Source organism: Eulemur rufifrons, chromosome 30 (genome assembly GCF_041146395.1).
Source record: "Eulemur rufifrons isolate Redbay chromosome 30, OSU_ERuf_1, whole genome shotgun sequence".
NCBI classification, from domain to species: Eukaryota; Metazoa; Chordata; class Mammalia; order Primates; family Lemuridae; genus Eulemur; species Eulemur rufifrons.
In genome coordinates, this window is record NC_091012.1 from 109,769,556 (window position 1) to 109,841,644 (window position 72,089).

At 43.2% G+C, this 72,089-nt stretch overlaps 1 protein-coding gene and 2 non-coding genes across 3 annotated transcripts; 1 reads left to right on the forward strand and 2 right to left on the reverse strand.

Moving 5' to 3' along the window:
• Window positions 1-252: 252 nt before the first annotated feature.
• On the reverse strand, window positions 253-25,766 carry ATP6AP2 (ATPase H+ transporting accessory protein 2). Its single transcript, XM_069463023.1, has 9 exons — window positions 25,632-25,766; window positions 18,701-18,831; window positions 16,892-17,023; window positions 11,132-11,227; window positions 10,810-10,947; window positions 8,897-8,950; window positions 7,563-7,712; window positions 6,495-6,614; window positions 253-1,529 (listed from the first exon to the last, which is right to left on the reverse strand). Exons 1-9 carry the CDS (start codon window positions 25,669-25,671, stop codon window positions 1,335-1,337), a joined length of 1,056 nt encoding a protein of 351 aa, XP_069319124.1. The 5' UTR covers window positions 25,672-25,766; the 3' UTR covers window positions 253-1,334.
• Window positions 25,767-28,682: 2,916 nt separating this feature from the next.
• On the forward strand, window positions 28,683-28,793 carry LOC138379266 (U6 spliceosomal RNA). The gene has a single exon (XR_011232045.1). It is a non-coding gene; the product is annotated as a U6 spliceosomal RNA (small nuclear RNA).
• Window positions 28,794-35,688: 6,895 nt separating this feature from the next.
• On the reverse strand, window positions 35,689-35,794 carry LOC138379275 (U6 spliceosomal RNA). Its single transcript, XR_011232053.1, has one exon. It is a non-coding gene; the product is annotated as a U6 spliceosomal RNA (small nuclear RNA).
• Between the last annotated feature and the right edge of the window lie 36,295 nt (window positions 35,795-72,089).

A 72,089-nucleotide genomic window follows, 5' to 3' on the forward strand; every position in this document is an offset into this window, starting at 1 on the left:
GAAAGAGCTAATAGTAAACCTAAGGGAAGGTTCCCAGGGTCAGGGCTGCAACACTCATACTAAAATAATTTTGCTACATAATCATGAAATTAAAAATTCGAATATGTTTTTTAAGAAATAAAATCATAACCATAAGCCTTTACCTTAGATAGTCCTTCATATTCTAACCAATTACCTGCTTATATACACCTTTAAAAATGTTTAGGAAATTTAACCTTTTCCTACATAAAGTCAAGTGTGACTTTATCATACATGGTAATTAAAATGCCTTCCTTATATTGGTACTGAATCTGAGGAGGCAGTAAGAATAAACAAATGTAAAAAAAAAAAAAAAAACCCAGCATGAATCCAATTAGTATAACAAAACAGCCAATCCTGATGAAATAAAAGCCTGTTTAGTTAGGTTTTTATAATATAAAATAGACTTAGTATTGAAATGACACAAATTTGGAATCATTAACTTTATTTGTCACTCTTTAAAGACATTGGTCCACTTCCACATGAAAAGTAGAATTCATCCACTTCCACTTAATATTCTATAGAATGATGTTGTACCACAAACCATAGTAACTTACACAGGGGAAAAGTTACTGAAATAAAAATATTTTACATTCATGCCTCAAGATGTCCCCCAAACATTTGTTTTTGTGTGTACAATTAAAAGCATCTATACTCCATAAAGCTAATTTCTTCTTAGATCAATGTAGTATTTTTAATATCCATACTAGACCATATGGATCCACCAGACTTGCAGAAGGTTAAAAAACAGCTATCCTCTGTCAATCAGATACAGTTCCAAAACAAAGCGATTGTATAAGCACATCCATATTCTAGGGCTGCTCTAAATTAAAAACCTTTTCTCTTGTTTCGGAGATATTTACATCAAATTAAGACATTTACAAATGGTTCATAGTATACAACAGCCCAAATACGATTTTCACCTATCCCGTGTAAGGAAGTTAGGCATTCATAAGATTCTCTAATAAATTCAGTGCATTTTTCCAACATAAATAACACAAGCTATTCTAAGCATTTTACATTTCTTTCAGTGCATATTTCCAAATTTATTAAATGGAATGAAATTATGTTATTAAATGGCTATATCATAATATTTGAGCATATTATGGAATCTATCACACAATTCAATTCACATCAATACTATAATTCACTCTAAAAAAACATTATAGGCACACACAAAATAGAGAACAAAATTTGCTTTTTTTTTTTTTTTATAAATTTAAAGTGTACTATCTACTTTAAACCACACTAAGAGATATATTTTAACAAAACAGCCAAATTCCAAACTCCTTTTCTAAATCTGACATAAGGAAAGTTCAATCCATTCGAATCTTCTGGTTTGTCATCCTATAAATGATGCTATCATATCCAGGATCCATGTTCCAAATATTGTAAGAGGTGACAATCACAGCCAAGGCCAAGGCAATCATTATCCAAAGTACCATGTTGAAAACCACTGAATACTCAAAATTATACTTATATGCAAGGTTGTAGGGACTTGCTGTGTTCTTCTACAAAAAAGAAAAGAAAGAAAAATGAAGAATCTTAGGAAATTATTCCAGTTTAGTAGCTATGATTCATTTGTCTAACAAACATTTATTCCTAAGTGGAATAAGAGCTACTTATACTAGGAGAAACCAAGAAGGGGAGCCTTTGTGGAGCAGATACTTGGCACTGTTGGTAGAAGTAAAGACCAGTCCAGCTGCTTGAGAAAATTTGGCAATACCTAAAAAAGTTGAAGGTGTTCATATCCTGTGAGCCAGTAAATCCAAGGGAAAATTTCTACATGTGTACCAAGAGACATGTACAAGAACCATCAACAGAATGAATAATTGTGGCATATCCACAGGATGGAACATACAGCAGTAAAATGACTGAACTACAGCTACACTCATTAGCCTGAATGAATCTTAAAAACAATACTTAGCAAACAACATAGAAAAATATATATAATATGATTCCATTTATATAAAATTCAAATATAGGCAAAACCAAACAACATCATTTAAAGATAAATACATATGTAGTCAAACTAAAGGAAAAAAAGGGAATATTAACATAATATTCAGGATAGCAATTACATCTGGATGGGGGAGGGTAGAGGGATAAGATAGGGGAGCTTCAAAGGAACAAGTATTCTCTTAAGCTATATAGTATAGTTATTTTTATTCTTTTGTTTTCTTTCTTCTTTTTTTTTTTAAGCCTACAGCACCCAGTATTCCCAGGTGGTCTCCCATGCAAGTGCTAACCAGGCCTGCCACTGCTTAGCTTCCGAGACCAGACGTGTTCGGGGTGTTATGGCCGTAGACTGTTTTCTTTTTTAAAGGGAGTCTTGCTCTGTCGCCCAGGCAGTGTGGTGGTGTGATCACAGCTCACTGCAACCTCAAACTCCTGGGCCCAAGAGATCCTCCCACCTCAGCCTCCCAAAGTGCTGGAATTATAGGCATGAGCCACAGTGCCAGGTTTATTTTTATTCTTTAAATCGTATTAAATGTTACATATTATGTATGTATGAGCCACTTAAATTTTCTTTTAAACTTAAAGAGGAAAAACAAATGATGCTTCAGCCACATCTTCAATCTTGAAGTTAAATCTGCCAGTCCTGGTGGGGTGGACGGGGAGGGTTGAATGCAGGCCTATGCAAAGGCATTGTTTGAGAAACTGAATTCATTCTGGCGAAAGCATTGTTTGGGAAATTTCATTCTGGATAGAAAATTTTAAAAGTAGGAAAACAGCAGGAGATGAAGCTAGAAGCAGGGAAGCTATTGAGAATCTGGACTTGAGCCTCTAAGCAATGAGATACTATTGACAAGTTTCAAGCAGGAAGTGAGTGATCAGGTTTGTCTTAAAAAGATAACTCTGGGCCGGGCGCGGTGGCTCACGCCTGTAATCCTAGCACTCTGGGAGGCCGAGGTGGGCGGATCGTTTGAGCTCAGGAGTTCAAGACCAGCCTGAGCAAGAGCGAGACCCCACCTCTACTAAAAATAGAAAGAAATTATATGGACAGCTAAAAATATATATAGAAAAAATTAGCTGGGCATGGTGGCGCATGCCTGTAGTCCCAGCTACTCGGGAGGCTGAGACAGGAGGATCGCTTGAGCTCAGGAGTTTGAGGTTGCTGTGAGCTAGGCTGACGCCACGGCACTCACTCTAGCCTGGGCAACAGAGTGAGACTCTGTCTCAAAAAAAAAAAAAAAAAAAAAAGATAACTCTGACTGGGTATGGTAGCTCATGCCTGTAATCCCAGCACTTTGTGGGGGCCGAGGCAGGGGGACCACTTGAGGACAGGAGTTCAAGACCAGCCTGGCAACACAGTGAAACCTCATCTCTATCTACAACACACAAAAACGTAGTTGCACCTGGCAGCACGTACCTGTAATCCCAACTACTTGGGAGGCTGAGATGGGAGGATTGCTTGAGCCCAGGAGTTCGAGGTTACAGTGAGCTACGATCACACCACTGTACTCCAACCTGGGTGACAGAGCAAGACTCTGTCTCCAAAAATAAAAAACCACAAAGCCTTGATGACAATGTGCAGGACGGATGTGGGAAGGGCCAGCTGGGAAGCAGGGAGACAGACAAGTTGGGAGGTGGTGGCAGAGTGGGGTGTGGTACCTGGCAGTGAGGGTGGAGAAGAGCATGTAACCTAGTTCTGTTTGTCCCTACAGCCCTAGCACCTCGCGTGTTGCCAGCATTCAGTAAACATTTTCTTAAACTCTTATCTCGCTCCTAAACTAGGGAAGATGGTGGTTTCAACTGGAGGAGAGGATGGGTACACAGACATGTGTTTACCTGCGGGTAGCTTAGACTCCCTGAAAACCTCTTTGCTTGTTTCTTTTTTTGGTAAACAAGTTCTTTTTCCCACCCATTTTAAATATACAATTCAACGAATTTTAGTGGTTGCATAGTCATCACCACAATCTAAATTTAGAACGTTTCCATCACCCTGAAAACTCATGCTGAGGCCTCTTTTTCTCCGCCAAGTAGGTGAGACTGTCAGTACACTGAGTTGAGGGGGGCACACTGGATATAGGAGAGTGATAAAAGTTGTCAACTTCAAGGTAGTGAGTCAGAGACTGAAATGGTATTCCAAGGAATGTTTGGTACCAGCTTCCCATCTCAAAGTGTTCATTTTGGTCTGTTATGTTTAACAAAAGAAATCTTAAGACTTCCGATTGCATATGTAAAGCGTTACTTCACTACCCTGTAGATAAAATCCAAAGACATTACCTGACTCTTGCCCCTCTCTACCATACAATAAGTTGGAAAACTACTTTCTAATAAATTCAACTTACCCATTAAAGCAGCTGATTCCTAAATTCAATCTAACAACTCATAGAAAACAAAATAATTCAGCTCTGCAAAACTGATTTCTCAAAGAAACTGCTAAAACTGGGACCTTCTTCAAACTGGTACACTTTTCTCTGGAGTCTAAAATTAGAAGGCCTAACATGGCAATGCCAAAAGAATCCAGTACTTAAAAGTTTTCCCAGTAAATTCAAATCTATCTTTTAAAAAATTCTTCTTTCTTTTTTGATTCCTTCTATTTCTTTAAACAGTTTAATTTAAACCATTATTTTATGGCTTCTACCCACATATTATTTGAAGCTCTTGGGGATCTAATTTTGCCGTTTGCTGCTTTAGCTAATTCGCACTCATGGTGGATTGGCTCCACCCGTATTTTACAATTTTTCTGAGTTCATGTTTGGGGAGTCTAGCTGTGGGGGTCCTTCCTCTGCTGTGGCTTGTACTGATAACATGTCCTGCCAGAGAAGTTTTACATTTTCTTATGCTCGGCACCAGAGAGGTCTTACTAGCCTGGAACCAGGTTTTATATTAATTTCTTGGCCGGGGGCTTCCTAGAACTTGCAGTAATATAAATGTGAGCCCCAAATCAACATGAAGGTAGCCCTGAGGTTAAGAATTCCCTGAAAAACATCCCCGCTCCCAACATATACACCAACCTCCCACAGACCAAGTTGCTTTTCTGTCTCCCTTTGCTGGTGGGCAGATTGTTTTCTAGTCTACCCTCTCACTGACGGCACAGCCCTTTCAGGGTCCCCAGCTTTACCTGGAGGTATCAGTTCCGATCCCCTACATGCAGGGAGCCCAAAGGCCTCCTGGTAATGCAACTGGCAAATGTCCTTAGGGCAGCCTACCTACCACATTCAGGTTGCTCTCCCTTCATTTACTCTGTAAAGGAATTTCCCTTACTTTCTTTTTTTTTTTTTTTTTTCCCCTCAAGACAGGGTCTCACTCTATTGCCCGGAGTAGAGTACAGCGTCATCATATCATAGCTCACTGCAGTGCTCAAATGCCTAGGTTCAAGCAATCCTCCGGCCTCAGCCTCCCAAGTAGCTGGGACTACAGGTGTGCAGCACCACACCTGGCTAATTTTTCTATTTTTTGTAGAGACAGGGTCTCGCTATGTTGCTCAGATGTGTCTCCAACTCCTGGCCTCACGTGATCCTCCCACCTCAGCCTCCCAGAGTGCTAGAATTACAAGCGTGAACCACCGCGCCCAGTCTCCCTTACTTTCTTGAGAGCTGAACTATACATTTTTTAAAAGGTTTTTATTTTAGACGTTTTATAGTGGGAAATTTTGGGGGGTTGTCTAGCTTGCCATGCTGTCTTAAACACAGAGGTCCTTCCACCAAATTCAATTTAGGATGAAACAATCTCAAACCAGTCATCTCTTGACTATCTTAAATAGGCATTAGCTTCAACCTTACTCCAAGTCCCACACTTGGATCAGTAAAACTGAGCAGGGTGGGGGCTGCAAATGGGTCCGAAGGGGAATGTATATAAATGACCAGGTATCTGACTCCTGCAAGTGATGAAGCCAACCGTTAAGTCATGTTCTTGACCACATGACGTTACGGAGCATCTATACTACTCCTTTCCATCACCACTCCCCAAGTTTTGCTGCAGCTGTATGTATGTATATGTGCATGTACACGCACACACATACATGTTTTACCATGGCCAGCGACCTTGCCCTGAACTCTCTCAATGCTTAAGATCCAACTAAGATCCGTACCAAAATATCATTGAAATCAAAATTATAAAGAGGTATACATAGAAGACCCCAGAAAATGAGGTACTGTGCCACAAAGACAGCATCCCTCTAGAATAGCAGAGTCTACAGGATGAGAAAGCCACACCACTCCCTCACATTAGCTTCTGATATCTCCTTGTATATAACCGATATTTGAATTATCTTATTGGCTTTGACAGATTTACTTTTATCTCTAACTCAGATTCTTGCATTATCTGATTACAGCCCCAAAAGAACTGAGTATCACTGGCAAAACACACATACATACCTATGTGAATAATAAACCTATGTTTTAACTGAAACTGTTTTTCAAATTTACTGACTGCTCGTTCATGTCACCCATAGGTGATATGGGATTTAGTTTTCTAATAAAAAGTTAATTTTATAGTTTTAAAGCAGGATCTAAAAATATACTCACTGTTTGTTTTGTCTCAAGGATAGTCCTTGTCTTCCTCACAAGGGATGTGTCAAATGACTTGACAGTCACTAACTCTACCACTGCGTTTCCACCATAAAGATTGTACATGTCATCTGCAAACTGAAAGTTATGAACATTATTATGAATATCAAACACATACTTTTTTCATTTTTAATTTTTTAATCAACCAATGAAAATTATCTATATTGTGTACGATATATTCTGAAATATGTATACATTGTGGAATAGCTAAATCCACACTGACTCACTAACATATGCATTACCTCACTAATTTTTTGTGATGCGTCAGATACATATTAAAATTATTTGTAAAGCTTCTGTGCAGCTACAAGAACGTATACTATGTCTCAAAATAGGCAAGTCTTAAAGGTTTGATTATGTTAGAATGTTCAGAAAAGTGTTAAGCTTTAACATATATTCAAATATTTTAAATACAATTACTTTAAGAAGAGACTGAATTTATCAGCATATAAATTGGGGGAAGGGAAGTTGGAAAGAAAAATGAAGAAATAATTACAAACCTCTACAAAGATTTAAATATGAGGCCTCACTGAAGAGTGGCAGGTGAACAACTTCAAGGGCAGAGGAGAACTAGCATTTATTATGCATCTACTAAATGTCTGGTACTGTGTTAAGTGTGCTACTTCGATTATCTCATAGTGTTTAAGGGGTACAGAGTTTCAGTTTGGGAAGATGAAAAAGTTCTACAGAAGAATGATGGTAATGGTTGCATAACATGTGAACTTAATTCCACTGAACTATACACTTAAAAATGGTAAATTTTATGTTATATATATTTTACCACAATAACAAAACAATACTGTGCTAGAGAGTTACCAATCCTTTCCTAATGCTGCCCCTCCCAGCATTAGCAAGAGATATCCCAATATACACCTTTGTCTTATGCATGCTTGGCCACCATAATTAGAAGACCCTCAAAGGCGGCAAGCAAGACTTTCACCAACATTTCACAAAGCAGATTTTTCCATTAAGAGGCTGTAAGTGAAATGGTCACACTCCAATCTCTCATATCACATGGATATTTACCTTTTGCAGAGCATCAACAAGGATCTTAGAAGCATCTCTGAATTGTTCAGAGTCTTCCCCATAACGTTTCCCAATTTCATCCAAACCTGCTAGCTCCAGTGAATATAAATCAGGAGAATGATCCTTGGCTAGATGCTTATGACGAGACAACTTGGGAGAACAAACAAAACGTAGTGGATAAAGTAAGATGTCAAACACAGCCAGTTTAAGTTTTATGCCTAACTAAACTAGGCTAAACATAACCATACCAATGTGCCACAACATATAAATAGTTTAAAATGGTGGCAAATGGAACTAGTTTAAATGGGAGTTTCTAATAAAACAAATCTAACACAAATATCATTTTTAGGAGCAGTACAGGACCCCCTGAATATTTGATAAAAGCTCTTAACAAAATTCCTTAATTTTAAAAACTCACATATGGGCCACGGTAGGAAAGAACAGATGGCTGGACCGGTTTGATCCCAGGAATGCACAGGCCATCAGTGGTCAGAGAGTAGATACTGCCTACATGTCCTCCCAGACCACCTTGCAGGCCCCCCTATACTTCCAGACTCCCCAAACCAATTCCTGCTGAAAAAGTTTGGGAAACAACTTCAGAAGACAGAAAGCAGGTGAGAATTTCTATTTCAGTCACAAGGATGATTTTTTTTTTAGCACATTAACTGCCATGTGAGTTGTCTTTAATGCATGCTAGTTTTGAGCCCGGGGCCTCATGAAGCACATGTAGATCACACATCTCTACCTTGGGAGCCGTATGAACTATTTTTCAAGTTGCATATAACTCACACATAGAAAACAATAAAAAATAACAATTTTTTTCATTAAATTAGAAAGGATCATTTTGTTTTCAAAGTTTTTATTCTATTTTTGTAATAAAACACTACTGGCCCCAAGGAAAAATTTTTTTTTTCTGGTATGGCAGTCAATGTGTTAAAAATCATTCACCAAAAAAATACCTTTCAGACAGATTTATTCCCTTCTTGACTTGGCTGATATTATTAGTACAAACTATTATTTCTATTTTATACTCAGAGATACAGAAATTAAGTCTGAATGTCTGACAAGAAATCAACAGCCAAGTTAGGACTACATCCAGGGTGTTCTTATTCCCAGGCTTGTGTTCTTAGAGGATATACTATCTCTCCAAAAAGTAGAAATGTAAACTAATTTGACTATGAGATGTGTTTAAAATTCCCAACACCACCATTAATTTCTCAGTTTTTATGAGATCATAAATCTAGGGCATACTTATTCAACTGGCTTGACTATCACCCAAGGATTCTCTAGGAAGCAAAATAAATGGAACTGAAAAATTAGAGCATTCTACTTACCAAACTTGAAATATCATGTAGTACTTGCAGTTCAGAAAGAAAGAGCAGGTCAACCTACAAAGAGCCAAAAGAAATGAGCATTCTTTTAAATGTGCGTCAGAGATCTGTATTTGCCATTTACCAAGTAAAGGACAGGATATTACAAATGTCAATCACATAAGTGAATTTATATAATTTTCCTCCATTTGGTAGGTTCACTTCAATTGAAAATGCATATATATAACACATCGTTTCCTAGCAAAAAGGTGATGGACATTCCCTAGCATAGTGACTACCACTAAATAGCTGTATTTTTTTGATAAAACCATGATAAAGGCCGGGCACGGTGGCTCACGCCTGTAATCCTAGCACTCTGGGAGGCCAAGGTGGGAGGATAGCTTGAGCTCAGGAGTTCGAGACCAGTCTGAGCAAGAGCGAGACCCCATTTCTACTAAAAATAGAAAAAATTAGCCGGGTGTGGTGGCAAATGCCTGTAGTCCCAGCTTTTGGGGAGGCTGAGGCAGGAGGATCAGTTGAGCCCAGGAGTTTGAGGTTGCTATGAGCTAGGCTGACACCATGGCACTCGCGTGGGCAACAGAGTGAGACTCTGTCTCAAAAAAAAAAAAAAAAAAAAAAACATGATAAAGCATCCAAATTCTACAGTGGTTTTCCCTCAAGGCATCAGGATATCCTAGCACAATGCAATGAGATCCTGCCAATGGCCCGGTTTGCTCACTTCCCTTGAATACTTTACACATAGGAGAATAAAGATAGTGGTCCTGGTCATCCTTATCAGATAAAGACTGGTAAGGCTGCCACTAAGGTGGCGTGCCATGTGGCTAAGAGGGTGCATTAGCAGGTGGTGAAGCTGAAAGGCAAGAGTCAAAAGGACAGGAGGCACTGGGCACAGTGGCTCACCCTGTAATCCTAGCACTTTGGGAGGCCAAGGTGGGAGGATCACTTGAGGCCAGAAGTTCAAGACCAGCCTGGGCAACATAACAAGGCTCCATCACTACAAAAAATTTTAAAAATTAGCCAGGCACGGTGGCATGCATCTGTAGTCCCAGCTACTCAGGAGGCTGAGGTAGGAGAATTGCTTAAGCCCAGGAGTTTGAGGCTGTGGTGAGCTATGGTCACGTCACTACACTTCAGCCTGTGTGACAGAGTGAGACCCCATCTCTTTAAAAAAAAAAAAAAAAAAAAAAAAAGGAGGCAGGGTGCGGTGGCTCACGCCTGTAATCCTAGCACTCTGGGAAGCCGAGGCGGGTGGATTGCTCAAGGTCAGGAGTTCAAGACCAGGCTGAGCAAGAGCAAGACCCCATCTCTACTAAAAATAGAAAGAAATTATCTGAACAACTAAAAATATACAGAAAAAATTAGCCAGGCATGGTGGCGCATGCCTGTAGTCCCAGCTACTCAGGAGGCTGAGGCAGGATCACTTGAGCCCAGGAGTTTGAGGTTGCTGTGAGCTAGGCTCACGCCACGGCACTCTAGCCCGAGCAGCAGAGCGAGACTCTGTCTCAAAAAAAAAAAAAAGAAAAAAGTAGGGGTGATGGGGGTGACTCCCTCCACTGTAGTATCTAGGGATGGATGAGAGAAATGTGGCAACATGACAGCAGCAGTAGTGAACAGTGGCTCCCATGTTATCAGATCTACACAGCTCCACCAAGTAGACACTGTGGTTTCTAGCCTGATAGGTGGCAGCCCTCATGCTAGAATGCGATACTATTTACTACAGCTCAATTCACAAAAAGAATCAGTTTATTCACGCAATTCATAAGAAAATTACACTAAAGGAAAGAAGAATCTACTCCAGCAGTAAATCTGCAATAGTTTTCATTTTCTAAAATTTCAAAATTTCTAAGATTTCAAGTAGCATAAGGAGTGGGACATTAACGATTTTCATTTATTCATTCAATAACCGCACTACTTACTTCATTGTTCCTACTCAGAGAATTGAGGGGAAGTGAATTGAGAACGGAGTTTTCTTGAAACAGGCGATTACGGAGCTGTCGTAATGTGACTGAAAGATCTTCAAAAACCGAGTTTGCCTTCCCTACCATATACACTCTCTGCAAGAAGAGAGTAATTTTACGTTACTCACATTCTACAGATTAATTCCAACACACAGAGGTCTGACAGCATTTCTCATAAAATTAATTTTACATTTTCATAAAATTATATTTCATAATAAATTTTCAAATTATGAAAGCTTTTTTTTTTTAAAGCATCTTAAGTAAAAGCTTTATCACTTACTTCCTCACTGGGAGCCAACTGCAAAACTACAGGAGTTTCCTCAGAAAATAAGGAGTGAATGGAATTCGCAACACTGTCAAGACTAAAAGGAACTGCCTGAAATTTAAGAGTAAGATCACAATTATTATCTGAACCAAAGTGGGAAGAAAAATCATTCAGATGGCATTTTAAAAGGAGCCTAAAAGAACAAAAGGCACTAGCATTTTCTGTGAACAGTTAAAAGACCCAAATCATTTCCAAACACAAAGAGCCCTTTTGAGGGAACAGAAGATTAAACATCCCCCAGTGGGCTGAGACTGTATTTCCCAGTGTGCCTAAGTGGGAAATAACTTGCACACCTGAAGGACACAACATTATCTAGCACAAACCATTTTTCTGGTGGTCATTTGTGTATTGTAAGTGTCAATACATTTGGTTTCCATATTAACTAAATGTGCCACAATAAATGTATATTCCACAACAAAGTATTTATTAATACTTGCATTTAAGAGGTTAGAGGAATCTAAAATATTAAATTTAATTGAAAGAGAAATACATCTCATTTTTCATTTCAAAATTTTAAAAATGTTTAATAAGATTTAGCATTTGTCTTCAGACAGACTGTAGACTCTCAGGCATTAAGTATGTCACAAGATTTTTAAAGTCTTTATCTTAGGACCACATACGGATATTATTAGATTGGAATAACCAATTGTAGTAAGACCTTTTTTCCTTGAATTTTTTATTAAAGTGTAACATACATATAATATAGTGCACATATCTTGGGGTAACAGCTCAACAAATGTTCACAAATAGATGCACTCATGTAACCCAGCCAGATCAAGACACAGAACATCATCATCACCCTGTAAGTATCACCTCCACCCTCAAGGGTAACCAAAATTCTGGCTTCTATCCCTATAGATTTGTTTTGCTCATTATTTTTAAAAGTAAATTATAGTAATCCCCCCCAAAAATTATTTTATGCCCCATATTACTGAGTTAAAACGAGCAGTACGGTATTGTTTGTTTTAATGGCAATTTCTTACAGTGATTTTTTTTTTTTTTTTGGTTAAGTTACCTTACTACTTCAAGGTTCTTGTTTGTAATTAGCAAATTAATGCTAATGTGGTACAGGCAGAAATCAATGTGATTATATAAATCTTACTGATGAAATCCCAGTGTCAAAATTAAGTGATCAATTTGATGATACTGTGAAATGAAATCAGTTTTTTCTCTTACTCAAGATGTATATTAACTCTTCTCAAAATTCTCTTAAAATGAGTTAATGAGTAAGCGAAGAGGGGGAAGAGAGTTCAGACTTGCAAAAGCATACTGTCAGCAGTCTCCCTGAGTCAGCTAGAAGTGCGTTGCTTTTGCAATCACATGGTTCACCTCCTCAGGCTCTAGAGGGAATACAGGAGCAAGTCACAAAAACTCTCCAGCCTCATTTCACCTAGGGAAATGGCACTCAGGTCAGGAAAGTTGACGATTAAAGGTAACATGTCCCTAGTAATCAAATTGGAGAAGCTAATGAGTCAGATGAATGCCAGACTGTGAAGGAAAAGATACAGACAACTAAGATCAAAAAGCAAAAAGTTCGGCTGCTTAAAAACAAATGATTGTTTTTTTTCTCCCACTCTATATTACTAACATAAGGATATGCATGTTTGTCCTGGAATTTCTGTATCTATATGACTTGAAATTCTAATTAAAACAGCTGGTCAATCAAATGGAAGCTTCATTAAGTAGAATTCTAAGACATTCTGATTTTTATATTTTGTGGGGTTTACCCTCTGAGTCTTACATGTCATTTACCATCTTCTGCCAGGAAAAGTATTATGAGCAGCCAATCAAGGTCAAGCAATAAAATGAGCTCTTTTCAGTTTCTCCTCATGTAAAATGAGGTTAGTCTGTTTTAAAATGTTTACTTTTGGATTATATGCTAATAATAAAAATCTTGAAATGGCATTTTAGATTTTATATATTTATTTTAAAGGAAATCTACAATGATTTTCACAGAAATCACATAATAAACTACTTAAATACTCCTTGTGAAAACAATCTGCCTTTTGATCTTTATTGTTCCCTTCCCTCCACTTTGGGCATTTACTCTGAAATTCTTCTGGTTTCTTTAGCTCATTAATTTCCAATCTTAGACAATCTGAATTGTCTAACATGTGCATCGAAGGCTATAAAGTTCCCTTTTCTTACCACATTAGCTGCACCTCACAACTTTTTTTATATATGGTACATTCACATTGTTTTTCAGTTCCAAATAATTTAGAAATTTCCATAGTGATTTCCTCCTCATATCACAAATTTAGGAATACATTTATTCTAACTATCTTTTCTTATTCACATTTTTTTTTAAAATTAATTTTTAAGAGTCAGATATATACACGGTTCAAAGAAACAAATAGTTCTATAAGACATTTTATGAAAAATAAGTTTGCCCCTCCCCTCACTTCCCATTCCTCTGAGGCACTGACTTTCAAATCCTTTATTTCCTTTTTTTTTAACCACCATTTCTAAATAAGATGCTTAAATGACTACATCTTGATTTTTTCAATTTTAGGCATTATCTATTTACCATCCATTATAGAAAATGAGGATTTGGGCCAGGCGCGGTGGCTCACGCCTGTAATCCTAGCACTCTGGGAGGCCGAGGCGGGTGGATCACTCGAGGTCAGGAGTTCGATAACAGCCTGAGAAAGAGCGAGACCCTGGCTCTACTAAAAATAGAAAGACATGATCTGGACAACTAAAAATATATAGAAAAAATTAGCCGGGCATGGTGACGCGTGCCTGTAGTCCCAGCTACTCGGGAGGCTGAGGCACAAGGATTTCTTGAACCCAGGAGTTTGAGGTTGCTGTGAGCTAAGCTGACGCCACGGCACTCTAGCTCAGGCAACAGAGCAAGACTCTGTCTCAAAAAAAAAGAAAGAAAGAAAGAAAGAAAGAAAATGAGGATTTGGTTCTCTCACATCACCAAACCACGTCCCCATCCACTGCCCCATATATGCATTATTTCCATCTCTCAACCCTCCCAATATTCACATCAGAATTTTCACTGGATCAGGATCGTTTCATTACTATGACCTCATAAGTAATATTCTCAGGCTAGTCTCATACTATACAATCACTGCTTTTCCTTTCTTTGCTCTTCTGGTCCACAATGGCAATAAGAAATCTGCTTTCATTCCACTCCCATTCCTTTGAAATGACAATGTCTTTTCTCCCTGCTAGCTTTTAAGATTTTCCATTTCCTTGATGATTCTTCAATTTTGCTATATCTAGGTGTTGATTTGGCTTTAGCCTACTGGATGATGTTCAATATGCTTTAAATCTGAGGAGTCAGATCTTTTGTTTGTTTTTACCATTTCCAAATACTTTTTATTTTTAACTGACAAATAATGTATGTATTTGGGAGGGTACAATGTGATGTTTCGATATACATTTATAGTTTTGATATATGTTTACAATGTGGAATGACTGAATCAGGCTAATTAACAAATCTGTCACCTCACATATCTTTTTGTGGTGAAAACATTTAAAATCCACTCATTTAGCAATTTTGAAATATACAATGCATTAATTATTATAGTCACTATCCTACGCAATATATCACTCAAGTATGATTCAGCAATCCCACTTCTGGGGATATATCCAAAGGAATTGAAATCAGCATGCTGCACTCCCATGTTCACTGCAGCACCACTCACAATAGCTAAAATACGGATGTAATGTAGGTGTCCATCATCAGATGAGTGGGTAAAGAAAATGTGGTATATATGCACAATGAAATGCTATTCAGCCTTAAAAGGGAGGAAATCCTGTCATTTGTTAACATGGATAAACCTGGAGGACATTATGCTAAGCGAAAATAAGCCAGACACAGAAGAACGAATATACTGCATTGACCTCACTTATAAGTTGAACTCACAGAAAGTAGAGAGTAGAATGATGGTTAACAGAGGCTACAGGAGAGGGGTGGATGGGAAAAGGGGAGATGTTGATCCAAATACATTCTTAAGGTATTATTTTATTATTATTTTCAGATTTAACTGCATTGTGGTCAGAGAGGATAGTTTATATGATACTGATTTTTTACTGTTTGCTGAAATTTGCCTTGTGGTCTAGTACATGGTCATTTTTTGTAAGCAGGCCATGTGTACTTGCAAATAATCTGTACTAAACCACAGGAAAGTCTGAAAAAAATTTCCAGAAAATCAGCCTCACACAGACGAGTCTTATAATGCAATGAAATTAGAAATCTAAAAATTAGAAATTATTTTTAAAAACCCAGACATTTGGAAAAAACACTTCTAAATAACTCATGGGTTAAAAAAATCACAATATAGGCCGGGCGTGGTGGCTCATGCCTGTAATCCTAGCACTCTGGGAGGCCGAGGCGGGTGGATCGTTTGAGCTCAGGAGTTCGAGACCAGCCTGAGCAAGAGCGAGACCTCATCTCTACTAGAAATAGAAAGAAATTAGCTGAACAACTAAAAATATATAGAAAAAATTAGCCGGGCATGGTGGCACATGCCTGTAATCCCAGCTACTTGGGAGGCTGAGGCAGAAGGATCGCTTGAGCCCAGGAGTTGGAGGTTGCTGTGAGCTAGGCTGATGCCACGGCACTCTAGCCTGGGCAACAGAGTGAGAAATCTGTCTCAAAAAAAAAAAAAAAAAATTAAAAAAAAAATCACAATATAAATTACGAAATCTTTAGAAGTAAATATCAACAAAACCACCATGTATCAAAAATGCCTTATAACTGCCTCACAGTTTCTATTTCTTCCTCTTTCACAATTATAATGTATATATTTTAAAACCTCTTTGAGATTGTTCTATTATCTGTAGTTCCAGGAGGATGAATTCTGTTTGTTGCACCTGCTGACTTCCTCATGGCATTTTTTTTCCTTCCAGTGCTTTGTAAATTCCACTCATCTTCCATTTTTTACCAAAGGAGCCCTGGGCTGTGGAGGTGTCCCTCTGGGGTGGGTCATGTGAATTTGGAAAGAACCACTCTACACAACAAAAGCCTGTAATTCTGATTTCTCTCAGGAGACACTTTGAGTCCCACAGCCAAGGGTGCCAAGCCAGTTCCTGTGCTGTAACCCTGAGGCAGCTGGGGTTTTACTAGTCCTCTTCTCAAAAACAAGTTGACAGCATTTTATAGTCCCTGGCTTTCTGCAGGGAACACAATTTCAGTGTCAGCTCCTGCTCACCACTGTGGTTTCTGAGTTTTCTATTCATATCTGGCACCTGTGTGTACCCCTCCTCTTCAAGTTTAGTTATGCTAGTAAAAATGTTTTTGTGACATTGTATCCAGCACTTCTATATGCTTGCAGTGGAAGGAGGACCTCTCACATCAGCTAGGTCACCCACATAGCCTGAAAGGCCAGTGAAGGAGTAGTGAGCCAGCAAATAGCCTCCAGTCTCCTTATACACACAAAAAAGAGGTAAAATTCTGAAGGGAAGGTGACGTGACAATGCCCAAGAGAATGTCAGCAGGATATATCCTCAATTGTTTTCTCTTTTGGTGGCTCTTTTTCGAGCCTCCAGCTATTCTGAGTGGGGCAGTTTCTCTACCTCTTATCTTAGAAAGTACTCTCAATAAATTTGCAATCACCAGGTAAGTTTTTTAGAAGAAATTGTGTTTTCAAAAGAAATTGTACATCAGAAAAACACAAGTGTGTTAAGAATGCAATTCATAATGACAGCTAACAAGAGAAAATTAAGAACGTATCCCTTTATTTTATAATAAATACTCACATTCTCCAAAGGGTATGAAATGACACTGCCTGGGGGTAGAGCCAGTTTGTCTACTCCCTTCACCATCACCATAACAGTAGCCCGAGGACGATGGAACAGGTTACCCACGGCAAGTCCTGGCCAAGAAAGGTCCTAAACGTTGAAAAGCACAAAATTGTTGCTTAATTATCAAGTCAGGAAATTATCTCCCCAGTAACATCTAAGTAAGCAGGGTTAAGGGGTTCTGAGATGATGCTAGCAAGGAAAATTCACAGAGAATTTAAACATTTCATTTATGGTATTTTAGTAGTTGCAATCTCTTAATCAAGAATGCTGATTTTGGCTGGTCCGAAGGTAGTGAGTTATTTATCTCGCTTGATTGTTCACAGTCAATTACAGATTGAACTCCTTGTTCTACTACTTTCCCCCCTCCTCACTACTGCACTTGACTAGTTTAAAAAAAAAAAAAAGGCCAGGCGCCTGTAATCCTAGCACTCTGGGAGGCCGAGGCGGGCGGATCGTTTGAGCTCAGGAGTTCAAGACCAGTCTGAGCAAGAGCGAGACCTCATCTCTACTAGAAATAGAAAGAAATTAGCTGGACAGCTAAAAATATAGCTGGGCATGGTGGCGCATGCCTGTAGTCCCAGCTACTCGGGAGGCTGAGGCAGAAGTAGGATTGTTTGAGCCTGGGCAACACAGTGAGACTCTGTCTCAAAAAAAAAAAAAAAAAAAAGAATGCTGATTTCTACTCTCTGCACTTTCTTTAAATTCTACAGATTTGAAACAAAGTCTAATAGTAAGTCATCTCAAACCTTTTGTGGTAAAATGCAAGCAAGCATACAAAACATAGGTAGTTTTCAAATTCCAGACTGCAAAATATTTTCCCTTCTTAGTCATTGACATTTTCTTCCCCCACATCATTTTTTGCCCTTATATAAAGACAGCATCACTTTTATCTTTCACAGTGACATAGCAAGACTGTCATTAACATTTCTCTTTAGACTAGGCTCTTTATAAATAAAATAATTCCTGCTGAAAGTAACTCATATTAGTTTACTAATAATTATTTCTCTAGGTTAACAGCCATTTGTAGTCAAATTTAAGGTTATAAAGAACTAGGTACAAATTTCATCCTTAAATGTAATCAAATAATCACGTTCACTTTGGTTGCCCAAAGACTGCAAAGAGCTTAGGGGCTCTATCCTTAGGCCTGGCAGTAAAGCAGTTCCAATGCAGAGGTTCTGGTGTTCAGGGCACTCAGGATCGATGCTATCTAAAGACTACATCAAAGGCACCAAACTTACAAAGTGGAAGGAGATAATGATAGCAAGACAGAGCAAGCTGCATTTCTTTTCTTCTAAGCCCTTAGCTTCAGATCTCTCCTACTGACGGGATCTAGGCCCCTTCCACCACAGTAGATTATAACTTCATTCTAGGAAACCAAGGTCCTTGGCTGCTCCTAGGTCACTGACCACACTATTTTTCTAACCTCAGGCAAGATGCATATACATTTTATATTCATAGTAAATCTATCATCTGTACTAAAAAAAATTATACATTCTACTAATAGTAGGAAAGATACATTCTCTTATATACAGAAAAATTCACTACTATGAATAATTACGTGAGTAATGATTTATAATAATTTGGTTTCAGAAGCCAAGCTTGAAGCACTTATCCAAAATCTCCCCAACTACAAAAGAGCTTTATAACTTTTGTAATCTGTACCAAATGTATCTTATGTTTATTGCTTTCTTGGGCTATTAGCAGAAATCAACAAAAATGTTCTTAGAAGCAGCTCCAAACATTTTTTTTTAAAAATATACATACTTCTTTCACAGAGAAACCCATGGACAACGCAGCCACATCTGGGATTCGCTCTCCTGGTATAGGCCAATTTCCATTTCGGAAAACAACAGACCCTGGTGATCTTAATATACTAAACTCATTCCCCAAAACACCTGAGAAGAGAACAGATTAGTAAATGAATTATCAGCATCATAATCTTTTACACCCACCTTGATGATTATTAAATATGTAAACTAAAATGAAATCTTAAGGCTCACCCCCCCACCGGCTGATCAAATGGACCTCAACTTGGCCAAAACTAAATTGCCTGCTACAAGGAGGGAGGTCAGACATGCCTCAGCATGCCCTGCTCCCTTCTTGGAGACATCCTTTGTAACCCATTAACAGGCCAAAGGGTATGCAAGACAAACCTGCAGGTCCTCAATTTAGGTAACAAATATATGCCTGGTGGCTTGTCTCTGATTAACAGACCTCCTAGACCAGCCTGAGCAAGAGCGAGACCCCATCTCTACTAAAAATAGAAAGAAATTATATGGACAGCTAAAAATATATATAGAAAAAATTAGCCGGGCATGGTGGCGCATGCCTGTAGTCCCAGCTACTTGGGAGGCTGAGACAGGAGGATCGCTTGAGCTCAGCAGTTTAAGGTTGCTGTGAGCTAGGCTGACGCCACGGCACTCACTCTAGCCTGGGCAACAGAGTGAGACTCTGTCTCAAAAAAAAAAAAAAAAAAAAAAAAAAACAGACCTCCTTACTATTAAAACATTCCAAGCCTTTACACAAAGCTTCATGTCTTTAACAAATTACAAGTCAAAGAATCTTTAAACCCACCTATAACCTGTAAGCCACCCCCCTTCGAGATGGCCCACCTTTTCGGGCCAAACCAATGTATGCCTCCCACATATTGATTTATGACTTTACCTGTAACCCCTGTCTCCCTGAAATGTATAAAACCAAACCCAGCCACAGCGAGTCCACTTGCTCAAGGTTTCTTGGGCGTGGCTCTGGGTCATGGTCCTCAAATTTGGCTCAGAATAAATCTCTTTAAAATTATTTTACAGAGTTTGGTTTTTTTTCCATTGACAAATATAATACATGTTTCCCCAGACTCCACTGACTTAACATACTAAATTATGATTGGACAAAATACTGAATCCTAAACATTAACAAATTCTTTTTCCAAGTATCACTCTAAGAACTTAAGTCCATACATTCTGCTGGAACAAAAGTACAACTGTAAGGATTCTTTTAATGATACAGACACCTTTCTGCAGTGGCCCTTAACAGGGGCATGTGGCAATTTGTCAAGAATTAGAAATCAGTGATATTTCTCCAAAATTTAAAAGGAAAAAAACAAAGCCCTGGTACAGGCTAAAAAGGAAAAAAATAAACTTGAAATCACTAAATTATTGCTACCATCAACCCTCTCTACAAAAATGCAAATTCATAAAGTTCCTAGTATTTCACTATAAGATTTTAGCAGGTCAGTATATCTTAGCATAGGTCACATCTTTCCTTATGTCCCACAGGCAAACCTAGTGAAATGAGGACTGTCAAATAGGGAATTACACATTATCAGTGGGAATATAAAAACACTTTATAATTTACAAACAAAATCCAGGAAATAGTATTTGCAGTTGACATATCAAAAAGGTGAGAAAAGGTATTCTGTAAGGATAAAGTCAACTAGTCTAAGGGTTTGGGGCCTGGGATTAAAAGATGAAGGATGAGAATAATGGCACTATTTTATAAGCCCTCCAGGGCTAAGAATGATATTTGGCCTCTTCATCCATTATGTATTAACCCAGTGATGTCTAGGTTACACAGGGACAAGTAATTAATGAAAACTTTTGGGTTCCACGAAAAGATTAGCTCCAAGTCCAAAACAAATCTTGGCCATACCTAATATGGGAAAATTAGACTTTAGTAAAGCATCAGTGTTATTCTCTTGACCTAAGGAAAGCACCACTTACAGGGTATGAGAATAAAATTGGAAGCAACAGTAAATGTTTTGGTGTTGCAGTATTGACAGTAAATAAAAGGCCTCAGGATGGTGCTGATACAACAGGAAGAGTTATGAGTTTCAATTCAGCACAGCTGCCAGAGCAGGATTTCCAAATTGTACTAGCTGAAGTCAGACAAAAAAATATTAGCAGAATGGAGTGGTCTTTTGCAACTGATAAACATCTAGGTTCGCTGAAGTGGTAGTCTTTGCAAACTCTAAGAAAAATGGGGCAGCAAGAGACCTATACTTTCCAAGTACCGTACACATGTAAAGAACCATATTTTTGGCCAGGCATGGTGGCTCATGCCTGTAATCCTAGCACTTTGGGATGTTGAGGTGGGAGGATCACTTGAGCCCAGGAGTTGGAGGTTCCAGTGAGCTATGATGATGCTACTGAACTCCAGCCTGGGCCACAAAGTGAGACTCTGTCTTAAAAAAAAAAAAAAAAAAAAAAAGAACCATATTTTGATCTGGAGACATCCTTGTTTTGAGACATGCCCCTACTTACTCAATCCCAGCAAAGCTATACCAAATAACTTTGCCTCAACTTCATAGTTAGATTCAACTTCCATGCCTGCACAATAGTCCTTCAGGAGCCTAGAGCTTTAGAAAACCTTAGAGTCATGGACTCCTATACCAAAAAAGATCATCTTGTCCAAACTTCTGCTTACTGCAGGTATCATGCCTCAGGGATACCTGGCAGAAAGTCACTCTCCTCTACTTGAATACTACCAGTGATGAGGGACACCACTTCATTTTACAAACACTATGTTTGCCAGCAATCAGCTTCATTGTCCCAACATTCTAGTCCTTTGAAAGAATTTTTCTTGTACTGAATTGAAATGGGCTTCCTCACTTTCAACTTCCTATGCTATCACTCCCCACTCAGTCTCACCAGATAACCTCATCTCCAGCTTCACAGAGAAAGCAGAGGAATTCCTTGAGCTACCTGCTTCCTCTCCCTACCACAAATATATCTGTACAAGCCCCTACCAGGATCTCCTCTCCCTCCAGACATGAGGGCAGGGATGTGTCCCTCCTCCAGCCTAAGACCATCCTGTGTTCAGCCTTCTTAGGACCTTCATTCATTCGATGTTTATTAAGCCACTATTCCGGGACAGACAACATACGAGGAGTTAGGGCTGAGAACAATGCCTGACACATTGGTGCTAAGTAAATACTTGTTGAGTTAATGAATGAATGAAGTCACACCTCGAACTACCAATTTTCCCCTTTTAATTAATTGGCCCTTTCACTTCGTCATAAAAATACAATTGTGGTATTCCCCTTCTAAAATTAAAAGACTTCCTTTGGTCCTACCGGTCTCCACCAGCTACCAGCCTCTGCTTCCCTTCAGAGGAAGAATCTGGGAAGAGGAGTCAACCACCATTTGCTTCTCAACTTCTTCATATCACGTTTACTACCTAAGCCACAGCTTCTGACCCCACCATGCCACTAAAATGACTCACCAAATCCAAAAGACAATTTTCAGCCCTTAATTTATTTAACTTCCCAAAGCATCTGATACTGGCAACTCCCTCCTTGAAAATCCTCTACCTTAGCCTTCATGAAGCCAGGGCCCCCGGTTTTTGCAACCCCTCTGGCTGCTTCTCCTCAGTTTTTTCCTTTCCTGTCCTTTAAAGCAGTAGTGTCCAAACTTTTTAGATTTCAACCCTTTTGGCACAAAATTGGAAAGCAGTCTATACACACACACACACGTACTACAATAGATTATATATTTGTACTGTATTACAAAGCACACAAAAACATTTTTTAAAAGGATAAGATACCTGTGTAGTAGTCTTCACAATCTAATCATGAGAAAACATCAGACAAACCCCAACTGAGGGACAGTCTATAAAATATCTGACCATTACTATTTTTAAAAAGATGAAATAAAAAACTAGATATAGAGCCAGGTGTGGTGGTACATGCCTGTAATCCCAGCTACTAGGGAGGCTGAGGTGGGAGGATTGGCCTGAGGATGAGGCTTGAGGCCAGGAATTTGAGACTAGCCTGGGGAACATAGCTAGACCCTGTCTCAAAAAAAAAAAATAGATACAAATGGAAGTTCTAGTACATTCTCCTGGCATCCAAATAGATCACCTAGCATACTCCACTTTGGAGATCTGAGGGCTCCATTCTTGACCCTCACTGCTTTTCTAGTCTACATCTCTCTCCCTGGCTGACTCCATCTACTTTAAGACTACAAACTCCAAAAAACACACTGATGGCTCCCAGATTTTTATTTCCAGCCTAGATTTCCCTTGAGCCTTAGACCTACATACCCAACAGTTGGCTGAGCATTTCCTTCTAAGTCCCATGGGTCCTTCAAACCCAACAGGTTCAAAACTGAATTCACCATCTTTCCACATGCTTCTCCTGTATTCTTGATTTTGAAGGATGACACCGCCTCCCACCTGGCAGCTCGAACCAGCCATCTTTAAATCCTTCCTCAGCACGACAGCCAATTACCCACTGAATCTGTTGATCTTTTTTTCTTATCTCACAAATCCTTTCCCTTCCATGTCCAGTACACACTCTTCGGCCCTCACCAGGTTTGCTAGAGCTGGCTGCCTTATGACCCCATCATGCCACTCTCCGATCCAGCCTTCCCATCACTTTTCCAAAATATAGCTCTGTTCGCTCATCCTTCTGCTTAAATGCCTTCACTCACTATCCAGAGCCTTCCAGGCAAAATCCAAAACATAACACCAAGGCACCTCACTAACCTTATTTCTGGGATCTCCTCAACTTAACCCCTATACATTCCAGCCCCACCAAACTATTTGCCCTTTTGCTCTCACATCTCTGTGATTTTACACATGTTGTTCTGTCTCAAATGCCTTTTTTTTCCCCACCTCAACCTTTCACATATTTGCCCTGCGAGGCCTCTCCCCTGGGGAAATTTCCCTCAGCCTCCCAGTTTGGGTAGAGGGTAAGTGTCCTTCCCTCTGAGAACTGCACCACATTGTGCTATGATCTTCTATGAAAGGTGGATGGAATCGTTCAATTGGAAAAAAAAAAACAGTGAGTCCTGCTTTTGTCCTTGGGGGCATCACTGACCAAATCAAGTACCTCTTCTACATGATATTCCTTCAAATTCCATGTGTTTGCCCTTGGCCTTTCCCCTTCAGGCTCAATATCTGAATTTCTTCATGTACTCCTCATGACATGGTATTCATAACCGTAGTTCCCCTTTTTCTCTAGTTCCCTAGTTCTCTCTCTAGTTTGGTAACACTGTTTTAAAGGATTTCTATTTTTTCCTCAAATAGAGAAGTCAGAGCTCTTAAAGATGTCTTCCATTACATCACATTTAGTCATTGTGGAAAATAATAACTTAACTTCATCTGACAAGACAAGGCAACGCAGAAGCTGACAGGATCAGATTCTTGTTCTGTAGGAACTAGACTATTCTAGTAAGGAAAGCATGTTCAAACCATGTACAGAAGCAACTGTTTTATCTCAGACCAAAAAACAAACAAACAAACAAAAACCTACCCACTGAATCAAAATATTCTCAGTCATAACATTCAAATAGATAGATGTTCAGTTAAATCACAGTATCAAAGGGAAGATTTTTTAAATTTCAAAAACTGAATTAAAATTAAAATTTTCCCCAAGGTATCTGGGTAGATCAGAATGACCTTTCCAGGGCCAAAAACAAACAAAGAAGAGAAAGAAACAAAGAACCCTAAAACTTTTGGGACATGGAAACAGATGTAACTATCATCAACACACAACACTGAGCACCTCCAGGCATGGAGGAGATCTGCCAATTTCAAGAACGTCACTGTTCTGTATTTTGTACCTTATGCAGAAGGAAATCACCATTTCAAAAGCAGAACCTCCCAGCACCTCACAGGACAGAGGCTCAGGTTTCCCATAGGTTTTCAACTGACACAGTGGGGACCACAACGCCCATTCCTCCAAATTGTTCACTACTGTCTGTGCCCCCAGTCACAGTCCCCATCACTCTCACGTCCTCACACAGTAAAAGTGTTAACTGCTACAAAACATAAAATGGAAAAGGCCCACGCTTTGGCACCACTGATCTGGGTTCAAATCCATCTTTGCTACTTACTACCTGTTTGGTGTTGGGTAATTTATTTAGGCTTGATCACTCTTCTAAATGAAGATGATACTCTCTTCTAAGGATTGCTGTAAAATGAAATGCATTACCACATGATACACAGTAAGAAGCCAAACATTAGCTGACTTCCACTCCTCTTGCTGAATGCTAGAGAACCTAGGTTCCACTTAGAAAGCTACCATTTACTGACATGTGACCCTAAGGACATGACTCATCCTAGTTTCCAAATCCTTAAAATTGGGAAGTGTGACAAACTATTGAGAGGTGCTTAGTATTCGCCTGAAGAAATAATTACATAAAAACAATGTCTCCATCTCAATTTTTGCATCCTGAAATACATATAAGGGAAGAGAAGGGATTTCACTAATTATTGATGGCAACACTAGACATGAAGACACCATACAAATGCAAAAAATCGCGCCAGCCAGTGGCAGCCAAGAAGGCTGCCTTCTCTTCTTCCCAGAGGACTGCGGTTCAGCACTTCATTGAGAAATGCAATCCGGTCCTCCGAAGGGTCTCTCGAGCCGGAAGAGGCCAGGCTGACAGGAGGTCAGCGGCACAGCTGGCGGACCAGTCTTCCTCAAAGAGGCGGAGGGTGGAGGCCGGCCCAGGAGAGCGCCCCCCCGCTCCACGCAGCCCAGCCTCGGGCCCGGCGGCCGGTCAGGATGAGCAGCCACAGGCTGATCCGGAGAAGACGCCGAGAGAGAGGCAGCTGAGGTGAGGCCGCCGCTGGCTGCCCGCACTGCGGCACCTGCCCCGCTGCCACCCGCCCCCGGCCGCCCCCGACCTCCAAGCCCAGTGGCACAGGGCCTCCAGAGCACGCCCAGTCCGCCCCCCCGCCCCCGGCTCCTCACCCGGCACTAGCAAGGACAGGAGCACGACGAACACAGCCATGGTGCCGCGGCGGCCACAGCAGTGCGGGGCAACACGGAGTGGGGTGGCGGGACACAAGCCACCACCTCAGCGCGAGAGGTTGACGCGCTCGGGCTTGTCCGGACTCCCGAAGCCCGCCCCTTCGTCGCCTCCACCCAGACAGGCGCCGCCTTCTCCACCAATCGCCAGCTACGTCGCGGCTACGGGAGAGACGCAGCCGGGAAACGTCAGCCTGATGGGCGGGGCCTAAAGTAATGGATGGAAGGCACTGCCAATGGTAGGCAGCAATTAAAAAAGCCGGGCAGTCCCGCCCCTCCAGTCTGTGAAAACGGGTCACGAGATGGAGGGCAGGGCGGGTGGTCAGAGGGGGTGACAGAGCCAGTCGAGGGGTCCCGAGAACCCACGGGGTGGGGCTGCCTCTCGGGTGCAGACCCTTTGGTTAGTCTCGAGTGACGGTCTGCAACGGGGGTGTCTGTCTGTCCGGATCGGGTGCCTCCGCCCTCCTACGGATGCCAGCTGTGAAAGACGGGGCTGGTTCAGGTTTCGCTCTAACAAGAACACAGATGCTGAGCACCTGTGGGAGGTGCTGGGGAGGAAGCCAGGCAACTTGGGGAACCCCTGCCCTCCACTTAGAGTGCCAGATAAAACACAGGACGCCCAGTTAAATTTGAATTTCAGGCCGGGCTCAGTGGGTCACACCTGTAATCGTAGCATTCTGGGAGGCCAAGGTGGGAGGATTGCTTGAGGCCAGGAGTTCGAGACCAGCCTGAGCAACATAGCAAGACCCCATCTCTACAAAAAAAAATTAAAAATTAGCGGGTCACAGTGGCTCCCGCCTGTAGTCCTAGTTACGGGAGGCTGAGGGCAGGAGGATCACTTGAGCCCAGGAGTTAGAGGCTGCAGTGAACTATGATCATGCCACTGCACTCCAGCCTGGGCAACAGAGCAAGACTCTATCTCTAAAAAAAAAAAAAATGAATTTCATATAAACAATGAATATTTTTAGTATGTTCAAAAGACTTCATGGGACATACTTATACTAAAAGAAGTATTCATTAATTATTTGGAATTCAAATATAACTGGGCATCCTGTATCTTGATTTGCTAAATCTGGCAACCATACCTCCAAAGACTTTCTGATATATGAAGAGTAATGGGACAAAAAATTAGTTAAGTACTTCATACATTCACTCAGTTTCCAATCTGGGCAAAGTGTTCTCTGAGGATGTCTAAGGGCTAAGCATACTAATTAGGCTAGGATCTTCGCTTCCCACAGTTCATAGTCTTTTGCCTGATGTGGGACAAGGGGTGACATAGTATAGCATCTGTGGTCAGAAAGTGATGCCCCAGCCAATGACCTTGAAGAATGGATATGGTTTCCATCTAGGTCAAGGATAGGGGATGGGGAGATTTTTCCAGCAAAAACTGTAAGGTATGGCAGGGAGAAACCTCAGTCAGGTTGAGCATTAACTGTTTAGTTTGACCAAAGAGATTATATGGGAGAGGGAGACACAGAGAGCTAAAAGTTTCAGTTAGGGACATATTTATTGAGGATCTTGAATGGTACATAAAAGAACTACACCTTATTTGGTAGGAAATGGGGAGCCATTGAAGGTGTTTGAGTACTGTACAATGCACAATGTAGGACAGACTTGTTGGGGGAAAATATGCCTTCCTGTTTCCTCAGTTCCCAGTCTCCGTTTTCTTCTTGGAATGGAGGGCAGAAGAAAAGAAAATAGGCTAAAAGCAGTGACCCCAGGAGTTCCGCAGGTAGCAGACCCACCCTAGGAAAAACTTGCCCAAGTGAAAACTAGAATCAGAAAAACACTTCCCAAATAATCAGTTTGAACTTTCTGGAACTACTATGCTTACCAAAGCCATTCTCAAGTTAGGAAATGGAGTCTGGATTTCATCACTCAACTTTGGGAAACGGGAAACTTTTAACACTCGAATTTGCATTTTTTCAGAGGAGAATTTGCACAAATGTGAATTTAAAGAAACCTGAAAGGAAGAAGAGATATTTTTCCATTAGGAATGTGAAATTATTAGAACCAAAATGTCTAAAGCAGCTAATTTCCAAAACATCAACTCTGACATGAAAAATTTAATCATTTTTCTAAAAATTCATTTTTAAGCACGATGAATTCACTTCTCTTCACATCAACTAAAATTTCATTCTTTGTCCATCTTGCTGCATATCCTAGAACAGGTTTTGAACCACAGGCTCTGTGGGAGCTTATCTAAATTAACCTTATTTAGGGACATAATCAGCTAAAAGTGGAGCAGAGTAGAGCTCCTGCAATTTCACCAAGCCTAAAGAAACAGGGAAATGAGTGAATTTTTCTGTTCTTAAAAGAGTTCTAGGACATTCTTATTTCTTTGAATTTGAGGAAGACCGAAAATATTATAAATATATTAGAATATAAAATAAATCCCTCCCCCCACCAAGAAAACCTCACAATCTTACAATCTCTCATGCTCTGTTTATGTCTTGGGAACTAACATCCCTTTTCAGGCTAAGGGTGAATAGCTTATCCTTTACATCTAAGACCCGTTTTCACCTGAAGTCTCAAAGGGCAATGCGCTCCTTATAGCCTCGGAATTTAGCAAGATAAACACTGTAGGAAGCCTTCTTGTTCCATAGATTGAGAGATTGAAACCTAGGGAAGGGCATATACTCAAGGTCACATTCTGAATCGTCAGCAGTTCTGCTTTATGAATGCAGCCCTTCTGATTCAATCTTTAGTGCTCAGTAAACAACCCGTGATGTGCCGTTAACATTTCCATTGAAGCATTTAGAGGTGAATGTGTGTGTGTGGCAGGATAATACAGTATTTGAAGTTATGACTCCATTTGTTAGACTAAAAGAAGCTTTCTTCTCCTTCCCCCCCAAGCCAAATAGGCAGGACTCCAGCCATCCATTGCACTCTGGGAAGGATTCTCAGAGGAGAACCAGAAAACAAAGATGTCAAATTCTTGGTTCTTGAGTTTCAAAACTAGAGGTCCAGTTGCAAGATGTGAAAGAATACACAGTGCTCACTTCGGCAGCACATATACTAAAATTGGAATGATGCAGAGAAGATTAGCATGGCTCCTGCACAAGGATGATACGCAAATATCATCATGAAGCCTTCCTTATTTTTAAACCAAGGAAGAGTCAGAGGAGTCGGACAAAGGTATGGGATTTGGTCTCCTTGTCTAGTCACCAAAAGAACCAACTCAGCCAGCTTTATTTGCAAAACAAGGAAATAAAGCCTTACTTGTCTTAAAAAAAAAAAACAACATAATTCCATTTGCTTCCCTAACCCTGCCTACCCACTCCCCAATTAATTCCAGCAGTGAGTTCTGAGTGATCCCAGAGTGAGCTTGTTGACATAGCCTGGTCTCTGCAAATCAGCCATCTGGGAGCCCTGTGGGGGCCAAGATCATGCTACACCCCTTCGACCACGCAGCCTCTATTAAATGAAAATGAAAAATTTCTGTTCTTCAAAAGACACTATACAGTATGGAAAGGTGGGGAAGGGAGAGAGTAGCTTTACAATGCAGAAACCTGACAAACACTATCTCAGAGAGGTGATCAAGGTCAACATCAACAGTGATCAGTCACTTTGACAGTGTGTACCATTGATGCAATGTGATGAGAACGGCACTTCACCTCTGTGATCTTCCTCCCCAAAACCCATAACCCTAGCCTAATTATGAGGAAAACATCAGACACATGCCAGTAGAGAGGCATTCTATGAAATATCTGACCATTACTCCTCAAAGGTCTTCAAAAACAAAGGAAGTCTGAGAAACTGTTATAGCCAAGAGGAGTCTAAGGACACATGATCACTAAATGCAATGAGGTGTCCTGGGTGGGATCCTGCAACAGAAAAAAAGGGAATCTGAATAAAGTATGGACTCTAGCTAATAATAATATATCAATAGTGGTGTATTAATTGTGACAAATGGGCCATACTAATGTTACTAATAGGGAAAATTGGGTGCAGGGTATATGGGAACCCTCTGTACTATCTTCTCAATTTTTCTGTAAATCTAAAACTGTTCTTTAAAAAAAAAAAAAGACACCATAAAGTAAGTAAAAATACAAGCCACAAAATGGGAAAAGATAGGTTGTATCCAGAATATATAAATCACCCCTACAAATCAATAAGACCACCTGATAGAAAAATGTGCTCCAGACTTGTACAGGCACTTTACAAAAGAGGAAATCCAAAGTCCAGTAAATATACAAAAAGATGCTCGGCTTCATTAGTAGTTAGAGAAATGCAAATCTGAAATCATGAGCTATCACAGGACACCACTAGATTGGCAAAAGTTAAGAAGCCTGACCATGCCAGTATAGGCAAGGATTGTGACTCAACTGAAACTCTGATACCATGCTGGTAGGAGTAGAAATTGGTGCAATGATATTGGAGAATATTGCCTGATCTATTAAAGTTGAAGGTGTACATACCCTATAAGCCAGCAGTTCCACTCCTTGGAATAAATGCTATAGGAATATGCACTTACATGTGCCAAAATACATGTACTAGAATGTTTCTAGGCCAGGCACGGTGACTCGTGCCTATAATCCTAGCACTTGGGGAGATCAAGGCAGGAGGATTGATTGAGGACAGGAGTGCAAGACCAGCCTGGGCAACATAAAAAATATGAAATAAGAAAAAATTAGTTGGGTGTGGTGGCATGCACCTGTAGTCCTAGCTACTCTGGAAGCTGAGGTGGGAGGATGGCTTGAGAGCCCAGCAGGAGTTCGAGGTTACAGTGAGCTATGATTGTGCCACTGTACTGCAGCCTGGGTGTCAGAGCAAGATCCTGTCTCTTAAAAAAAAATGTATGTTCCTAATAGCGCTGTTTGTAATAGCCAAAAACTGGAAGCAATTTAAATGTCCATTAACAATAGAATGGATAATAAATTGTGGTATATGTCATATAATGGGACACTGTACCACAATGAAAATAAATAAAAAATATATAAATATAAATACTATATTACCTATAATTACATTATAGCTAATAAGAAACCAACAATATGATTCCATTTATTAAAGAGTTCAACTTGAGAGGCTGGGGCAGGAGGATTGCTTAAGCCCAAGAGTTTGAGATTGCAGTGAGCTATGATCAGGCCACTACATTCCAGCCTGGGCGACAGAGTGAGACCCTGTCACTAAAAACAAAAAAGAAGTTCGTGTTCATTTTGTGATTATCCATATTCTGAACATTGATAGTGTATGTTCATTTTTGTGTTATATTTTACAATAGATAGATTTTAAAAATCTAGTTTGCTTTTTTGAAACTTGAGGTGCCACCTCCCTTTGACTTGGTAGAAATTATTTGTATGTGGTTCCAATTTATGTTTGGAGAATCTTGTGTTTACAAAACATGTCTTCAGTGAGTATGGAAGTTTCCAAAGAAAGGCCAGTGTTGTGGTTGGCATGCTAATGGCTGTCTTCCAAGAGATCTTAGAGGTGGTATCTACCATGAGAATTCACCACGGGGCAGAAGCCAGTTCTTGGCCTTCCAGCCTGAGAACCCCAGTTCTGTTAGTGTCTCAGAGTGAATCCAACTGGATGACATTGACCCAAAATAATAAACTCATGAGATCTTAATGTTGCGAATAGCAGTTTGTTCATTTACAGTGAGATCTATAAGTATGTGGTAGTCTGCATATTCATGTCAACCTGGTTAGTGTATTCTTTCCAAAAATGCAAGTGACACAGGACTCCCAGTTGCTCAAAATAGACTTGGTGAGTATACACTGCAAATATTTAATGTATTAGGCTCTGTTTTACCCATCTCCACAGCTGGAATGCACCCACTGGGCAGACTGGATATTTATGTCAGATTGACAGGACACTGTAATAAGCCATCTTTTTGGGGTGACTGCATGGACCACACCTTGCCATTCATGAGAGCTTCCCACCCCCTTCCATGATCTCTGTCTGTACTTGAGGAGACCACCTCCCTGGCACACTGAACCAGAGGTGGTCACGTGACCCAGACTGGGCCAATAGGCTTATGGGCATCTCTATCCTAGAATTCTGGGGTTGGGGCCCAAAGATGCTGGTGATTCTTTTATGAGACTTGAACAGGGAGACCTGTGAGTTACCATCTTTTGCCACATACTCAGAGGTGGAGAAGCTGGGCTGCAGAAAGAGAGGAGTCTCTGGAGCAAACATCCAGAAACGAGTAGACAGGAAAGACCAGATGTGTCTGCAGTTCCTGCCAGCTTTGAAATTCTTGATTCTCACCCCTGGGGAGACTCAACTGCATTCCCTGACTTAGAAATATGTATGATACCCCAGAATTCTTATAATTCAACCTGCTCTTTTTAAAAAAAAATTGTGTCTAATTGTGGTAAAATACATATAACATAAAATTGACCGTATTAATCATTTTAAGTGGCATTAAGTACATTCACGTTGTTGTGCAGACAGCACCACCGTCCATTTCCAGAGCTCCTTCATCTTGCAAAACTGAAACTCTGTACCCATTAAACAATAATTCCCCATTTTCCTGTTCCCCCAGCCCCTGGCAGCCGCCATTCTACTTTCTGACTCTATGGATTTGACTACTGTAGATACCTCATATGAATGAAATCATACAGTCTTTGTCTTTTTGTGACTGGCTTATTTCACTTAGCGTAATGTCCTCAAGGTTCATTCATGTCGTAGCATGTGTCAGAATTGCCTTCCTTTTTCAGGCTGAATAGTATTCCAGCATGTGGGCCAACGCATTTTCTTTATCCATTCATCCGTTGATGGACACGTGGGGTGCTTCCCCCTTTCGGAGATTGTGAATCATGCTGCCGTGAACACAGGTTTGCTGTATCTGAGTCCCTGCTGCTTGTCCACTTTCATTTTATTTTATTATTTTTCTCTCAGGCTTCTTATTTCATGCTTCCCTGACAAACCTCTGCCTTCTCACTGGTACATCCTTTTCTTAAGGTCTGTCAATACTTTTGACCAAACAACAGCAAAATCATAATGGTTCAAAAGCCATTCAATATCTCTGAGGTGACTGTGTGGCTACTGTGTTATCTAAAACATGTCACAGGCTGGGTGTGGTGACTCATGCCTATAATCCTAGCACTCTGGGAGGCCAAGGTGGGAGGATTGCTTGAGTCAGGAGTTCGAGACCAGCCTGAGCCAAGAGTGAGACCCCGTTTCTACTAAAAATAGAAAAAATTAGCCAGGCATGGTGGCGCATGCCTGTAGTCCCAGCTACTTGGGAGGCTGAGGCAGAAGAATCGCTTGAGCCCAGGAGTTTGAGGTTGCTGTGAGCTAGGCTGACACCACAGCACTCTAGCCTGGGCAATGGAGTGAGACACTGTCTCAAAAAAAAAATAAAAAATAAAAAAAAAATAAAATAAAACATGTCACATACATAGATTCACACTTAGAAGGTGTGCTAGAAACTCAGCATTCATTTTTACCCCCTCCCCTGGTTCCTCCCACATCTCAGGGGCTGGAAAGCTAAAAACTATGTTATCCAGACTCTCTTGCACTAGAATATTCTGTACGCAATTTAGATTTCACTGATGAGATGCCCTTGTGTGATATTTTGGAATGCATTAAGTACAACAGAGGCCATTCTCCTGCCTCTGTGGCGCCAGGGAACAGGATCAGACATGCATGTGTGTGTTTGAGGGGCTGGACTCCACATCCCGGTGTGTAGTCACCAGCTTGGTGGTGAGACAGTAGTGGAATATGCAATTGTGGTACCAAAGTGGCAGCTTCCTGATTTCTGGATTGCAGCTAAGGTCATGTGATTTTGAAACCAGTAGCCCGGAGACAGTCCCCTGACTTCTGCTCTCCTGGCCCTTCCAGTGATTTTGTAAGTACCTTAAATTCTCAGTATGGAATCTTTCTGCTTGAAATATTTTGCTTGTCCTGATTAAACCCTGACTGAAGCAGAGGGCAATCTTATTTCCAAGTTTTAATGAGCACTTCATCTCACTGAGCCACTGGATTCTGACTCCAATGACTTTGGGATAGTTCTTCCTAACCCCTCTGAAAAAACGTGATGAAAAGCACTGTGTCCTATGACTCTATGATGATAGAAGTCAGAATATTCATTATCTCTGAGGTTGAGGGGGGCAGACTTGGAAGGGACACAAGGGAACTTTCCAGGGTTCTGGAAATATTCTGTATCTTGATCTGGGTGGTAGTTACATGGGGGGTATACACAGGTGAAGATGTTCGCTTAAGATTCACGCATGTTACCATTATAGCTCAGAAATTTTTAGAGTATTCTCAATTTGCATCTAATAGATGAGCATATTTCAACTCACATGAGTAGAAAACGTTATTTGTTAATTTGTTCATTCACCTATTCATTCATTCCTTTATCCAATATTGTGTGTTTACAATGTGCTCTGTGAACCTTGGACCCTGCTAACTCAGAGCTGACTCTTAGGGAAGTAAGAGCTGACTCTTAGGGAAATAAAGAGAATTTATGTACCATTTGAAGGGTTAAAGAAGAAAAAGCTTCTTTCCCCACGGTTCAGCTCCAAGTTAGCAGGGACCAGGGTTCACAGAAGCACATTGTAAACATAGAACATTGTGTATGAACCAGTGAATAAACAGATTAATAAATGATGGTTTGTATTCATATGTGAAGCATAAAATGGAAAGAACCTTCTGGTAGTGAAGGGATCACAGTAAGTTCAATTTCCAGATAATTTCAAAGGTAAGGACAGAGCAAGACCACCTCTCCGCCACAACTTTCTTCAAGACCGTCTCTGGAGGGCGACAAGAGCTTATTGGGATGCTTGACCACCTGAGCAGGCCCTTGGTCCTCTATTTCCCCCTACCTGCTCCCCTTCTGTCTTTTCTGCTTTCCCCATTCTGCTTTGAACCCATGGACCGCCCCTCACTCTTTCTCTTGGCCACACCCTGACTCCCTGTCCTTCCAGGTCTTCTTCCGGGGCATGTGGCTGCCCACTTTCCCTTCCTATAATGGGCTGCCGATTGCTGCTGGGGAAATTCCCCTAGCCCTGGGGAATGGCTCTCAGCTGGGCCCACAAACCTGCCTGACCACCCTTTCTCCCGCCCTACTCACTGCTTCCTCCCCTCCTCCCCCATCCCTGTGGCTATTAAGCTTACAGCAACATCTTCAAGCCGCCACCCCCCCACCCCATCTTAGGAGACCACACTCCAGCTCCAGCCAGCTGTCCTGACCATAGGGGAAAGAGTCTAGACTCCAGAGTGTGAATTGGTCATTACCGATCCATTACCAGCCTCAGGAAACCAACCGTACTCCCTCTTCTCTCATCACCTCTGGCAGCTACTTCCCGTTCTTTCTTTTTTTTTTTTTTTTTTTTTTTTTTGTTGAGACAGAGTCTCACTTTGTTGCCCAGGCTAGAGTGAGTGCCGTGGCGTCAGCTTAGCTCACAGCAACCTCAGACTCCTCGGCTTAAGCGATCCTACTGCCTCAGCCTCCCGAGTAGCTGGGACTACAGGCATGCGCCACCATGCCCTGCTAATTTTTTGTATATATATATTTTAGTTGTCCGTATAATTTCTTTCTATTTTTAGTAGAGACGGGGTCTCGCTCAGGCTGGTCTCGAACTCCTGACCTTGAGCGATCCACCCGCCTCGGCCTCCCAGAGTGCTAGGATTACAGGCGTGAGCCACCGCGCCCGGCCGACTTCCCGTTCTTTCTGAATGTGATGACTTATTAATGAAAACTGTCCAGTCTCCCTCACCCCTGGGAGGGCCACACCAGGAACCCTGCACCTGGCAGCTTGGGAGGGTGTCTTGGACCGACTGGCTCACACCTGTTTCCTCTGCACAGATCTTGAGTTCGGGCGTGCTCTGGGTGTGGTGTGCCCGGGATAGTGGACTCAGACCTTGCCCTTGAGGAGCTCACAGCCTTGTGTCCCTAACTCACCTGGTGTTCAGACTTCTGCTCTGGTGTTTGCTTTCTCCTTCGTCCACCACCAGACTGTCTCGTGGTGTCCAGTTCACCTTTCCAGTTGGAGTTTGTTTGTTTGAATAAACTTTTTGTTTGTATCGATTTATTTATTTATTTATAAATATGGAATGCTTCACAAATTTGCATATCATCCTTGTGCACGGGCCATGCTATCTTCTCTGTATCATTCCAATTTTAGTGTATGTGCTGCCGAAGCAAGGACTGAACTTTTTATTTTAGAATAGGTTTAGATTTGTAGACATGTTGCAAAGATAGCACAGAGAATTCCCATATACTGTACACCCACGTCTCCCCTATTGTTAAACATGTTCCATTAGTATGGTGTATTTGTCACAACCAATGAACCAATATTAATACATTATTAATAACTAAGGTCCATAGTTATTTAGATTCCATCAGTTTTCTCCTATTCCAGCTGGAGCTTGGATTCATTTCCTTCCATCCTCTTCCCCGGAACTTGCCTTGGCCATGGATGCTCTCTGCCTGATGGGACCCTGCCCTCCTCCACACCTTCCTGTCTGCAGTTCTTCCTGACTCAGCCCTACCTCTGGCAATTACAGCACCAGCAGGTGAGTCTCAACCCTGGAAGCCCCAGTGACCTGCAGTGACACTTGTACCTGAAGCTGTCATTGTGTTTCCTGCAACCATTGCATTCTTCCCTCTTGTATTCATGTTAAGTCTGGCAGTATCCCGCTTCTAGAACACCGTAGCCTTCACTTCAAATGAACCTCGCATGTAAGGACTGAGAGCTGGGACTCCTTTGAGTCCACCAAAGACGTTGTACAACTGTTGTTGTGCCTGCTTGTATATATGTGGCCAATTTGGACCTGAGACCTGCTTTCTTTATAATCTGGTAGTGGGGAATAAGTAGGCCCCACTAAACCTTGGACTGATGGTGGCCACAAGTCAGCTTCATATGTGTGCCTGACCAGCTTGGCCTAGGTCATTTCACAACATTATGGATGTATCATAATTTATTTTTCCAAACCCATTTCAACAGATATTTATTAATAAATAAATATTCTTTTTTTTTTTTTTTTTTGAGACAGAGTCTCACTCTGTTGCCCAGGCTAGAGTGAGTGCCGTGGCGTCAGCCTAGCTCACAGCAACCTCAAACTCCTGAGCTCAAGAGATCCTCCTGTCTCAGCCTCCCGAGTAGCTGGGACTACAGGCATGTGCCACCATGCCCGGCTAATTTTTTCTATATATATATATTTTAGCTGTCCGTATAATTTCTTTCTAATTTTAGTAGAGATGGGGTCTCGCTCTTGCTCAGGCTGGTCTCGAACTCCTGAGCTCAAACGATCCACCCACCTCGGCCTCCCAGAGTGCTAGGATTACAGGCGTGAGCCACCGCGCCCGGCCAATAAATAAATATTCTTTATTTATTAAAAAATAAATTTCTTCCAGTGTTCTGCCTTTACATGAAGTGCTGTAGTATCATCTACGTCACAAAATGTCTGCATAAATCTTTTTCATAATTGCAAAATATTTTTGTATCTTAGATTTTGGCAGAATCTAGATTGGAACCCAGGTCTGGTTGATGCCAAAGCCCAGTCTCTCTCAATAATTCTAGACAGAATTTTCTGGAAGGTTGAACCTGGGGATGAGAGTACCAGGAGATAACTGGATATTCCTGTTTTCTCAGTTCCTATTTGGGGATTCTATCCCAGAATTCAATTGACTGTTCACCTCTCTGGGTGGGCTTAAAATGATTCCCCACCGTTGTTACAAGTGTGGTTTTCTGAATAAACACACAAGAAATCCTGTTGTTACAAATTACATTTCAAACCCAGGAAGGTACAAAGCTCAGGTTGTCAGTATATGGAGTTAAATATAACCTCATGCACTGAGCAATATATTTAACATCCTAATTAATAATTCAGAGCATCGAGTGCAGTGTGGAAAGATGTCACGTCTGCAGTGCCTGTTTGTGGGAAAATTTGCTACCTTAACTGCATCACACTCACCTTCTACCCACCAGCCAAAAAGCAGCCAGAGACATTTGCCAAGTAGTGGCAAGCATATATTAATGACAAAGGGCAGGAATAGAATTATTCTAATTTACCAGTGATAGTGCCACTGAATGAAGGACTCCTTTAAGCCCAATCTTCTGAGACAATGTAGATTTTGATGTGGGTTTTTGCCTTCATTATAGTGTTTTTTTTTTTGTTTGTTTGTTTTTTTTTGAGACAGAGTCTCACTTTGTTGCCCAGGCTAGAGTGAGTGCCGTGGCGTCAGCCTAGCTCACAGCAACCTCAAACTCCTGGGCTCAAGTGATCCTCCTGCCTCAGCCTCCCGAGTAGCTGGGACTACAGGCATGCGCCACTATGCCCGGCTAATTTTTCTATATATATATTTTTAGTTGTCCATATAATTTCTTTCTATTTTTAGTAGAGACGGGGTCTCGCTCTTGCTCAGGCTGGTCTTGAACTCCTGACCTTGAGTGATCCACCCACCTCGGCCTCCCAGAGTGCTAGGATTACAGGCGTGAGCCACCGCGCCCGGCCCATTATAGTGTTTTATAGTCTGTGTTCCTAAGAACTGGGTCAAATTTTGCAGTAGGTCTGTAATTTATTTTGGAAAGCCTGATACTTATATTCCTAGGCAAGCAGTATATATAATGCCATTTTAATATTGGAGTTTTTAACTTAGAAGTTTTTTTTTTTTAATTGAAGTAACAACTCACACCCCCTATCCCATGCATTCTATACATAGTTCAATGTAACTTCATTTTTTTCCTAAATGAATCCATCTGTGATTTCCCCTCCTGCAGATTCAGTCTTTTTCAGTCCACACATCTCTTCTCCCCATCCCCCCACCCCCCCAGCCAGGGCTCTATCTTTTCTGATCCTCCAGAGTATTTTATCATTCTTTATCTTAGACAGCTGGGCGCCTCCTTTAGCTGGAACTTTAATTTGTTTCTAAGCTAGAGAAATTGCTGGTTAAAAGTTGTCTGGGTCCTGGTTATGTTTATTCAGTACAGTTGCAGTTATAGCCATGCGCTGCATAATGGTCAAGGACAGACGACATACACAACGGTGGTCCCATAAGATCATAATATTGTATTTTTACTGTACCTTTCCTATGTTTAGATGCATAAATACATACCATTGTGTTGCAATTGCCCACAGTATTTGGTACAGTAACAGTGCTGTATGGGTTTGCAGCCCAGGAGCAATAGGCTATACCATATGGCCTAGGTGTGTACTAGGCTATACCACCTAGGTTTGTGTAAGTGCACTCCCGTGGTGTTTACACAATGATGAAATCGCCTAGTGATGCATTTCTCAGAATGTATCCCTGTTGTTATGCAACGCATGACTGTATATGTAATTGGATTGCAAACAATCTGAAAGTCCACCAATAGAAGACTTTTGGTTCAATAACTGGGAGTACATTCATACCTTGGAATACCTTGTACTCTGCAACTGTAATAAGAACAGAAAGCTCCGTGGATTGATTGTAAAGATATACTGTTAGGTGAAAAAAAATCAAGGAGCAGAACATTGTGTATTGTGTGCCACCATTTATGTAAAAGGGGGTGGAATATATATAGATATATGTATATTTGCTTGTATATACATAAACTGTCTCTGAAGGAAACACAAGAAACTGATAAAATTGTTATCTTGTGAATTTTGAACCATGTAAATGTATTACCTCTTCAAAAAATAAAGGAACAAAATGAAAATTAAAGAGCAAACAAAAGGAAGGCAAACAACACAGGCTGTCTATTAATAGGAGGAGGTAAGAGATCACCGTGGAGCTGACCTTGGTCCACCCCTCTTGACCTATATAAATCTCACAGGTGACAGATAGCCATTGGTGGGGAGGAGCGGTACAACAAGACCTTTCTTTGTGGCTGGATACGGCTCACCTCTCCCAGCAGCCCCTGGTATGCAAAGACTGCCCCTGGGCAAGTTTGTGCTGGGGTCAAAGAGATTCCTCAGGCCAGGCACGGAGCTCACACCTATAATCCTAGCACTCTGGGAGGATCACTCAAGGTCAGGAGTTCCAGACCAGCCTGAGCAAGGGTGAGACCCCATCTCTACTAAAAATAGAAAGAAATTAGCCGGACAACTACAAATATATAGAAAAAATTAGCCAGGTGTGGTGGCACATGCCTGTAGTCCCAGCTACTCGGGAGGCTGAGGCAGGAGGATTGCTTGAGCCCAGGAGTTTGAGGTTGCTGTGAGCTAGGCTGACGCCACGGCACTCTAGCCCGGGCAACAGAGTGAGACTCTGTCTCAAAAAAAAAAAAAAAAAAAAAGAGATTCCTCAGATTAGAGAGGTCAGGGCCTGGCCCTTCACTTTTGAGGAATCTCTCTTCTCTGGTGGGTTGAGAGGGTCCTGGTTAGGGTCAGCTGCCAGAGAGGGGATATGGGAACCCCTTGGGAGCTCACCAAGAAAGAAGAAGCTGGACTGAGCTCAACTCCTGGGTATATACTGTTGCTGGGAAAGGCAGATTTTTATCTGGGGTTGGGCTGTGCTGCGGCTACAAGACCTCAGGCTGTTTGTGGAAACTAGAGCTGAGAGTTTGCGGAAAAGCACAAGCACGGAGCCACACACTTGGGATCCCAGCTCTCGGTGCCTTATCCCAGGGCTCCGGAGAGGGAGGGGTCAGCCTTCCTTGGAGAACCTTTGGGACCTGGCCAGGCACTGGAGTAGCGGTGAATTAGGATGGTTGGACAGAAAAAGACCACTGGTTTTCATCAGCAAAATTCAGGGGCAGGAATGGCAGCAAAAAACTAGGGTGCGTGTTGGGAGACTACTCAGATTTTCCAGTTTTTTTTTTTTCTCCTCTGGGTGTTTGGAAGCAGGAGTGGGATGGAATCAGACCAGCATCTTGGATAATTCACCAGGAAAGGGGCTCCAAGAGAGAAACTGGGCTTTTTATTAATCTGGGCATGTGGACACCCAAGCAGTTAATTTGAATATATAAAAGTGACTGAATGATATTAAGGTATTATTTTGTGGGCGAGATGGATATTGGGATTATGTTTACAAAGATTCATTCTCTTTAAAAGATATGTGCTGAAGTGGTTGTGCATAAAAGCATATGATGTCTGGGATTTGCTTCAAAATATGCAGTAGGGGGAGGGTTGTGTGGGGGGTGGGGGGAGGGAAGCAGGTGAGGTATAGATGAAACCAGATTGACTGTAAATTGATACTAGTTACTCTGGGTGATGGGTACATGGGGGTTCATTACGTTATTCCCTCTCCTTTTGTGTAAGTTTGAAAATGTCAAATGTTTTTTTAAAAAATGTTGAAAAAACAAGAGCCATATGAACTTACTTAACCCAAACTGGAAAAACCTGCCCTACCAAGTATGATTCTATACTCTGTGTTCCTGAGCTCATTTGATCTCTTTTGTCTCTCCAACTCTAGGTCAACTCCCTGGAGTGAAGAACTTGTTTTACACATCTTTCTAGCTCAGTGCTTGAGTTTGTTGCTGGACACATGGAGGCAACATAGGACAGTGGTTAAGAAAAGATTTCTGGTGCTCGCTTCGGCAGCACATGTACTAAAATTGGAAAAAAAAAAAAAGAAAAGAAAAGATTTCTGAGCTGGGCATGGTGGCTGACGCTTGTAATCCTAGCACTCTGGGAGGCCGAGGCAGGAGGATCGCTCGAGGGCAGGAGTTCCAGACCAGCCTGAGCAAGAGCGAGACCCCGTCTCTACTAAAAATAGAAAGAAATTATATGGACAACTAAAAACATATATAGAAAAATTAGCCGGGCATGGTGGCGCATGCCTGTAGTCCCAGCTACTTGGGAGGCTGAGGCAGAAGGAATGCTTGAGCCCAGAAGTTTGAGGTTGCTGTGAGCTAGGCTGATGCCACGGCACTCTAGCTCAGGCAACAGGGCCAGACTCTGTCTCCACGAAAAAAAAAAAAAGAAAAGATTTCTGGACACTCACTACCAGCTCAAATCTAGGCATTGCCACTGAGTAACTGGACAAGTTCCTTAGCCTCTCTATGCCTCAGTTTCCTCATCTGTGCAATAGGAATAAAGAAAATCATATACCCTAAAGGCTGTTAGAAAGATTAGATGAGATGATATATAAAGCTTGTAGCATAGTGCCTGCTATAGAAAAGAGCTCAAAATATTTACCATTATTAATATTAGGCACTTGAAAAGTATTTATTGAGTGAATGCCTGGATGAATAAAGCTGTGTGATAGTCTTATTGTGAAATCTACAGTTTTTGTATTGTCTTCTTTTAAAAAATTATTCAATATTTTTTAACATCCTTAGTTTTCAAAGAAAATGATGGAATTAATTAAAATTTTCCATCTTTAAGGCCGGGCGCGGTGGCTCACTCCTGTAATCCTAGCACTCTGGGAGGCCGAGGTGGGCGGATCGTTTGAGCTCAGGAGTTCGAGACCAGCCTGAGCAAGAGCGAGACCCCACCTCTACTAAAAATAGAAAGAAATCATATGGACAGCTAAAAATATATATAGAAAAAATTAGCCGGGCATGGTGGCGCATGCCTGTAGTCCCAGCTACTCGGGAGGCTGAGACAGGAGGATCACTTGAGCTCAGGAGTTTGAGGTTGCTGTGAGCTAGGCTGACGCCATGGCACTCACTCTAGCCTGGGCAACAGAGTGAGACTCTGTCTCAAAAAAAAAAAAAAAAAAATTTTCCATCTTTTTTTATGATTTGAACTTATATTTCATTTGGGGTCTTATTTCCCATACTAGTGGGCATCCAGAAGAATTCATTCTAGAAGTTTATTATTTAGCATTTACTTTTTGGTGTTCTATAGTCTCAAATTGCAAGGATTTCCTAATGAGAAACGTGAAGTTTATACCTTTGGCTAATTTACTTTTGAGGTGATTACATAAAATAGGGGTATATTTTTCTCCTGTGCTTTGCTAATAAAAAATTAATTCAGTTAAGATTTAACTTTAAAGCTTCCAGGCACAGTCGTGCCCATTCTTAAGTTTTTCAGTAAGCAGCAAGCACTGAAAAGAGTGTTGAACAAATGAAAATCCTTTCACAGACATAAGCTTTCTTTCTTTCTTTCCTTTCTTTCCTTTCTTTTTTAGACACGGTCTCTCTGTTGTCCAGGCTGGAATGCAGTGGCCTCATCATAGCTCACAGCAACCTCAAACTCCAGGGCTCAAGTGATCCTCCTGCCTCAGCCTCCCAAGAAGGTGGGACTACAGGAGCGTGCCACCATGCCCGGCTAATTTTTCTCTTTTTTGGTAGAGACAGGGTCTTGCTCTTGCTCAGGCTGGTCTTGAACTCCTGACCTCAAGCGATCCTCCCACCTCAGCCTCCCAAAGTGCTAGGATAAAAGGCTTGAGCCACCACACCCAGCCCCACAAACATAAGCTTTCTTAGTCTTGGCCTGAACGTTGCAGCTAAAGAAATGTGCAACCTCATAGAGGCCACGCCTTGGGTGGAGTCACTGGTGTGGGTCAGGTCCCTCAGCTCTGGAAACTTCGAATTTGATGTTATCAGTTTACCCAGAGTGGATGCAGCTCTTGGGGACTGAATCATATTAGATCAATTTGAAAGAAATTGATGCATATAATGACACCAACACGGCTCTCAGTATGGAAGACATGCTGGTGCTCGGTGCTCGTTAGACTGGTTTAAAAAACTGATATTACCTTTCCTAGATCTCCTCCCCACTCCCCTGCCACTATCCCCACCACCCCCAGGCTTAGGACGTTGTTCCTTCTGAATGACCACAACACGCTACCTACCCTGACCATTTTGCTAGTAAATCAGCCTTCAAAGCAAGTCGGTAGGTTTTGGTGATCTATTGCTGCCTAACAAGTCACCTCAAAACTTGGTGATTTATTATTATGTTATTAATTATTATCATTTTACTATTATTCCTCATGGTTCCAGGGGTTGACAGGGCTCAGCAAGAGAGGGTAAGAGGGTTAGAGAATACAAGCGTGACTACAGAGGGGCAAAATTTCATAATGAGAGCTATATGACACTTTAAAGACATCTAGCAGAGTTGTGTGACACGAAAACTCTGGAGATGCTGGAAAAGTAGAGATTACAGGGAAAAACCGAGGGACATAAAAATATGCCCATTCTCTTTATGTGCTGTGGACATGTTAGGCTGGCGTGGTGGTTTTAAAACATGTTTTTCTTTTTTCTTTTTTTTTTTTTTTTGAGACAGAGTCTCACTCTGTTGCCCGGGCTAGAGTGAGTGCCGTGGCATCAGCCTAGCTCACAGCAACCTCAAACTCCTGGGCTCAAGCGATCCTATTGCCTCAGCCTCCCGAGTAGCTGGGACTACAGGCATGCGCCACCATGCCCGGCTAATTTTTTCTATATATATATTTTAGTTGGCCAGATAATTTCTTTCTATTTTTAGTAGAGGTGGGGTCTCGCTCTTGCCCAGGCTGGTCTCAAACTCCTGAGCTCAAACGATCCACCCACCTCGGCCTCCCAGAGTGCTAGGATTACAGGCGTGAGCCGCCGCGCCCGGCCTAAAACATGTTTTCGAATCCTTTGACGCATCAAGAAATGGGAATCTACTTCCTCTCCCCTTGAACATGGGCTGATCTTAGGGATTCACCTCTAATGAATAGAATATAGTGGGAATGATGCCACCCACGAGACTTTCGAGGCTCGATCACAAAAGGCAATACAGGCAATACGACTTCTCACACGTGCTATCCCTTTTTGAACACACATCTTTAGAGCGCTGAGCCCCCAAGTAAGAAGTCTAGTTACCCAGCAGCCACCATGTGGAGACGCCACATAGGGATGGGGGGATGTCGGAGGGGGCACAGCTAGACCAGCCCCCGGCTGTGCCGCGTCTTCCCAGCCCAGGCAGCAGACGTAAGAGGGAACAAGCCTTCAAGACGACTCCAGCCCCAGCATTTAATTGAAATACATAAAATGTTGTACCCAACAGAGAATACATATTCTATTCAAACGACTGGGGAAAATTTATAAAAATTAACTAAGACTTAGCCTTCAAAGAAAATCTGAATATATCCCAAAAAAAGGTATCATACATGTTTAAGCCATATTGTTTGACCCATAATATAATAGAATTAGAAAATAACAAGCATGAATAGCCCAAATAATGCTATCCTTTTGGAGATTTGAAAATACTCTTTCTTTCACATAAATCAATGAGAATAAGCAAATATTTTATCTAGGAAGAGGACGATGAAAGATTAATGATAACCAAAGGGAATTCTTAAAATAGGGAGAGGAATACTAAAATGGATTGTATGAAAACTTTAAAAAAAGGAAAACCAGTAAAGAGAATGTGTTATTATGTTTTGTTTTTTTTTTTTTGAGGCAGAGTCTCGAGCTCTGTCACCCTGGGTAGAGTGCCGTGGCGTCAGCCTAGCTCACAGCAACCTCAAACTCCTGGGCTCAAGCATTCCTTCTGCCTCAGCCTCCCAAGTAGCTGGGACTACAGGCATGTGGCACCATGCCCAGCTAAGTTTTTCTGTATATTTTTAGCTGTCCAGCTAATTTCTTTTTATTTTTTAGAGAGATGGGGTCTCGCTCTTGCTCAGGCTGGTCTCGAACTCCTGAGCTCAAACGATCAGCCCGCCTCGGCCTCCCAGAGTGCTAGGATTACAGGCATGAGCCACCCATCCCGCCCAGCCCCGCCCCCCACCCTGGCCAAGAGAATATATTATTATTACTATTACTATATTGTAGATAAGGTCTTGCTCTATCCCCCAGACTGGAGTGCAGTGATGTGATCACAGCTCACTGCAGCCTCCAACTCCTGGATCCTCCTGCCTCAGCTGCCCCAGTAGCTGGAACTATAGGGTGCACGTCACCACGCTCAGCTAATTTTTGTATTTTTTGTAGAGATAGGATCTTGCTATATTGCTCAGGCTGGTCTCGAACTCCTGGCCTCAAGCGATCCTCCCACCTCGGCCTCCCACAGTGCTAGGATTACAGGCGTGAGCCACCGCGCCCAGCCCTACTTCTCTTTCTTCATCATTGGTAAAAACAGCATCACACTCTCTTTCCTGAACCAATCACCGTGGCAATTGGTTTTGATTCCTCAATATTCACCTCCAGCTCCACACCCCTGCCTGGGGAGGGTCCCAGCTTTTCCTGAATTACAAAGCCCCCCTGTAACTGAACAAAATCTGAATTTTGTAAGCAAGGGAGAATGCTGTAGGATACTGGTAAAACCTGGCCACTTGGAGAGGCATCAAATTTTAATACACTCCTCTTCCTTTTAAAATACTTCACCTGTCTGAATGAACAAAACTTTCTCAAATATTACATAACGTCAATCTAAAAATGAACATTTAAAATCCAGTGAACTTAAAGTTCTCCTGAATATTCTGGTATCATACATAAACAGTACAATTTCAACCTAAAATCGTAAGTCTACATCAGTTATATATATGAAGTTCAGAGTCACGTGTGGCTGTTACTTGAACAGGTTAAATTCTCTTGAACATTACAAGTATATAAAATGCCCTATTTCCTCAGATTCTTTTTTTTTTTTTTTTTTTTGAGACAGAGTTTTGCTCTGCTGCCTGGGCTAGAGTGCAGTGGCGTCATCATAGCTCACTGCAACCTCCAACTCCTGGGCTCAAGTGTTCCCCCTGCTTCAGCCTGCTGAGTAGCTGGGACTACAGGTACATGTCACATGCCTGGCTAATTTTTCTATTTTTTGTAGAGATGGGGTCTCGCTCTTTTTTTTTTTTTTTTTTTTTGAGACAGAGTCTCACTCTGTTGCCCAGGCTAGAGTGAGTGCCGTGGCGTCAGCCTAGCTCACAGCAACCTCAAACTCCTGAGCTCAAGCGATCCTCCTGTCTCAGCCTCCCGAGGAGCTGGGACTACAGGCATGCACCACCATGCCCGGCTAATTTTTTCTATATATTTTTAGCTGCCCATATAATTTCTTTCTATTTTTAGTAGAGATGGAGTCTCGCTCTTGCTCAGGCTGGTCTCGAACTCCTGAGCTCAAACGATCCTCCCACCTCGGCCTCCCAGAGTGCTAGGATTACAGGCGTGAGCCACCGCGCCCGGCCAGGTCTCGCTCTTGATCAGGCTGGTCTCGAACTCCTGAGCTCAAAGGATCCTCCCGCCTCAGCCTCCCAGAGTGCTGGGATTATAGGCATGAGCCACCACACCCAGCCTATGTCTTTCATTAATTTTGGAAAATTCTCAGCTGTTATCCCCTCAAATATTGCCTTTCTTCCCCTTTTTTTCTTCTGAGACTCCAATCAAACTTTATTGGACCGTCTATTTCATCCTCTATATTTACTAAGCCCTCCTTTATGTTTTCATCTCTTTCTTTGCTGCATTTTGGGGGGGATTACATATTAATTCAACTGCTTTCTCCATCTCTCCACTTAGATGTCTAAAAGCATCTCACATATAGCACATCCAAGACTAAACTCTTTCCTTATCCAATCTTCCCATTGTAATAAATTACCCAACTTACCCAAACCTGGTGTTATCCTCACCTTTGCTTTTTCCCCCTCACACCCTACAGACAATCTGTCAGCAAATTCTGTCATCTCTGCCCTTAGCATGTACCTTATATAGAGAGGAGAAAATGCACGCATCCATTCCAGAAGGAAGGACATTGGCCAACATGTGAAATTGGGGCCTAATTCCTAAGCAGAGCAGAAGGTAAGAGAAGCCTGTGATTTGACTCTGTGTCCTGAACGCGAGCATTTGATCTGCAAAGGACATTCTTCATGGAGGCTAGATCTCCTCAGTAGACCAAACTATAGACCAGAAACCTATTTAGGAAGCAGCAAATTAGAACAAACAAATATTTCCATCAAGCTACAGGCGCCTCATAGACTGGATTTCTTCTCTCCAGGCCCCTGTCTAAAGAGCTCAGGCCAATCATCCAAAATTGGTCACCCTCAGGTTCCCACCCCACTACCTAATCTGTTAAACCCCAGAAATTCTGCTTGAATCTGGCCTCTTGCTTTAGTCTTCACTTCCGTGCCTTCACTGAAGCCTCATCTTCCCCTCCCAGGACTTGCACAGTAGCCTGCTACCTGGTCTGCCTCGGATCTTTCTCCTGCCACTTCATCTTCCAACCTCCCACCACGGCCATTCTCCTAGAACGACTTCTTGTCACCCTACTTCTCTGTTGAAAAGCCTCCTTTGGTTCCCCAGACTTCAGCATCAAATCAGAATGTTCTGGCACAATATTCACACTGTCCACACTCTATGCTCCAGCCACTCCCAACCTCTCTTGACTCCTTCTGCAATATTTGGTGTCCTCAAAGGTGTGGTTTCTTCTCTCAGAAAAGCTCTTCTGCCCCCTTTCTGCTTGGTAATCACTTACTTGCCTTTCAGGAGCAAGCTCGTACGTCACCTCCTCCAGGAAGCCTTTTTGGACTCCTCTAGACAGTGCTCCCCTCTTTTATAGTGACTAATACATGACCATTATTTGCTTGCACCTACCACCCCTGTGCCATGTGGAGCACCTTGAGGTCAGTGACCCTGCTTATTCATCTTTTTATCCCCAGAGCCTAGCACAGTGTGGGGTTCATAAAAGGTGCTCCAAAACTATTTGAGGAGGGAATGAATGCATGAAACAAAGGGATGTTTGACCATTGTGGTAGACTGCCATTTGGTGGCCCCTGATGAGCCCTGCCCTTCTGCAGTCATGCCCTTGTGCAGTCCCTGCCACGCTGACTCGGGGCTGGGAAGTAACATATGTCATTTCAGCTCACAAGCCAGCGTGCAGAACCAATCACCGGGCATGTCTAATTGCGCGATGGAGGCGAGAGGGGTGGCAGGAAGGCACCATGCAAGATCTCTAAGCCAGAACTTGTTAAATACTGACAAATTCTTACTCCTTGGCTCTCCTATTCCTAGATTCGTACCTTTCTAATAATGACAAACATTTGTGTAGAATTTTCCTCTACACAAAATATCCTCACATATGTGATCTTTGTGAGAATGCTCTGAGATAAATATCATCGTTGTTGCCATATTTCATATATGAGAAAACTGAGACATGGAAAACTGAATCTCTCAGCCAGTTAATGAGGACTTTGTGGTTCAAGCTTCAAAGCCAGGCTGTTTCCCCAGCCATAGCAGCCCTGGGCTTGTAACAGGCCCCGGTGTGTCATCGTAGAGGACTTCCCCGAAAGAGTGAACACTAGGAACAGACTGGGCCTGGGCCAACTTTGAGGAACAGCACTAGTTTCCCCCTCACCCTCTCCTACTTTAGGAGTATTTAAATAATTGCAAAACACAGAAAAAGGGACTGAGAGAGAGAATCTGATCGGTCAGCTTGGGTCGTGTGCCCATCCCTGTAATGGGAAGATGGGGTCATGTTATTGGCGGCCTTACAGAAAGGAAAGATTTATTCTAGAAGAAGAGGAGTGCTGTTCTCAGAAGAAGATAGCCAGGCGTGCTGTGCATACAAAACGCCCAGATGTTCACACTTTAAGTTTGGAATCAGTAGGCGTCATGGGTTGAATTGCGTCCCCCTCTCCACCAAAAGATAGGTTTTCCATCCTAACCCCCAGTGCCTCAGAATGTGACTGGTGTCCTTATAAAAAAGGGAGAATACCATGTGAAGATGAAGGCAGAGATGGGGGGGATGCTTCTACAAGCTAAGGAACCCCAAAGATTGCCAGCAAACCACCAGAAGCTAGGGGAGAGGCAGGGAACAGGTTCCCCTCACAGCCCTCAGAAGGAACCAACCCTGCGACACCTTTCTCTTGGACTTCCAGCCTCCAGAACCGTGAGACGATACATTTCTGATGTTTAAGTCCCCAGTGGGTGGTACTTCGTTACAGCTCCAGCAGACTCATCCGCTGGGCTGGACAGAGTGGGATTCTGACAAAGCCTGCTGTTGTCCCTCTCCATCCCTGACCCATTTCTGCCTCTGCCCCTGTTTCCTTTGCCCCTCAGCTCCTACATCAGTGTCCCTCCCCCAACCCACGCGCTGCCGTCCAATGACCAGACAGCAAGACCACTGTTCCCAAGCCGCTGCCGTGTGTGTGTGTGTGTGTGTGTGTGTGTGTGTGTGTGTCTGGATCCCAGCATCCCGCTCTCTCCAAATGAAAGAACAGCCTTCCCCCTAAGGAAGGGTGAGGAGTGTGACTATGTCTGGGCCTTACCTGCATGGGTTGTCCTCTGTGTCACTCACCTCCAGACGGGCTGCAGGACTAAGTGGCCCACTCACCCCTGCCCTGTGGTGTCGCTGGGGGGAAAGGAGGGGGCATAAAAACCTGGGAAGTGACAAGGGGCATCATCTCTGAATCAGGATTTGGATTCGGCTTACTGAAGCCTGGTGAGCTACCACAGGATGAGAAACCCGTACTTTCTACGTGTCACCATGCCCTTCAGATGTTTCCCTTGAGAATTTTCTTAGGTTTTGGTAAAATTCCTTTGGATAATTACAGTCTATCTTTAAAAAGCTAAAGAATGAGGTGGGACATTGGTGGTGATGGGGGCTGGGGGACAGAGAGTGGCTCACCTTTGGGCTGAAGAGGAAGAAGTTGCCATGTCTGGCTTAGTTGGGACAAAAGTGAAAGATCCCACAGCCTTAGTAACTGGAACAGCTGGACAGGGAGCTACTGTGACTTGGCCCAGGTTGCAGCTGGAATGGCCTTGTTATCAAGATTCCAAAAGCGGCCTGCCCTTTTCTAGAAGGCCTGAGAGCCAGAGGACCCAGTCTAGGTGGGGGCTGGAGCTGCTTGCAAGTCGGAGCCCACAGGAGGCAGTTTAGCTCTGCGGCAGGGCAGAAAGCACAGGTATTAGATTGCTTGCTCTCCATGGCGACTCCTTAGCCGGGTGACCTTGGAGTGGTGGGTGTGGGGATCCCCCTTCAAGGGGGATGACCAAAGACAGTGCTATTGGCAGACAGGCCTCAGCTCCCGGCCCCTTCAGGGTCTGTCTCAGCTCCCAAGAGCGTCTCCCCAAAGTCACAGCCTTCTGGGGTGGTCCCCATCCATTCAGTGATGGCTGCTGGAGCGTAGAACTCCAGCCATTTCGGTCCCAACTCAGGACAACTCTGAAGGGCCATTCTCGGGCCAGAGCTTTCTGCGGGGGTGGCTGAAGCTGTCCCTGGGCCTGCATCACAGCACACTCTGCCACCTGCCCTCCCTCCCCTCTGTTCCCACCCCCTTCTTTCTCCTGCTTTCCAAGAATACTTAATAAACACCCAACATGCTCAACTCTGCCTCAGAGTCTCCTTGCTGGGGAACCTACCCCGTGACATTTGGGCGAGGTAATTTGTCACCAGGAGCCTGGTTTTTTTAACCTGTGGCGTAGGAGTGCCAGTGCCTTCCTGGAGGCTTGCTCTGGCGATTAAATGAGATACTGCATGCGCAGTCGGTTCTGGGGCAGCTGCCAGCACCCTGCAGCGACGCCCGCTCATTAGTATGTCCAGAGGCTGGAGTGCACTGACTGGAAATGACAGCAAGGTGCTGCCAGGAATTGTTTTGAGCTTTCAACCTGCACCGAACTGAGTGTTTTGAGGCTATGCGTGTTCCTCTGAAAGGTGTCCTGTATTCGCCAGAGTCCTGCTGTGCCAAGGCTGCCAGTTCGGCTGCACTAGGTCCGTGCGTGGCATGGCAATCTATAGGGTGGGGAGAGAAGGGAAGGGAGGGGATTTGGGTCGCTGGGATGGGGAGCCATCTCTGCAGGAGACATTTCTCATTTTTTTTGAGCCCCAGGGGGTAGTGGCATGGAGTTAGGGCAGGGGGAGCTGCTGTCCTCAGGGGGCCCCAGCAGGACCTTGGTCTCTGTAAGCACCAGCCCCATCTCTAATCCCTCCTAAGTCCCTTTGGATGTGGGGGCGAATAGAATGTACCCTGGGCTTGAAGGACAACATACCATTTCTCCTTTTTGGAGGTATGGGGTGGGGGAGGGGGTCCAGAGGGACCTGTAACTCTCTGGCCTGCCTGGGTGGGTGACCTCACTTTGGGCGAGCATTGGCTTGAAAACATTATCTGTATACTGTGGAAGGAATACAAAACTCACTTGCAGGCTGCTCATTGGCAAAAAAATGTAAAAATGCAGATAAGTGCACACACATGAAAACAAGACAGTAGAAAAAACAATTTGTTAAAAACCTAACATTTTGAGGTATACCCTTGCATCCTTTTTTTCTTTATGTGCACATGTCATTATGCAGCAGAGTCACATCATGGGCTCAGTTAAAATATATCAATTGAACTGTGTGCATTTTGCAGAGCAAGAGAAAACAGTTTAAATAATAGGGGCAATTTCGTCCACCAGTTTACCCAAAGAATGAGCCTGAGATGAAAGCCACAAATCTTCTATTTCCTCAGTTGCTTTCAATTCAAATGTGTCTGTCCAATCTTGCCGAGTGATAGTAGGGTCTAGGGTACGTATTTCTCACACAGTATGGCCCCTACACGCAAGCGAACTACCGCATCAGGGACTCACCCTGAGAAACAGTGACCTTGCTGTATAGGATTGAGTGCCGAGCCTCGACTATGTTGCTTTCCTGCATTATTTTCAAGGGCAGTTTCGACTATTGGTGATTTCTTTTCATCGCCTGTCTTTAGACGCCACCCCCTCCAGAGGGTGCAGTTTCACTGCACATCTGTTTATGACACTTAGCATGTTTCCAGTGTTCCAGTAAGAACTAAGATGTTGGAGATGAATATCCTTGTCCATAACATATTGGCTTTCTTGTTCAGTCATTTCTTTAGGGTATGTTTCTAGAAATAGAGTTGTGCCAACTCCCCCCTAGAACAGTGGTATTGGCATACGATGCCATCAAGAGTGTAGCAGTGTGCTTTTTTTCTTTTCCCTGGCCAACGTTAAATATTATCACTCAAAAAAATATTGGGGTGTGTTTTTTAAAAAATATGCAATCCATATAGTTGGCACATAATTTAAGCAATACAAAAGCGTTGGCCGGGTGTGGTAGCTCACCCCTGTAATCCTAGCACTCTGGGAGGCTGAGGCAGCAGGATTGCTTGAGCTCAGGAGTTCGAGACCAACCTGAGCAAGAGCGAGACCCCGTCTCTACTAAAAATAGAAAAAAAATTAGCCAATCAACTAAAAATAGAAACAAAAAATTAGCCGGGCATGGTGGCTCGCACCTATAGTCCCAGCTACTCAGGAGGCTGAGGCAGAAGGATTGCTTGAGCCCAGGAGTTTGAGGTTGCTGTGAGCTAGGCTGACGCCACGGCACTCACTCTAGCCCGGGCAACAGAGTGAGACTCTGTCTCAAAAAAAAAAAAAAGAAAACAAAAAGAAAAAAAAATACAAAAGGGTTTATGGTTACAAGCAAGCTTGCCATCCATAGTCCCCCAGTCCCTTAGTTTTCTTCCTGAGAGACAACCCTTATTAACAGTTTTTTGAGTCCCCTTCCAGAAAAACCCCAGGCCTGTGCTGTCCAGTATGGTAGCCACTAGCTACAGGTGGCTACTGAGCACTCGAAATATGGCTATTCCGAATTGAGATGAACTGTAAGTATAAAATACACATCGGATTTCGAAGACTTAGTACAAAAAACAGAATGTAAAATGCCTCATTAACAACAGTTCATGTGGATTACGTGTTGAAATGATAATATTTTGGATATATTGGGTTAAATAAAATATGTTATTAAAATTAATTTCACCTGTTTCTTTTTATTTTATTTTTTTTAAAAGCATGGCTACTAGAAAATTTTGAATCACATCTGTAGCTTGCATTAAGTTTCTATCGGCCAGAGCCATTCCATGCATATTGAAGTATTTGCTCGTAGGTCTTCCTGCTCCTTTTGTTTCCCCAAATGCTGGCATCTCAGGCACATAGCGGAAGGAGCACCCCACCGCGGCTGGGGTTTGTGCATTGCTGGGTGCTACTGCGCAGCCCTACGGTCAAAGCTAAACGTGCACAGGGCTGGGCTGCAGGCAGAGATGGGCAGGAGCCTCGGGGCAGCCGTACAGTCTTGCCTTTGGAGTATCTGTAACGTTTAGGTGCCCTAAGTCATGCCTTCTGTTTAAAACAAAACTTTTAAGTCCATTTCGTCCTCTGGGCCACTAAATTGTCAGTCTCAACCTGAGGCTGAGGGCGTGGTGGGTATGGACCTTCAGTTTCGGTCTCACCCTGAGAGGTTTCATAGGCTGAGTCTCCTGCCTCCAGGGAGGCCAAAGACGGTTTGGTCTAGGGATGAGAGGGCAACTGTATGTTGAGACTCATGAAATAGAAAAACAAATGATTTTTTTAAAAATAATTGTCTTGGCTTTGCTATGAGGTTACATTTTGTCCTGGAAAATACAGGCTATTGATTTTTCCCTCTGTATATACTAATCCATTTATAATCCTACTATTGCAGAAAAGTAAAAACTTTAAAATAAAATAAGAAAGAAAAACAATTTGACTATCATGGAAAAGATACAGGAAACTAGAACATGTGAGGATTCCATTAAGTTCCAGGATGAAGCCAGGCCGGTTTGGAGTGTTAGTGTAGGAAAGACTGGCGAGGAAAGATCAATTGAAACTATCTGCTTCTACAAGAGGGCCAGGTGCCACCTGGACAGACGGGCGTGAGTGCGAGCCCGGCACGGGGCCAGCTCATGCTCAGCAGAATGGCAGGGAGCAGAGTCTGTCCTCAGCACGTGCAGTGACCACCCAAACGTGGCCACGCCTGCAATTTCTATCCTTCTGATTTCTGAGGCCGAAACCTTCAGGGTGCTTAGGGCCTTAAGTGGAGCTCTCTATAACGGGGCAGGCAGTAGGATGCTGTGGGCCAGTCACCTATGTGTTGTTTAGAAAGGGGACACTTGAAAAACAATCTTGCTTTTCACTCTGTCAACATTGCCTATTAGAGCTTAGTCTCGAATTTCCCATGCCATTTCCCTATAGTTCATAATAACATAGTGTACACTTCAAATTTGCTAGGAGAGTAGATCTTAAGTGTCCTCACCAACGACAATGAGAAAAATGGTAAATATGTGAGGTGGTAGACTGGGCCATTAGCTTGATTGGGGAAACCATTTCACAATGTATACGTATATCAAAGCATGTTGTACACCTTAAATATATACAAGGTTTGTCAATCATATCTCAATAAAGCTGGGGGAAACATTTTCCCATGATCTTTGGCCTATGAACTGTTCCAAGGGGTGAGGGCAGAAAGTGGGCTGGCATTAGCTTGGTGTTGCTAATGAAGGTTTTCTCTCTGTCGAAATGAGTGCACATGCTGATGACATTTATTGTTTTTGCCTTTCCTTTTCTTTTCAAGAAAATCATTCTAATCCATTCCTACCTGTGGTAGCTCATGCAGATGGCCACAAGTCTCACCCCTCCTTTTGTCTGTGCCCTTTGTCACATGACCCTGCAGTGCCTTCCCACAATGGGTGGGTTGATCTACCCCAGCTCTGGATGTTGGCTCAGCCATGTGACTTGCTGGGGCCATAGCAGACATGACACAGAGGCTCCGTGTGGCTCATGCTTTGGAGCTTGCTCTCTCTTGGGCCTCTGCCATCTCCATGATAGTATGTCCTGGCCAGCCTGCTGGACGACAAGGGACACGTGGGGCAGAACTGAGTCAAGGCCAGCCTTAATCTGCCATCAGCCAGCTGACCCTCAAATGTGTGAACGAGTCCAGCGAGATCAGCAGAGCTGCCCAGCCAACCATCCAGATGCATAAACACTCACTGTTGTATGCGTCGGAGCTTTGAGTTGTTTGTTAGGCAGCATTGCTGTGGCAGAAACTAACTGATACATCCAAAAGGCTAGGGGGCCTGAATTTGCCTTTCATGCACACAGAAAAGGGAAATTGGCTTTTCACATACTTTCCAGCTAATGCTGCCCCACTGACAATATTTATAGAGGAATTGGTGCAAATTTGTCTCCAATTGCAGGAGCCCCAACAGCAGAATCTTGGGAGATTTCCGTGACCCAGAGCAGTCACAAATTATGCCATATTGGAGCTATGTATGATTTTATAATATGATTGCCCATAAAACCTTAAGAGCCCCTTTAGAAAAACGTTCAAAAATCACGTGTGGGCAAAAAGCTCCATATGTGTAACTAGAGCCAGCTAATGTTTGTTTTAGAAACTTTCCTGTTTCCTGACTTGCAAAAGTTCGCCCTTGCAGACTCAGCAGGGTAATAACATTGGTATCGGCATTAATGTCCTATGTCTATAACTAGAATCTCTTGCATCCACGTAGAAGTAATTTCAGTAGTTCTCACAGCAGGGTCGTAATTCTTAAATACTTAAAATATTATGTATGTTGTCTCTCCTGATGAATAGAACATTTTTTCATCTCGCTGTTAACAAACTTAGATTCTCTCAAGTGATTGAAAAGCACTTTGCAAGCCTAAAGTTCTATAAAAACTCTAAGTAATAGCAACAATAAAACCTTATTAGCCATTTCAGGCTCTGAATCAAGATTTTCAATCCTTGGCATCTAATTAAACGTTTTACGTTCTAAACGAACACGTAGCATCATACCTCACTCCAAACACTTCCTTTCCTGATTGGGATTAGCAAATTGGTCAAGACTTTGTAGGAAACACACAAATGCAACTCTAAATAAAGATATCTTTGATACTGCTTTCAAACACTACAAGCCTCTGTCCTGGCCAATGTCACCGGTGGGCCTTGGGGTGGGTGAGGGATGTCAGCAAGAAAGCCATTGTTTCTGGATAACCTAGGACAAATTTTATTATCTTGTTAGAGCCTCACACCCACATTATGAGGGAGGTAGAGTATTATCCTTAATTTATGGAAAAATGAGACATGAGGGCCAGCAAAAACCTATGAGTTCAGGCTTCAGATTCATCAGCCTTAGAAACAGAAGTGCTAGCTTCAAAATTCGTTTCTCACATGTGTTTTCTGCAACCCTCTTGATTTATAATCTATGCTTGCGCTGTCCAAAACAATTGCCACGTGTGACTACTGAATGACTAGTCCAATCTGAGATGTGCTATGTCAGATACAACAGATTTCAAAGACTTACTATGAACAAATAGAATTTAAAATACCTGATTTTCATATTTATTATATGTTGAAATAATATTTTTGATATATTTGGTTAAGTAAAATATATTATTCCAATCAATTTCACCTGTTTCTTTTTTATTTTTATTTTCTGTTTTTTCTCTTTAAAATTTTTTTCCCCCTTTTTTCTTCTTTTTTTTTTTTGAGACAGAGTCTCAGTCTGTCGCCCTGGCTAGAGTGAGTGCCGTGGCGTCAGCCTAGCTCACAGCAACCTCAAACTCCTGGGCTCAAGGGATCCTTCTGCCTCAGCCTCCCAAATAGGGCTAGTCTTTTTTTTTTTTTTTTTTTTTTTTCTATTTTTGGTAGAGACAGAGTCTCTCTCTCTCTTGCTCAGGCTGGTCTCGAACTCCTGACCTCAAGAGATCCTCCTGCCTCGGCCTCCAGAGTGCTAGGATTACAGGTGTGAACCACCTTGCCCAGCCCCACCTGTTTCTTTTTTCTTTTGTGTATGTGGCTATTAGAAAATTTATGATTACATATGTGGCTTGAATTCTATTAATATTTCTATTGGACAGGGCTGCTCTATAGGCAGAGACATAGAAAAGGCCAACGTTGGGATAAGGCGGCCCCTTGGACAACCTCCCAAGCCTGTCACCAGGTTGAACGGACTGAGTGGGGAAATTATTCCTTAGAATTAAGCAGCAGGTAGGCTTGAAAACCAAATACAGCAGTGCTCTTGGAATTGGAGTTGAGAGCGAGAGAGTCCCAGCATGGCCTGCTAGCCCCACCTTGGTGAGCGCCTCTTCTGCTGTGAATACATCTTTGTGACCGGGTTCCCAAGCTTCTGAAATTTTGGATTCCTTGGTGGGTCCAGTTGCCGAGAGCTGGTGGAAACTGTAGCAAGCGGCTGAGAAAAATGACCACAAAGAGGGCACAGGGGCAGCATTAAACACAGCCCCGTGGCTTTTGGACAACCTCCTAACAAAGTTCAGAAAGGGTATTTAACTTTCCCTATGTCATGTGCCGGGCTCCCCAGGAAGCGGCTCTGAGACGGAGTTTGGTGCACAAGAAGTTTATTAAGGGAGAGCCCGGGGATCCACAGTTGGAAGGGAAGGGGAGAAAGCGAGAGAGTAGTCGGAAGAAGTTGAGTTGCGATACAGACTTTAGGGAAGCCTTGGCCCACTCTACAGGGAGTTTGAAAGATTAAATGACCCTTGCAGCCGTCCCAGGGTGGGGCGAGAGGGCTGAGCCTTAATACCCCCTGGTCAATCAGTCATTGGATGCGGGCTACCCTGGGACAAGGTGCGGCCTTGGCCAGAGTATCTCTCTAAGGCAGTTCACTAAGGGCACGGGGGGTGGGGGGTGGTGACTGCTGGTGGCACTCCTCGAAGCTGGGGGAAGAAGTCCTTCATTCCTGAAGCAGTCACACAGCTGGCATCTGAATCTAAGTCCCCTAACTCCTTGTCCAGCACCAATTCTCCCATTCTGTCCAACCAGAGGACCCAAGTTTTTGTTCAGAGCTGGACATTTATACAAAGCAAAAACAGAACAATCAGGTTCTGGAGCCAGAAAGGCACTTTGCAGAGGAAACAGTGAGGTTTCTGATTCCGCTTCTCTTTGAAAAAGTGCCCATTGTCCCACAGGATGTGTTAGCCCAGGAGCAGTCAGAGATCAAGGGAAGTTTACTGAGGGTGCAGCCAGGATCTGCTGTGACTGTGGGCCAGCGAGCTTTGCTGTGTCCTCTTCCACAGATGTGATGTCCAGCCTCGGCCAGCAGCTTCGTCAGTATGAGACAAACTTAGGACGATTCATCAAAGACAAACATGGTCGTCACAACTGCTGGAGAGGCAGGAGCGCCTGCGTTTGTACACTCGGAGAGCAGCATGGTTGGTCTTGGGTTGCGCCCTCTGCCTTCTCATCGGGAGCACAGTTTTCCAGCAAGACCCCCTGCCAATATCACTAGTACATGTACAGGTCCAGGGCCCTCAGTGACATCAGAGCTCTCAAAGCAGGTCAAGAAGGCGGTCACTTCTGGTGGTTGCCCCATGCTTTCTGGGGGAATGTGTTCTGAGTGAATGTTGTTGACCTACAGGGCTACCAAAATCCTGGGAGGGGAGAGAGATGGGGGCGATGTGTCCAATGCCAGCTTGGAAAATGTAAGATCGGATTCAGCAAGGCCAACGCTTCTGTTTCTATCATTGTCTTTCTTAGGCAAGTTGCTCTTCTTTTTGTTTTTATGGTTAACATAGGAGTAATTCAGCTTTTGCAGGGCCCCAGCAAAACTAGACAGAACCATATCTCTCTCAGACAGGCGGGGGTCAAGGCTGGTTTTTCAGATAAAGCTCTGCACAGAGCCCCGACTGAGGGCTATGGAGAAACGCACACGAGATAGAAGCCGTGTAATGAAAGTTCTAAGCAAAGCAGCACATAATCAGGCAATTATTGAACTAAGACTATAGCTTTAAGTCCTGAAACTTCTGAGTCAGAAAATTCTTCTAATAATAGTTAATAAGAACATAATCCTTAACTATAAGAAGCAGGGGAAGTTGTCTAGAAGACGAACTGCAGGCTACAGCTGACTTAACAAACAAAAACGCAGATTTGTGACTTTAACCAAAAAGAATGGAACAATAGTAAGTGCACTGAGGCTTGGCAAAGGGGAGAAGGCACCGGCCGGAAACATGAAAACCGGTTTTGCCTTGATTAGGTCTTAATGAGGTTTGACTGAATGGAGAGACTACTCTTTTACCGCCATCTTGTGGCCAAATGCAGAACTGCAGCCAAGTTAGATGGGTCTGTCCGCCTCCCCCGCCCCAATTCTTTTTCTATTTGTCAAGCATTTCTGTGCCTTAATCTCCAAAGTTGGAGCAGCCTGATTGAATTTGCCCCACAGTTTCACCTCTGTGGATTCCAAGTCCCAGCTCTATTACATGATAGAACCATAGCCATTTTTACTTGGCCCTTTGTTCCCTCTTTCAAGAGACATACCTCCCAGCATGACCCTCTGTGGAAACGTGTGTGCTCTGTGTTGTGTACCACACATGTGGGGGGGGGGTGATACCAGACTAGAACCCAGCCTTTGTAGGGTCTGGAACTTATACAATTTTGGGGTCGAATATAACATTCTAGGTACAAATTTAAGTATGACAAGAAATTCTGAATTTTGAAGAGTTGACAAAGGCCGGGTGAGGTGGCTCACGCCTGTAATCCTAGCACTCTGGGAGGCCGAGGCGGGCGGATTGTTTGAACTCAGGAGTTCGAGACCAGCCTGAGCAAGAGCGAGACCCCGTCTCTACTAAAAATAGAAAGAAATTATATGGACAGCTAAAAATATATATAGAAAAAAAAAATTAGCCGGGCATGGTGGCACATGTCTGTAGTCCCAGCTACTGGGGAGGCTGAGGCAGGAGGATTGCTTGAGCCAAGGAGTTTGAGGTTGCTGTGAGCTAGGCTGACGCCATGACACTCTAGCCCAGATAACCGAGTGAGACTCTGTCTCAAAAAAAAAAAAAAAAAAAGAGTTGACAAATACTCTAAACCTCGCAAAATTCAGACAATGTAACATATTTTCAGTTGGATCAATAATTCCAGAAAAAACATATAAAGTTAATCTGAAATCGGAGCATAGAAGAACAATTCAAATGCCTTCTTAAATTTCTACTACATTGTACTGGGCTACATAATTATGTAATTGAATTACGCCTATGGGATAAAAATTGACTCGTTGATAAATATGTTTCTTTAGGGTATTTTGCTGTGTCAGTGGCAATTTTGCCTGCCTTTTCATCTGGAACTGCCAGGCTTCATCAGGACAAGGGACATCAGGTTACTCCAAGATGCAGTCCAATTCACTGGGCTGGAGAAAACATGTGACTTCACATACAGACCTTCTCACTGCTGTATTGCTATAGATTTGTGCTCTACAAACCAGGAATTCTGATCAATTCTATTTCACACACATTCCATCGGAAAAGAAAAATATATGGTGCATTCATAATTGTATACATTGCCAAATATATTCCCAACTGGGGAGAATTTCTGTTTAGTTAGGCATGGATGGGAACTGGATACTGAATCTTCTGCTTACAATTGTTCATGTGTGATGAGTAGAAGAATTTTCCACAGAGTAGCCTCTGACTCCATGCCTTGCATACCTTATTTTTCCTCCATTACCTGTGTACTTCTGGTTTGGGACACTGTAGGATATGTTTACATTGAGATCTAACCTCTGGGCCTGAATCTTCATGTTATATCACCTGGAGAGTCAACCCAGTGGATGGGGAGAATTTCCTGGAAGCTGTTTCTACACCAGGATGGCTAGCAATGTCTTAAAGGTGCACACAAAATATCCCACTAAGCCCAAATTAAATATATCCTCAACTCAGTTTCTACTTAGATGGATATAAAAAAATTCCTGGGCTGGGCAAGGTAGCTCAGTCCTGTAATCCCAGCATTTTGAGAGGCCAAGGAAGGAGGATTGCTTGAGCTCAAGAGTTCGAGACCAGCCTGGGCAACATAGTGAGACCCATCTCTACAAAAAAATAAAAGTAAAAAAAAAAATAGTTAGGCATGGTGGTGTGTGCCTATAGTTCCAGCCACTAGGGAGGTGAGGGAGGCTGAGGTGGGAGTATTGCTTGAGCCTAGGAGTTGGAGGTTGCAGCAAGGTATGATCACACACCACTGCACTCCAGCAAGGACAACAGAGTGAGACCCTGCCTCAAAAAAAAAAAAAAAAAAAAAGGTAAAGATAAACAGTAGTAAAAATAATAATAAAAAAGCCAACAATCATTGAGTGCTTAATGCTATTGTCTGAGTGTGGCCCCCAAAATTCATGTGTGAGGAACTTAATCCCCAATGCAGCAGTGTTGGGAGGTGGAGCCCTTTGGTAGGTGTTCAAGTCATGAGGGCACCACTCTTACCAACAGATTAATGCCCTTATAAAAAGGGCTGGCAGGAATGAGTTCATTCTCTCTTGCTTTTCTGCCACGTGAGGACACAGTAACACAGATTTCTTCCCTTTTTGCCCTTCTGCCTTCTGCCATGGGAAAATACAGCATTCCTCTTTTCTGGAAGACACAGCAACAAGGCACCATCTTGGAACCAGACACTGAGCCTGCCGGTGCCTTGATTTTGGACTTCCCAGACTCCAGAACTATGAGATATAAATTCCTGTTCTTTATAAATTACCCAGTCTGTGGCATTCTATTATAGCAGCACAAAAGGAACCATGACATTTACTATATGCCATGTACTTTTCTAAGCATTTTACACCTATGGTATCTTTTAAACCTCACAGCAACTCTGCAGAGTAGGTACTATTATTAACAGCCCATTTTACAGATGCAGAAACTAAGACTAAGAGAGGTTCGGTGGGTTATGCAAGGTCACATGGCTAGTGGTGGGCAGAGCTTGGGAGTGGGGAGAGTGATTGGGGGTGAGGGGTGGGTTTACACCAGGACAGGCAAGTGCTAGCAGAGCCTGAGCCCTGGAAGGGCAGTAGGAGACTAGTAGGAGGTTGGGTGACTCCTAGATAGCTGGATTTGGGGACAACCAACAATGATGCCACTTGCTGAGATGGGGAATGTAGGAGGAGCACACAGAAAGGCATGCCGGAGTAGAAGCCAGCTTAGAAAAAGGTGAAGAGTTCAGTCCCATCATATTGATTTGAAGTGTCTGGGGACATCCGTGAAAAGCTGGTGGGAAACAGTTGGATATAGGAGTCCAGAGCTCAAGGGAGGGGTCAGGACTGGAGACAGACAGTGTGGGTCATTCCTGTGTAGTGGCAGTCAACTCCACAGGTGTGATCGAGAGCCCCTGAGCTGTGTTGGGTGCAAGAGGAAGCCAAGCTTGTAAACCCTGGGAGTCGGCAGAGGAAGAAAGGTGGACAAAAGAGCGGCCAGAGAGGGAGCAGGAAACCAGGGAAGTCAAACATTTCAAAAAGAGCTTGTGGTCACAGTGATATACGGTGCAGGTAAAGTTTGGATCATCTGGATTTAACAGCAAGAAAGTCTTGATGTCTGAGTTTGGGTCGTCCAAGAAGCAGATCTCAAGACAAGGACTTGTCTCAAGCAAGTAGATTTTAGGAGATTCAGAGCATAGGGGTGCGGGAGTCGGGGAGTGAGACAGGGGAGGGAAGGCAGCCAATGAAGGTGGCATCACCAAGCCAGTTCCCACTGTGGGCAACTGACCCTCAATCCCACGGGGCACCTCTGGGAGACAGTGTGGAACACGTAGCTCAGAGTTATCTGTCATGGGCTAGGTTCTCTGGAGGCAGAAACTGAAATGGAGTTTGACACAAAGATAGTTATCAGAGACATCGTCTGTGGAAGGAAGGGGAGGAAGTGGGATTGGGCAGAGGGAGGGGTCGAACCGCAAAGCTGGCCTGACAAAGCCTGGAGTGACCATGGGGAATGCTGAAGCGAGTATGACCTGCGAGAGTTGTCCCACAGTGGGATGACATGCCTAGGCATTGGATATGGGCTACCCAGGTGGTTCTCGGCAGCTGGTTAGAGGCTGTCTGCGGACAGCTGGGGCAACAAGTCCCTCCTTGAAGGGGGATCTGGGAGGCACATCCCTGTGTCCGCCACATTAGCCCACTCGAGGGTTGAGGAAGCTGGGGTTTTTATACACCTGAGTCATCAGTTGAAGTCAGCTGGGGGTGTGGCAATTCCCAGCACTGCCGATCCATTGCACATACAGGTGACAGAGCTCCATGGCTTCAGGCAGATACCAGCAGTCGGAAGAGGTAAGGCCTGAGCAATGTGGGTGGGGCACTGACAGGTGGATGAGGGCAGTTTCAGTGAAGTGCTGCTGGTAAGGAAGGAGACAGCTGTCAGTTTGTCTCTGCTGTGTGACTTTGACTCCCATGGCCATGGCCGATTGATCCATGGGAAGACACGTGACCCACACCAGGCCAATCAGAATCCTTCCCTGGGATTTTCTTTTTTTTTTCCGCCTCCCCCCCTTCCCTGGGATTTTCAAACTGGAACTAAGGGAAGCAAGTGAGATGAACAGTCCCTGGGGGTGGGAGCCACAGGATAGAAGGTTCTGGAACAGTTGGGAGTCACGTGGAGGAAAAAATGCCATCACTCCAAAGAGAGAAGCTGAGAGGACAGAGAGTATGAGGGCCACAAGAAAAAGTCCTGGGGGGGAGGTCCTAGTGGCCCAGCTGCATCCCTTCTCTTTTTTTCTTCCCACAGCCCTGAGAGATTCCCAGCACCCTGCCAAAATAAAATCCACATTGTGCTAAGCAAAGCTGAACTGAACTTCCGGTTTTCAGGAGAAGAGTCTCCAGTAGAGTTAAGGAATGAGTGGGATGGAAGGAAATGAGTGCAGATGGCTTCCATAGAGCTGACAATGAAGATGAGAGAGAGGGGGGGGAGAGAGAGAGTGAGAGAGAAAGAGAGAGAGAGAGAGAGAGAGAGAGAGATATTGCAGAAACTAGATGAGAACGCAGGGTCAAAGAAGGGTTTTTTGTTTTATTTTTTTAAGATGTGGAAAACTTAAACATGTTTATGTGCTGAGGGTAAAGAGCCAGTAAAAGCAGCATAAATCATAACAACAGAATGTACTAAAACGGGGCCGAGATACAAAGCTATAAAAGCCTTAAAGATAAAGAAAATATGCCCTCAATAAAAATAAGGAGAACAAGCAGAAGGAACATAACCCTTGCAGTGGAAAGCATGCATTTGATGGCACGAGCACTCGCAGCATACACGTGGTCCCGGGCAACTGCTTACTCTGGGGACTGAGACTAGATCAAAGTCCTTAGCCTCTTGCTTCTTTCATCTCCTGGGGGCTCATCCAGGGCATTCGGAAGGGGCCCCTTCTTTCAAAGAAGTCACCTGGTGATGAGAACATGACATGTGCACTCAGTCCATTATACAGAGCCTTGGGTGCTGACTCAAGACTACAGTTGGGAAGGGGCTGCTGGAGAGTATGCAATGGAAAATGAAGGACAGAAAGCAGCTAACTGTTGGGTGGGGTACCCATGGCAGGGAGAATGTGGTGTCCAGAGCACCAGGGAGAGATTAGCTTTAGATCAGAGAAGAAGCCCTTGGCCATGAGACAAGAGGGAAGGGAGAAAGCTTGTGTGTCAGTGGGGTGGAGGGCAGGAAGAGAACTCCATTTTCTCTGCAAAGTCAAAAGCAAGGACGTCTGCTGAGAGTTATCAGGAATGGGTTAGACGTATTAATTAGGAAGGATTTTGACTTCAATTAATCAAAAACCCAACTAACAATGGCATAGACCTTTACTGCTTAGCTAGCAAGAAGTCTGGAGGTAGCAAATCCAGGGTTTGTCCACAGTTCATTGGTTGCATCAAGGACCAGGTCATTAGCCACTCCACTGTGCCATCCTTAGGTATTGGCTATTTCTCCCCATACTTGTCACCTCATGGTGTTAAGATGGCTGCTGTAGCTCCAGGCACTGAGTGCCTATTTAGGAGAGGAAGTCATGGATAGTCAGGTAGTGAGAAGACTTCTCCTCCCCATGGCTCTCACTTGTTATTAGGAGGAAAAATTCTCATCAGGAGCCTCCCAGAGACTTCTTATTAGCCAGAATGGGCTTGCAAGCCCATCACAGTTAAGAGATCTTGGCCTAATATCCAAACAAAATTGGGTTCAGTTGGCAGAAAAGAGGTGTGTGGGGGGTGCCTTGAGTGGACAGCCCTAGGGTCTGCTACAATGAGGTAGGGAGCTCGAGCAGAGGAAAATGTTTTCGAATAGCCATGGAAGAGAAAGGAGAGAAACAGAGCATTGCCAAACAGCAGTAGGGTCCAGCTGGGGTGTGAGACCCCATGTAAGAGGGCAGCACAGCCCTGGAAAAAGTCAACGATGCTGATCTCTATCAGATGCCACCAAAACCTTGCAAGATGGAATGATCAAATTCCAAATAGAGTCCACTGGTCTGGGCATCATATATGGCTAACACTCAGGGTCCAGTTACAGGAAACAAAAATCACTCCAGCTATTTTAAGCAGAAAGAGATTTAATTCCAGGTATCACGTCTTAGTCCATTCAGGCTGCTATAACAAAAATACCACAAATAAGCTTGATTATAAACAATAGAAATTTATTTCTCACAGTTCCAGAGGCTGGAAAGTCCAAGATCAAGGCTTCTGCAAAATCAGCATCTGGTAAGGGCCTGCTTCCTGGTTCATAGACAGCCATCTTCTCACTGTGTCCTCACGTGGCAGCAGGGGCAAGGGAGCTCTCTGGGGTCCCTTTTATAAAGGGCACTAATCCTACTCATGAGGGTTTTGCCCTCATGACCTAATCACATCACAAAGGCCCCACCTCCTAATACCATCACTGTGTGGGCTAGGATTTCAACATCAGCGTTTTTGGGGGACAAAAACATTCAGTCTATTGCAATTGGGTATTTGAAAAATTTATATCAGGAGGGGAGAATTGGGCTTTGGGCTGGCTCCCAGGAATGACTCTCAGAATGACAGAACAGAACTACTGGCCTACCAGGGGAGCTACTCTACCCCTACTTCAATCAGGAAGGTGGGAATTAGAAGGCTCTGTGGGGACTGGTGACTTCAAGAGCCTGCTGCTTCAGCTGGGATCCAGGGATCAGGAGGACATTTATGCTATTGCTGCAATTGCCAATTGACACTTATGAGGCTAGTGTTGAACACTGGAAAACTGCTGCAGAAACTTACTGGCCCTACAACCATGCTTGTCAATGGGACATAGGTTCCATCTCACCCCACCTTCCAAACCATCTGAAAGAGCATCCAATTCGTAGGCTCTAATTTGTACCCGGAAGCCTAGCTGCAAGGGAGTCTGGCAAGTGTAGATTTTAGCTTTCCAGGCTCTGCTGTAGAGGAAGGCACAGAGAAAAAATGTGGGATGGATGTCAAAAGAGCAAATCCATCATATCCACTATAACTCTAGTAACTTTTCCTGATCCCAAGTCTGCTTTGAAGAGCTCTTTCATACTTCAGATCACATAAAGCTTTGATGAAGATTTCTTTTCTTTTTTCCTTTTTAATTGTGGTAAAAAAAAAAAAAAACCCACATAACATAAATTGTACCACCTTGGCCGGGCGCGGTGGCTCACGCCTGTAATCCTAGCACTCTGGGAGGCCGAGGCGGGTGGATCGCTCGAGGTCAGGAGTTCGAGACCAGCCTGAGCAAGAGTGAGACCCCGTCTCTACTAAAAATAGAAAGACATTATATGGACAACTAAAATATATATACACAAAAAAAAATTAGCCGGGCATGGTGGCGCATGCCTGTTAGTCCCAGCTACTCGGGAGGCTGAGGCAGTAGGATCGCTTAAGCCCAGGAGTTTGAGGTTCCTGTGAGCTAGACTGACGCCACGGCACTCACTCTAGCCCGGGCAACAGAGTGAGACTCTGTCTCAAAAAAAAAAAAATAAATAAATAAATAAATAAATTGTACCACCTTAACCATTGTTAAATGTATATAATTCAGCAGTGTCAAGTATATTCACACTGTTGCACAACAGATCTCCAGAACTTTTTCATCTTGCAAAACTGCAACTCTGTATGCGTTAAACCATAACTCCCCTTTGCCCTCTCCCCCCAGCCCCTGGCAGCCGCCATTCTACTTTCAGTTTTTATGAATTTGACTACTCTAGATATCTAAGTGGAATCATACAGTACTTCTTTTTGTAACTGGCTTATCTTTGGTGAATGATCTTTTAAGAAAATCAGGCTATCAAAATTTGTAATGAACAAATAGGACCCCACTTAATATTATAATACAAATCTTTGCTGTGATGAGCTGAAACAGACATATTCCACAATCTCAATAGCATAGCTACAACATAGCAGCCCAAAGGCATCCTTTTAAGCAGATTTTATGATAGGGATTTTTTTTTTTCATAACCTAGGATGGGCCTGGAACTTTCAAAATGAGTGGTCAAGGAAGCCCTTGCTACAGCTGAGAGAATGCTATAGTCTCAGTGAATGGAGCTCTAGCTTAGGGGTCAGCACACTTCGTGTGGTTGGCAGAATTCTGAGACGGCCCCCAAGATTCCCACCCCCAGCAGTACATACTGTATAGAATCCCTTCCCCTTGAGTGTGGGTGGGACTGACGAATACGATGGCACACCACCCCTGTGATTAGGTTATGCCTTATTGCCCAGTTGACTTTAAGAAAGGGCAACTACCTTGGGTGGGTCTGACCTAATCGGGCGAATCTTTAAAAAGGACCGGGCTTTTCCTAAAGCAAGAGATTCAAGGCCAGGTGTGGTGGCTCACCCTGTAATCCTAGCACTCAGGGAGGCCAAGGTGGGAGGATCGTTTGAGGTTAGGAGTTCGAGACCAGCCTCAGCAAGAGTGAGATCCCGTCTCTACTAAAAACAGAAAGAAACTAGCTGGGCAACTAAAATAAGAAAAAATCAACTGGGCATGGTGTCACACGCCTGTAGTTCCAGCTACTCAAGAGGCTGAGACAGGAGGATCGCTTGAGCCCAGGAGTTTGAGGTTGCTGTGAGCTAGGCTGACGCCACGGCACTCTAGCCCAGGCAAGAGAGCGAGACTCTGTCTCAAAAAGAAAACAAACAAACAAACAAACAAAAAAAAAAACGGGATTCAACACATGAGAGACATTTGATGTCAGAGAGATTCTCTGCTGCTGGCTTTGAAGGTTGGGGGGCCACGCGGCAAGGACCTAAAAGTAGCCCCTAGGACCTGAGAGTGACCCTGGCCGACAGCCAGCAAGAAAACGGGCACTGCAGTCCTACAATTGCAAGGAATTAAATTCTGCCAATGACCTGAATGAGCTTGAAAGAGGATCCTGACCTTCAGGTGAGATCGCAGGCCTGGCTGTCACCTTGATTTCAGCCTTGTGAGAACCTGAGCTGAGAATCCAGTCATGCTGTGCCTCAACTTCTGACCTGCAGAGCTGTGAGCTAAGAAATGGGTATTTCTGTAAACTGCTAAATTTGTGCTAATCTGTTATATAGCCGTAGCAACCTAATACATCCTGGTTCTAACATTGGTCCTGCCTCCAGTTTACTGTGTGACCAAAGGTATGTCACTAAACTTCTATGAGCTTCAGCTTCCACAGTTAATGAAAACAATGACTCACTTCCTGTTTGCAGGATTAATGTGAAAGATCAAATTAGTTAATGCATGTGAAAGCACTTTGAAAGTTATAAAGCAGCTTAGAAATGGAAAGTTTATTATTGTCATATTAAAAAATCAACCTCCAACTTTGACCACAGGAAATGATTGCAAATCAACCAACCCAGGACTGACAAGCCCCCATTTTGTTATAGGTCCTTAGTCATAATGTCAGCTGATGTGGGTGTGCCCGGTATTTGATCTGGAGAACTTGGGGAATGAATGATGTCAAATGCCCTCCTAAACACACTGCCACCTGCATGCCATTTTGTCTCTGCCGTGGATTTGACACAGGCAGATGCCTTCGCATTTATTTACTATTTGTCCTAACCTCCCCAAAGTAAAATACACAGGAATTTTCTTTTTCACCTGCTAGAAAGTTCTATGCCTCTTAGAACCCTGCAGCTCTCCCTCTGATGGAAATATTGCCCTGTCCAGATGACTCTGAGCTTACCTCAAATCCTGTAGTTGCTGCTCTCTTAAAATATTATCCCTATATCTTTTTTTAACAAGTTAAAATCTTGAATGGGCCGAGGTGGGCGGATTGTTTGAGCTCAGGAATTTGAGACCAGCCTGAGCAAGAGGGAGACTCCGTCTCTACTAAAAAAAAAATAGAAATTATCTGAACAACTAAAAATATATAGAAAAAATTAGCCGGGCATGGTGGTGCATGCCTGTAGTCCCAGCTACTCGGGAGGCTGAGGCAGAAGGATTGCTTAAGCCCAGGAGTTTGAGGTTGCTGTGAGCTATGATGATGCCACGGTACTCACTCTAGCCCAGGCAACAGAGACTCTGTCTCAAAAAAAAAAAAAAAAAAATTTTGAATGCACTAAAATACCTTTCATTATATTGATCATATTAGAACATAATTCTCAGTCCATTATTTTGTTCTTTTTTCTTTAAATTGTTTTCATTTCTCCTTTGTCCCTTTCCATACACCTGTGTCCTTCCCTTCCCTGGTGCTCCCAATATAGTTATATTGTACTTTTGATTGGATCACTATCCAGTGTTCATCTTACTAAATGTTTTAGTGTTTTGTAAGAGTTTTATGTAGCTGATTCATGTAGTGAATTATAGTTGCTGTTATTTTTTTCTTGCACCATCCTTCTTCTGGAGTTAATAGTCATCTGCCTTTTTGTTTTCTTAGTTTTCTATATACTTTCAATACCTAGTATTTTTGTTGGTTTTTGTGTTCTTTTTTTTTAGAGATAGGATCTCTCTCTGTTGCTCAGGCTGGAGTGCAGTGGCATGATCATAGCTCACTGCAGGCTTGAACTCCTGGGCTCAAGTGATCCTCCTGCCTTAGCCTCCTGAGTAGCTGGGACTACAGGTGTGTGCCACCACACCCGGCTAATTTTTTAATTTTTTGTAGAGATGGGGTCTTGCTATGTTGCCCAGGCTGTTCTCAGACTCCTGGCCTTAAGTGATCCTCCTGCCTCGGCCTCCCAAAGTGCTGGGATTACAGGTGTGCACCACCTGCACCCAGCCTAGTTTCAATAATGCAACTGTAAATTTGCCAGATGTCTACATCTCCTCTGAAGACATCTGGACATGTCAAGTGGCCTATTGATTTTATCTTGTGGAAAATCTCTCTCCTTCTGCCATCCTATCCTAATGCATGATTTACATGCAGTAAAGAGCACAGATCTTAAGGGGATAACTAGATTATTTTTTATATATGTATAGACCTAGGTGATCACCACCCAGATCAAGATAGAGAATGTTTCTATTGTCCGCAGAAAGTTTTCTCATGTCCCTTTCCAGTCAGTATCCACCCCCTTTGCCCTCCAGAGGTAGCCACTGTTGTGACTTTTACTACTGAGGGTTAAATTTTACCTGTTTTCAAACTTCATATAAATGGACGTGTGTAGTATTTACTCTTATGTGTCTGGCTTCTTCTTTCACTCAGTAGACTGTATGTGTGATTCATCCATGTGCTTGTGTCTGTCCATACTTTATTCTTTTTTTTTTCTTTTGAGACAGAGTCTCACTCTGTCACCTGGGCTAGAGTGCAGTGGCATCAGCCAAGCTCACAGCAACTGCAAACTCTTGGGCTCAAGCGATCTTCCTGCCTCAGCCTCTCCAGTAGCTAGGACTACAGGCATGCACCACCACACCCCGCTAATTTTTCCTATTTTTAGTAGAAACGGGGGGTGGAGGGTCTCACTCTTGCTCAGGCCAGTCTCAAACCTCTGACCTCAAGGGATCCTCCTGCTTTGGTCTCTCAGAGTGCTAGGATTACAGGCATGAGCCACTGCGACAGGCCATACTTTATTCTTTTAGATTCCCATTGTATGAATATCCATTCTGTTCACAGACCATTGGGTGGTTTGAAGCCTATGCTCTTAACCACTAAGCTATGTATGAAATAAGTGTTAACCTTCCTGCTGATCAGCTTTGCTTGGACTTCACTTTCCCAAGGCTGGTGGGATTGCTGGAGCGGATTCAGCATCAGGGAGCAGACGAAGGTGTCCGGAGCTCCTCGGGCTTCTCAGGGAGCAGGGCCCTGCACGATGCTGGTGAGTGCAAGAGGCAAAACACCGTTGCCCACCTGAGCGAGGACAGCCCAGCTGCATCCAAATGCCAGCTCACCCTTCAGCAGCAGTGGCAGCTTTTCCCCTGAAGTGAATTGTTTTGAAGTCTCCATGGAGACCCAAGGGCCCTTGAAGTTCCCCAGACAGTCCCTGAGCTCCCACTGATCAATTCAGGGTTAGGAGGGGTTGTCTGGCCTCAAAGGCCATTTGTAAAGCTAACAAACAAATCACAAGGCAAATTGAGGCCAGTCCGTTTCTGGGTGAAGCCAGCAACAGTTTCATTGTGGGCTTAAGGGTGGGATTGCTGAGGCGCGGGCCTGTGGGGTCACTGGCACAAAGCCTGGCGAAATTTTATGGGCCCTTGGTGGACTTGCACGCTTGCTACAATGAACAGGCCCAACAAAGGGGCCCTTTAAAGAAGAGAAGTTTTATAGCCTTCACAGCAAGCTGGGGCTTGTTCTCCCGCTTTGGGGAGGAGGCAGGGGAGAGGGTGATTTACAGCAGCTGGGGGACCTCCCTCCTGTGAACTTCTCTGGGTTAAACCTGCATCTGGTGGTCTCTAAGAGCCTGTAGGCCGGTCTACGGCGAGCAGCTGGGGTTGACAGCTTACAGCCACGGAGCTGATGGAAAGCCTGGAAAACGGGACTGATGGGCAAACTTAAAAAGAACCTGGATTATTCAGCCTGGAGAAGTAAAGATTAATACTCACGTGCAAGTACATAAGGGGCTCTTACCCCGAAGCTGGTGGTCAGCTACTCTCCATTTCTCTGGAAAAGAAAAAAAAAATCATAAGATGAGGAAGTGGTGTTAAATTCCAGCAGGAGGGATTGAGAGTTGAGGAAAAAGAAAAAAAAAAAAAGGAAAAAAAGCAAAGGTCTGACCATGAGAGTTGGACATTAGACTGGGTTCCCATGGAGGCTGCCAGAATCTTCTCTGCATAGCTGTGCAAACAGACCAGTCTCTCCTCTGCCTGGGAAGTTTGGAGG

Coding starts and splice junctions, on each gene's coding strand:
- ATP6AP2 (XM_069463023.1), bottom strand. CDS start 25,671: ATGGCTGTGTTCGTCGTGCTCCTGTCCTTGCTAGTGCCGG. Junction 11,228..16,891: donor TTTCATACCCTTTGGAGAAT/GTGAGTATTTAT, acceptor CTTAAATTTCAG/GCAGTTCCTTTTAGTCTTGA. Junction 6,615..7,562: donor TTGTTGATGCTCTGCAAAAG/GTAAATATCCAT, acceptor CATAACTTTCAG/TTTGCAGATGACATGTACAA.